General features: G+C 35.8%; 1 protein-coding gene across 3 annotated transcripts; it reads right to left on the reverse strand.

Moving 5' to 3' along the window:
• Positions 1-12,772: 12,772 nt before the first annotated feature.
• LOC131026840 (uncharacterized) lies at positions 12,773-38,507 on the reverse strand. Of its 3 annotated transcripts, XM_057956832.2 has the most exons (17): positions 38,125-38,476; positions 34,314-34,425; positions 34,062-34,167; positions 33,586-33,673; positions 33,343-33,454; positions 32,847-33,017; positions 29,878-29,982; positions 29,571-29,654; positions 29,290-29,405; positions 25,606-25,707; positions 25,377-25,490; positions 25,129-25,185; positions 24,895-24,961; positions 24,731-24,784; positions 13,918-13,992; positions 13,271-13,306; positions 12,773-13,141 (listed from the first exon to the last, which is right to left on the reverse strand). In XM_057956832.2, the coding sequence occupies exons 4-17, from the start codon at positions 33,648-33,650 to the stop codon at positions 13,055-13,057; spliced, it is 1,245 nt and encodes a 414-aa protein (XP_057812815.2). In that variant the 5' UTR covers positions 33,651-33,673; positions 34,062-34,167; positions 34,314-34,425; positions 38,125-38,476; the 3' UTR covers positions 12,773-13,054. The 3 variants fall into 3 exon arrangements, with proteins under 3 accessions (XP_057812815.2, XP_057812814.2, XP_057812813.2); XM_057956831.2 differs by lacking the exon at positions 34,062-34,167; XM_057956830.2 differs by lacking the exons at positions 34,062-34,167; positions 34,314-34,425 and having other exon boundaries at positions 38,125-38,507.
• Between the last annotated feature and the right edge of the window lie 33,582 nt (positions 38,508-72,089).

Consider the following 72,089-nt stretch of genomic DNA (forward strand, 5'->3'; position numbering starts at 1 on the left):
TATGAACCGGGTACTCATCAAGAAAGGTACCCTTATGAGTATTGGACCGGGAAAACTCCCACTGTGAGTTACTTTAAAGTGTTTGGTAGTAAGTGCTATATCAAGAGAGGTGAGCATTGGAGAAAATTTGATGCAAAATGTGATGAAGGAATATTTTTTAGATATTCCACTAAGAGCAAAGCTCTCAAGTGCTACAACAATAGAACTCAGAAAATTGTTGAAAGTATCAACGTCAAGGTTGATGAATCCCCTGAGGAACCTGAGGAAACATGCAGCGAAGAATTGGAAGATGAACCGGGTATAGCCTTCTGGGAACTGGTTAAGAAAGAAACTTGTAAAGATCTCAGTGTTCATGTACCGGTAGAAGCTGCATTGGAAGATGAACCGGGTATAGCCTTCTAGGAACCGGTTAAGAAAGAAACTTGTAAAGATCTCAGTGTTCATGTACCGGTAGAAGCTGCAGTAAGTGAAGAAGAAGAAGAAAAGCTAGCAGATCAAGCTAGAGTCATTCCTAGATATGTAAAGCTACATCATGATCCGAAGCAAATCATAGGAGATAAAGATGCAGGGATACTCAAAAGAAGAAAAGTGAAGGAGAACTCTTGCAAGATTTCTGAATTTGAACCCAAGATTTCTAGAGAAGCTCTTACAGATGAAGATTGGATTGAATCAATGGAAGAGGAGCTAGACCAAATAGAAAAGAATGCAACATGGTCTTTGGTACCCAGACCAAAACATAAAAATGTCATAGGTACCAAATGGGTCTTCAGGAATAAGTTAAATGAAGAAGGCACAGTTGTAAGGAACAAGGCTAGGCTTGTATGCAAGGGATATGCTCAGGAGGAGGGAGAAGAATATGGAGAAACCTTTGCTCCTGTGGCTAGACTAGAAGGTGTCTGAATGCTACTTGCATTTTCAGCATTTAAGGGATTTAAGGTTTATCAGATGGATGTGAAGTCTTTTTTTTCTGAATGGAATCCTGGAAGAGGAAGTGTATATAGAGCAACCAAAAGGGTTTGCCTTATCAGAAGATAGTGACATGGTGTGCAGATTACACAAAGCCTTGTATGGACTGAAACAGGCACCTAGGGCATGGTATGAAAGACTACACTCTCATCTTGTGAAGATTGGATTTCAGAGAACAAGTGAAGATAGCAACATCTACTTGAAATCAGAAGGTGGTCAGATTCTGATCTGTGAAGTGTTTATGGATGACATAATCTTTGGAGAAGATGATAAAATGAGTCATGCGTTTGCAGATGAAATGAAGAAAGAGTTTGAGATGTCTTTGATAGGATAGATAAAGTTCTTTATTGGTTTACAGATTCAACAAATGAAAGAGGGTATCTTTATTACCCAGTCCAAGTATGCCAAAGAGGTATTGAAGACTTTTGGCATGGAGGAAAGCAAACCAGTTGGTACACCGATGGTGACTGGCTGTAAACTGACTAAGGAAGATGATTCAGTGTTGGTAAATGAGAAGGAGTATCAGTCAATGATCGGTAAGTTGCACTATGTGGTGCACAACAGACCAGATATTGCTCATGTAGTGGGTATAGTAGCTCATTTTCAGAAGTGTCCAAGAGAATCCCACTTGGTAGTTGTCAAGAGGATTCTTAGATATCTAAAAGAAACAGTTGATTATGGATTGTGGTATCTATATAATGGTGACTATAATCTCAAGGTATATACCGATGCCGATTGGGGAGGTAATGTGGACGACCGGAAAAGCACAACCGGTGGAGCGTTCTTTCTCGGAGGAAGATTAGTATCATGGACAAGTAAGAAGCCAAGTTGTATTTCCCAATCTACAGCTGAAGCAGAATATGTGGCAGCATTTATGAACTGCACTCAAGCAATTTGGATGAAGCATGTATTGGAAGGTTTCAAAGTACATGTATCTGAACTAGTGAATATATTTCGTGATAACACAAGTGCAATAAATATTTCCAAGAATCTGGTATTGCATGCTAGAACCAAGCACATTGAGCTTAAATATCACTTCTTGAGAGAGAAAGTTCAGAATAAGGAGGTTGTACTACAACATATTTCTAGTAAGGAGCAGCTAGCAAATATATTCACTAAGCCCTTACCGAAAACTACATTTACCTATTTGAGAGGTGAATTAGGGGTTCTCCCCCTTCATGAAGTTAACTAAGTTGTGTGCTTCGCATCAGTCAAGTACTACAGTGACAAATCTTTTGGGATTGATGTGTTGAAGGATGCTACTCCTTAGGGGGAGCAGCATAGTAGATTTTGGAAGCTTGTGCCTCCACTTTGGCATTGTTGTCAAAGGGGGAGAAGATATCTGATGTTGAAGATACACCGGTCTATGATGTTTTCAGTTGCAATGCTACATTGAGTATTGCCATCAATGTCAAAGGGGGAGATTGTTGGATATTATTGGCATATGATGAACCAGCATATTGATATAATGATAATGTATGTTGTCATTGATGTCAATAGGTTCAAGTGAACCGGTATGAAGAGGTATGAGGAGATGCAGTGAACCGGTGTCAGGGTTTCACTAAGTGTGACTACTGGTTGACAGTCTCTGCTCTAGGGTTATCGGTTTGGCGATCCAGCTTGTGCAATGCAACTGGTGATACTCTGTGATGAGTTAGCTAAGAGATATGAGTGAGATCGAGGTGCCACATCAGCCTTGTGCGCGTGAAGGATTTCCTTGAGGATCTTGCATGAGAAGATCGATTGCGTTTGAAGTCTACCTCGGGAATGATCATTCTTCTTGGTGGTATGAGAAGAGAGCATGATGGGTTACTGATTCCCATGTGTGGTGAAGCATGAATGATGCAGATGGTTTTGTGATCTGTTTGAAATCGTAATACTCTATGCAATGTGTTTGGACGGTCAGGATTGGACTGTCTGTATTGTAAACCTAAGATGCTTAAGGTTTAGGGTTTATGCTACCGACCTAACTGTTGTCTATAAGGTCGATAATGTTTGTTATTGTAAAGTTGTTGGCAAATGTTGTGTATCCGAGTGATGAGATACTTGCCAGACCAGTAAGTGGAGAATTGCAGAGTGTGATTGCAGAGTAGAGGAACTAAAAAAGATCTGCCTTGGCATGTAGTGTTGTTATCATATCAGAAGTTTTACCTGTTGTCTTCTAATCATTTCAACAGTTGGAAAATCCCTTTATCAAGTAGCTTTAATAGGCTTATTGTAAAACCTTTAACCAGGTGACTCAAGATCATTGAGTTCTTCAAATCATCTAGCGAGGTAACCTTTAACGGGGTTTCAACCTTTAACAGTGTATATAGCCATCCCTTAACCAGGTGATCTCTAACAGGATCGGTTCTTAACAAAACCTTATTGTATAGTCTTTAACCGGACTAGGCTCTTAACAGGGTGAGCTTCAAAAGAGTTCAAAAACAAGCTTGTGGGTATTCATCCCCACCGTGGTTTTTCCCATTTGGGTTTCCAATTGAAAAATCTGTGTTATGTGTTATGCATTTTTCATGTGATGATTACGTATTATTTGGTTGAATGATTATACATGCAGAATTAATAGGTTATGGTATTACTGGTATACCACATGCATATGTTTATGGGTGAAGTTGATATCAAGTATTGATCATATTTGAAGTGCTCAAACTTATCAGTTTATGGTGTCTGATGTCTTACTGTGTTTAACCGGTATTGTCGTAGTTAAGTTCAGTGATGGTGACAACCAGTTGGTATTGCTTTAACTAGATAAGTTGTTGAGAAAGTTTTTGCCTGTACCGATTCAACACCCCCCCCTCTCAGTATCAGTTGGGGTATATGTTGTTCATCATTATTCATCAAAAAACACCAACCACCCGACCATGTGGAACCAAAGGAACCACCCCCCGTGCTAGGAGATGACACAAGGTCCCAACACACACTCTAAACCTAAGTTGACACTCTAACCAAAGAGACTAACCACACAAGGACTCTCAAGCAAGAATTCGCACATACAACAAGAATGAACTCCCAGAGGCATAAAACTCATCAAGACATAAATGCATCCAATAAGCATAATCATAACTCATAAAGGGGAAACACATGTAGGAGTGGAGTGTCATCACATGCCATCCTCATAACATAATAACATAATAACACAAGGCACTAGCCTGATGTACATGTGGAGCCATCTCAACCTATGAGAGACTAAGGTAGATTAGCTTACCGTTTTCACGGCCTTCTCATGCTTATCCTAAAACATCCTCCCTAGGACTAAGTCATGAGGCACAAATCAATTTATCATCTTATAAATTTAATCTAACTACCCAACCCATCAATTTTTAGGTTATCACTTATTTACAAATCACAAAAAACTCCAATGTGCCCTGGTGGTCTAGACTTCATGCATCATTGCAAGGAACCTCATGCAAGTCTATCTCTTGTGACCTCGGTCATCACAAAGAAGCCCACTCCTCCTAACATGGCCCAACAATAAATCACAAGAGGCTCTACCAACATAATTACATGAAAATAATATTCAATGCAGCCAACACCTTCCACACATACTCTTACAACATAAACAAGGCTACAACAACATCAATATAGCAGAATGAGCCTCTTGGCTAGCAAAAAACAAAGGCATATCAAGCCATCAAATGCTGCCATCAAATAAAAGATAACATCATAGCAAGGCCTACTCACTTGCTGGTCCAAAACATCATAGTAATCATCTCAATCATTCATGGCCTATCCACATGGAAGAGAGTAAAATATTCACAATGCATAGAGAAACAAATATACTCAAAACCATCAAAATGCATCAAAACTAATCAAACCCAAAACTAGGAAATATTATTATCAGACCTCCAATAAAGCCTCTGGTACAAAAATCAATTCGGAAAATACCTCAAAAATGACCAAAACTGATAAAATACAAAACACAGACAGGTTAGCGCTTTTGCCCTGTCGGACAACGCTTCTGCCAAAAGGAACAACGCTTCTGTCAAGAAGAACAACCCTTATGCGTTCCAGAATCATGCATATGCTTCCTAAAACAGCACTTATGTTTCCAGATTCACGCTTATGTTTTTTGTGACATTGCTTATGTTGTGCAAAGCAACGCAAATGCAATACGGAACAACGCAAATGCAATACAAAACAACGCTTTTGCACAAGACTTACAGAAAACTTGGAAAACTTTCGGGTAAAATAATAAAATTTAGACTTAACGAAAGTGCTCGAAAAACATATGAATAGAGACGCCCAGAAACAAGGAATACTTGGGTATAAACACAATAAATTATCTCAAACTATAAACCAAGATTTAATCAAATAACTTCACAACAATTTCTCACAGAGTCGTGAAATGTATACAGGGGAAAACCAAAATAAATATCTCCCAACAACTATATAAAAACTCTCATAGCACAAAGTTTCATTCCCAAATATTTCCTTTCACCAATAATAAAACTATAGAATAGAATATTATTTCAACCCAAACCCAAAACAATGCAGACATAATGCATACACAGAAAAGCCATTGAAAGTAAAATGCGAAGTGAAAGAACTCCAACCTGCAACCTGAAGTAATGGATTGAAGCTGAAGAAGAGCTCCCACAAGCCAAACCAAATCCAATCCAAGCTCCAACAAAAACCAAGAGAGGAGAAATCCAAAGCCCAGAGAAAACTTGCTAGAGAAATTTCTAGAGAAGAGCCAACCAACCCGAAAAACCTCACGAGAATGAAAATAAAAAGCAACAATAATCCAAAACCGTAGCCTCAATCTCGGCCAATCAAAATATTCCATCTTGGAGTATATTTTACCAACCCACCATATAATATAATTTATTTATCCATTTTGAATTTAACCAATGAGAATGAAGGGTAAGTAAAGTAAATAAAATATACTTATCCAGCTAAGTGGAAATGTTTATTTCTTTATTTAATTTTAATGTGTTCATACACCCCACTTAGGAATAAAAGTCAAACTATTAAATAAATATAAGTTGCAAATAAATAATCCAAATAGGGATTAAAATCAAATAAACCAAAAGCTAATAAAATAAATTAAAGAACCAAATAAATATAAGATGCCAATTAAATATTAAACCATAGAAAGTCAAATAAATAATTAAATAATCAAATACCATAAAAGATTAAATCACAAATATTAAATAAATATTAAACTGCAATAAGGCTTATCAAATATTAAATAATCATAAAAATCAATAAAAGTTAATTATCAAATAAATATAAATACCAAATAATTAAATATTCAAAACTTATAAATTAAATATATTAAAATAAACATTACCAAATATAAGACTACACATCAAGAGCCACATAATTACTCTAACATAAACAAGTAAATCAACCAGCATAAACTGAACTCACAATACCAAAAGACCAAGCTTACTAACTGATATGGCGAATTATGCCAAGATGCTAACTACTCGCGGTGAACAACTTAAACCTGGAGTATGAGGGAACCACATAAGCTATTGGAACTAAAAACACACTCAGACCTGTGAAGCCAGGTGGAGTCGATGTTTGGTACCTGCAAAATCCTGCAACCACAAAACGACAATACAACATATACATATACATATATAGAACAAGCAAGTGATAGAGAATCGCGACGACACATCCCGCTCGCAATGAGTGATGTGGAATCGTCTCTATCACGAAAATAGACAAACACATCTCATCATATGTAATCATGAAGTAGGGTTAGCGTAATCATAATCATCATCAAAACCATGATAAGTCTAATCTATCAATAATTCATCACATAGTGAGCATATAAAATCCATCAAGTACATATATCATCAAATCACCTGATCAATCATGATGGTACCAACATCCATATAAATAATCAAAATAGCATATGTCCAATAGTGTCTAACATTAATCATAAGTCACTGAAGCACATGAATAATCATCATCCAAATCATCAAAATATAGTCTAGATAGGTCTATCAAGCATAATATAAGAGTCAACTCTAGTCAAAATAAATCAAATCACATTTTTACCAAATTACACTACACCACCTTCATACCAAATTATATATTTTTACCATACTTTGCTACATTTGATTAAATATAAATTAGAAATGTTTAATTTAGTTTTTAGGTAAAATATGAAAAAAATCTATTGGATTGTATTTACTAATAAGCTTTTTCATTTTAGCCTTGGAAAATAAATCTTACAACATGCTATTGGAGGAGAATGTAGACTTCATGTTGCTTGTGGATGCACTTGCCAACAAATTATTTGCAGTCGATAAATAATTTTTATTATTATAAATTCTTGTATAGCTAAATAAAATGTTTACTAGCCAACAACTTATTATTATTTTAATGACCATAAATTAAACACAATAATGATTCTGAGTCAAAATATACATCCTCATATTATTTTGTCATTTTTTTATTAAAAAACTAGCAAAACAAGAGTGTTGACCCTATACAAAGACAAGCCAAAAAGGTTACATACAACTAGTCAAGAACAATGACAACAAAGACCAAAATAGTTTATTTACAACACACTAGCAAAGTAGCTAGTAACCCATATCAAGGGTGGGTAGAAGTTACACCCATAACTCGGGGAAGAGTTTGGGAAGAAGAGGAAGAACGATCTTTTCTCCATCAATGAACAACAGTCCACACAACACTATCGTTTGGAACACCAACATAAGGGGGAGCAATCCCCTTAGTGGGACTGCCCGCACCAGGAGTAGGATGTTGACCAAACGATAAATCCACCACTAAAGGCTAGAACAAAACAAGAGCAACTGGTGGAGGGGTCCACAGGTTTAGATGGGAACACACCGGAAGCACGGGGCAAAGGAGGATCCACGAGGCTTTGTTGTGACGTATTCATACATCGCCCCATTGCAAATGGGGACCCCAACTTTTTGCTTTATGGGGTTAGCCCTTTTGGTTTTGTTGTTAATCGTTTTAGTGTCTTAGCCTTTGCATTGAAGGGATTGAGTCAGGTGGATCTCCTCAAGAGGTCAGGTCAATTGAGTGATTAGGGGTTATTTAGATCATTCCTAGGGTGTTTTTTGTGTACTATCTGATTACACTTCAAGTTGCTAAATCAAACCTTGGTTGAATTCATAATGTCCTCCTAGGTCCCATCCCTTACATCAAGGACAGAGCAAATTCGCCTTGAGAAGTCTAGAATGTCATCCTAATCCTCAAATGTTCTGAAATTTGGCAAAGTCTAGAATGTCATCATGATCCTGAAATTTGACTAAGTCTGGAAAATTGAAGAATCCTCCAAAAACTAGATTTTGCATTATAACTCCTGGAGGTCCAAAACCACTCTCAAACATCCTGACAATATATATGGATTATAACCTAAACTATAAGAAAGAAGAAAGATATAAGGAAATGTCACTTATACTTAAATGTTATATTCCATGTATGAATCCTGACGGAGAGACTAACATGTCAAATTTCACTCTTGACCCTTCTGAAGGGTCCAGAGTGAATTTCTCAAAAAACATGGATTTTTCTCACAATTTTAAAGCAAATTGCCCTCAAGGTATTTTCCTAAGATGGTTTGAAGCTAAACAAGCAAGCTAGGAGAGCGCTTTCTCAAGGACAAGCCCTATTTTGCAAATTTCGCTCCTGACCCTTCCAAAGGGTCTAGAGTGAATTTTTTTCAAGCTCCTGACCCTTCCAAAGGGTCTAGAGCGAATTTTTTTCAAGCTCCTGACCCTTCCAAAGGGTCTAGAGCGAAATCCTAAGGTAGCCTAGTTTCTTGCCTGAGTAAGATTGAGATGAGGATAAGACATAAGAGCCAGGTTTAGAAGTGAGGTTGAAGGAAATGGTCAAGATTTGTGCATTTGACAAAAATCGCTCCTGACCCTTCCAAAGGGTCCAGAGCGAAATCCTTTGAAATCCCCATCTTTCTCCTTGTTTGAGCTAGGCAAGAGGCTAATTGTGTGATCATGATGAGAGGAGGTTTGAAGGTTAAGTCCAAGATTGTGAAATGTTGAAAATGGGGTCTAACTGAGAAAAATAGCAAAAATTGCTCCTGACCCTTCCAAAGGGTCCAAAGTGAAATTCCTATAGGGCTTGTCCCTAAAGAGGATCCTGAGCAAATTTCATTTTAATGTCTTCTTGTTGATGATTTAAGGTAAGAAATGTCATGTTGAGATAAATGTATCATGTATACTTAATCATCTTTTGGTTTGTTTTGCAGATGGAGGAGGATCGGGCCAGGACAAGGGTGACCTATTCAAGTTCCATCATCATCAAGGACACTTCAAATGCGTGGAGGACTTCAAGTGTTCAAGGAGTTCCAAGCTATCCTCAAAGACTTCATTCTACCATATGGAGAAGCCACAAGATATCAGAAGAACGATCTTATATAACTTCAAAGCGATATGAGCTACCAGAGGAGGAGTAACTTGACCGTGAGGAGACCTCATCAAACACATGGGAGTCAAGGAGGTACATCATTCACCACATCAAAGACAGAGGAGGATCAACCAAGACATAAACGTCAGACAAGGTGGCATCCCAGTCACTATTCCTCTAGCCAGATCGGTCCACCTCAACGGGTCCAGATTCAATGTACCTGAATCACCGGTGATGGCACAAACTTCGATGTACCTACCCCTGCTTCCTATTGGTCCACACTCATTGAATGTAATTTTCTCATTGGCTAAGGAAGTTTGTTATAACAAACCCTAATTAGGGTTTCTATCTTGTAATCTTAGTCATTGATTCTAAGTCAATCAGAGCCATCAATTTGTAAAGAGCTCCCTATATAAAGCTCTGGCTCTTCATTTGTAAAGGTTAATAGTTAATAGTTGGTTAATAGAGGTTAGAATAGCTAAGAGTTAGTAGCTAGAATAGTGAATAGAATATCAATAAGAGTAGATTAGGAAGAGAAGGCAAGGAATTGTTGTCTTGATTGTAAATGAACACCATTTTTCATTGAAGTTATGGTGAAGTATGTTGTTTCTTTGCAATATGCATGGTCTCTTGTTGAATCTTCATTCTTAGATGGTAAATAATTAGATTGAATGAAGGAAGTTATTGAATGCACTCGCATAGAATCCGCCTAGTCCAAACTACTAGCCTCTTGCTAACTATAAGTGTGCCCTGCGTGGTCAACTGGCATCGAATGAGTTTAATCTCGAGTCGTTTCGCGTCTATTGTTCATGCATTATCTTTAATGGTGATCAGTGTCTAATGGTGTACGATTTGAACATATTTGAAGCATCCTTAGAAGATCGCACTGAGTTCGTGTTGAATTGTTTAGCCTGATGGTGAGACCCAACCCAGTAGTTCTTCATCCATCTTCTTGCATTCTAGTTCTTAAAGTAGACTTTCTGAGTCTTTCATCTTTTGATATTTCTTTATCTTCCAGCCAGTAGATAAGATTCAAGTTCCAGCAGATTAAACACTCAGGCCATCAAACGTAAGTCCCCTTTTGATTCCAGCATAATCACATCAAACCAAATTGAGCTTATCCACAAGTAGAGAACCTGCATATAAGAACCTTGGAGTTGCCTCGATTGATCTTTAGGTGAAATCTTCACATTCGGGAAAACTTTGTTCAAGAGAGGATAAGATACTTTGGTATTTTATTTTGTGTTCGCATGTGCATGAAAAACACATCAACGGGCTTGAGGAGGCTACACCAGTAAGAGGATCATCCTATGAGGAATCATCACCATCTCATGAAGAGTCATTAGAGGAAGAATTAGAAGCTAGGACAGTCAAGTAATCACCATGAGCATCCTTCCACCAAGTGGCAACACCTTTATGGCATGAAAGAGAATAATCTTTAGACAATTGGCCAATAGAGAAGCAACGACGACAACGGAAGGGGAGACCCTCATAATCCAACGACTGAGACCATGGCCTATCCCCAACCATAAGAACCCCATATTATTTTCTTGTTATAATTATAGGCCAATTAAGTTTAATTGTTTTAAGCTAGTTTGTTGGATGTGGACCTATATTTATGGTTGATTTGTTGTGCGCGAAAGATTTGACCCCCTTAATCTTATCGAATTTTTAAAAAGTTTAGTAGTTTGGAAACTAGATTCAGAGAAAGCTATTTCTCTATTATCTCAATTACAGACTAACACTGAAAAGAAATTAGAGCTAGATTTTCAAATTCAACGAATCAAATCTCAAATTACACAACTGCTTAGAAAAAAGGAGGTTGGCATGGGACAAAGTTTAAGACCTCTCCTACAGAATTAATTGCTGTTATAGATGTGTTGTTATTATGCTGAAGATCTATTTTGTATTGTTGTTATGTTACATGATGAAAAGATAGACTGTTGTTATGTCATTTTGATTGGTTTCAAGGAGTCCGTTTGGATTGTCATGTTGCTGGTCTATGTTGATTGGATGTCGTTTGTATAGTCTTTTTATGTTGCTGGTTAGGTTATTAATCTCTCATGTAATCTGCATTCATTCAATACGTTTAGATTGTCATGTTGGTGGTCTATGTTGATCAGTGTCTTTTGTGTAGTCTTTTTTTGTTGTTGGTCAACTTAATCTCTCATGTAATCTGCATTCATTCAATACATTTGGATTGTCATGTTGCTGGTCAATGTTTTTTATTAAAAAAACAGTGTTAACTAGGGCGTTGACCCTTAACATAGTCATAGACTATCAAAAAGAAAAACTCGCAAGCAGAAAAACAGCACATCAAAGCAAGTCCGAGACTAACAAGGTCAAACAAAGGAAACTTGTCCAACCTTCAACAACACAGACCCAACTCAAGGAGGAGTGTGGACACCCAATACTTGGGGTGTGGAGAGGACTTCCCCTTCCACCTGCGACAAATAACAGTCCACGCGATACTATTATCGGAGCCATCAAGGGAATGACCAAGCGGTAAGGATCTCACATGTAAACCATCAGTAAAGCTGCAGAATAGGAGTTAGTTGTAAAACAGAAGGCTGCTGCAGAGCATCAAGAGCAGACCAGTAGGTGTAGAGCAGAAGGCTGCTGCAGAGCATCAGGAGCAGACCAGTAGGTGTAGAGCGAAGCTGCAAATCAAAGGCAACAGCCCAAAACGGTGGAATCGACACCAACATCAGCAGTAGTAGAAGGCACCTCATCCTCCTGAGAGGAACCATCCAAAACAGATTCAGCAGCATAGATGGTCGTTGCTGGTCGTTGCTGGTCGTTGCTGGTCTATGTTGATCAGAAGTCTTTTGTTGTCTTTTGTATAGTCTTTTTCTGTTGCTGGTCAGCTTATTAATCTTTCATATAATTTGCATTCATTCAATAAAGAAATTAAAATCCAAGAATTTGTATAATTAGACCATTAAGGCCAACAAACTTCATAAGGCTACTAATTAAGTACATAATTAGACCAAGACCGACAAACTTCATAAGGTTACTGAACTATGCAAATCAATATCATAGCTCCTTATACGTTATATTATATATATAACGGGGAAAATTGGCAATGAGTAGCATGATGGAATTATTTAAGAATATATATTTTGATTTGAGAGGCAATAAAATGCAAATTATAGTGTTACGCTGGGAGATATATGCACTTAAATGTATGTCTTTATAGAGTGAAAACAAAAGGCTTTATTTCAAACAAGAAAGGTTTAGATAGTAATGTAGGGTAGAGTACTGAAACATATATCAGCTTCTATATCTAAATATTACTAATTTCTGATTATCATGTAAAGAGCCCAGTTAATTAAGGCTTTCATTTTTATCAAATAAGAGAACATAGCACTAACACGCTGCTTTAGTCACAAATATGTGTCGACACTATATTTGTGCAAGGATAACATTTGAAAGACCCACGTAAGAGTCGCCATTACAAGGAGAAACAAAAATGTATTTTCAGGTAGAATAATAAAATACAAATATTCTGTCAAAAACTTGGAATATTGGACTAAATGTTGAAAATTATAAATGCCCTCAAAATGCCAAGTTATAGAAACCGACCCTAAGAATAAATACAAAGCCCTAGAGCTTGTTTGGTGAAAACTACAAGCTTGGAGGCTTCAAAAGAATCGGGTAACCACAATGCTTTATTGTGATGTGTAAACAAGTTGAGAAAATCTACTAAATGTAGACAAGTGATTTGCAGAACAAACTAAGAATTTCCTTGTAGATACTCCTTTTCAGCTTTATCTAACCGTGCATTAAATGTGTGCCACTCTTCTTTACATCTTTCTCTGACCTGTAAAAATTAAATTCAAATTCACGATCAATGCACATACATGTAACAGTTATGCAGTGAATAAAACAGTAGAATTGAAACATCAAATGGTTCTTGGATACCCTAAAAGAAATATAGAATGTTGCTTACCCCCTGCCAAGCTGCCTTCCCCTCCTCAGCTTGGCCCTGCAAAGTCCACCACAATAGACAAACCACCATCAAGCGACGAATTGAATTGAAGTAAAAAAACAAATCATAATAGATGTTGATTTGAACCTTCTATAAAATAGTTAAAAGAATAAAAGAGCATCCTTCCCCACAGAACAAATTTCAACACTAAACAACTCAGGAGTAATAACAGAAGTTTAAGCCCATAAAGCAAGCAAAGAAAAAAAATTCTGTAGATCAGGCTCACAGTTCCCTGTTAAATTGACTTTAACATTAAAAGCACATTCTTGCAGAATGCTAGGTGCCCAACATGTGTTATAGGATTAGACCAGATTAGGATGAAACAAAGTTACAAAACAGTTTATCGTTGGATCTAAGTTGAAGGAAATACATCACTGTGAGCACAACCATTAAGAAGACCATTCCTTTGAAAACATACTAACGAAACAATAATCTTTCCCATAGCATACATAGCTAAACTTGATCTCATTGAAAACATAATGCACATCGCACAACATACATTTATAGTATGATCCATCATTAGATTTTCACTTCAGCAATTAACTTACAGACAAGTGGTAAACTGTAGCAACATTTTCCATGGTTAATAGGAGGAATTGAAAGATTACCTGATTTCCCAGTGATGGTACAACTTTGTGTAAAATCCATTGTGCATCGACGACTCCAATCTTCTCATGTGCAGGCTACAAAACCAAGCATCAATAAGTCACTTTTCTTCTAGAAGGCCACCATCCAATTATAAATACTAATAAATTCTGGTAGTTTATTGGTATCAAGCATTCAATATAAGTATTCTAATGGCATAATCAAACACTTCAGACTCACAATACTTTATAAACCAAAAGAATTACTTCAGGTTGGCCCTTTAACAAAGACATAACATTTTCAGAGAAAGTCAACCTAAATATAGCACAGAATTCACAGAAATGAATTGTCCCTACAGAAGGAAGTGCTCTCTAATTAAAACTATGATATATGAAAAAGCATCTCCAGGCCAATTATCAATTTATCAGTGGCTGACTGTTACATCAACATTGCATAAATTGTTAATTACCCATCCTAAGCAAACAATTCAACAGCTGGGCAGTTTTCAACTCTCCACGAGAAACTGCCATTGCAAATTAAAAAATAAAGATAAAAAACACTATAAAACATATAGAAATAATCTGTTCTAAAGTTCAATTTTGCCTGTCACATTAAAACATGAAACATGGTATGCAGGAAAAAAAGTAGATTTTACAGTATGAAATGCTCGACAAGATCTCAAACAAAAAATTAAGAAGTCTATGACCCACAAAAGTATGAATTACTACTCCATATTGAAAATAGATTTAAAAAAAGTATGTTGAATACCAATAGCCCTAGATAGTTTTAGTGAGGGATATTCATAACTTTATAGCACCAAGTAGCCTTAAATAGTTTTGGTGAGTGATATTCATAACTTTATATTCAGTAATAATTATTAAAAGGATGAATAAAATAAAGTTGAATACCCTAAAGTTAAACTATGGTAGCAATGATCAGCAAAAAATCATGATAATTCACAAATGATCACTGCTTGCCCTGTCAGTGACCCAACTCAGATCAGATTGCCAATGTTTATCCAATCTGGCAGCATGAAGTTTGGGGAAGATTTCTCATCGCTTTATGGCCTTGACACCTGTCTTTTTAAAGTGTTTGAGCTTGGTTAAAAGCAAGTAAATTATGAGAAATGACATGTGTCATGAATATCCTTGTGTCCGTGTCCTCCAAGGTCTTAATTTGGGCTTGTTAGCAGGGATTATCAGACCCCAGCAAGGGATGCTCTCCCAGGAACACACACACCGCACATTTTTAAATGATACAGCCCCCAGAGATGGAGCACAGTGAAAACAGCTAATGCCTAATACAAAATGTCAATAGAGTTTTACTATTAAGTGCAGATAATTATTATATATGGGAGAAGGGTCCCCTCACGTAGAGTGTTATATTCTCGAATATAGACTAGATTACATGCAATTCCTGAGCATAATGTAGCATCAATTTATGAAAACTACATCAATCCCTTTTATTGATTTGTTCAAGTTACCTTATACACATGTTTGCATAGGCAATAATACAAATACAATAATATTATAATACTATAATCTAAACACTAGAGAGATAATGTAGGTTGCATCCTTATCAAAAAACCCTTTATCCAATGCCATGTGAGTGGTTAAAGGAAGCATGCTGAATCATATTAGATGGATGCACTGATACAGAAACAGACCTTTGTTGAACATCACTGTAAAATTTTGTCTCAGTCAAGAGACATTTGAATAATTCCCAAGCAATCGATGATGTTGACTCCTTAATGTTGCTTAGGTCACTAAAGTCACAGCTTCTGTGAGTAAAGATACAGGCCTGCTTATCCAACAGAGGTACAAGGATATTTATTGGACACCTTGCTATGTTCATGCAGTAAACAATACTCTAAGTACAGCTCAGGGGCTGTTTGGGTTGTTAACTAAGTTGTTCACAGGAATAAACTTTTGACATTCATGTCCCAAGCTATGTAATCAGTTATATACAAAGGTCTGTATCAATTATATGTAATTCAACTAAAAACTTTGCTTGAGTTGCCCAGCGAATTACGTGCCATTAATATTATTGATAGTAGTTTAATTGGAAGTAGCCATATCATTGTCTAACGATTGGAGGACAACTTTGCATGTAGACAAAGTTATGGCTAAGCTAATGCAAATAGGTTTATTTCTGATGTCAAGCTTGAGTGGCAGAAGCATTTTTATAAGTGCTATGCTGAAGCAAAGTAGAGACATGACAGATGCATGAAGAAAACTGTCCTATATCCATTGATGTTGTGTGAATAATAAAAAAAAGTATACAAAGGCAATGTGAGAAGCATACTTCCATGATCAGGTAATGAACAATGCATACACCTGATTTGCAGCAGCACACTGGAGTTCAACCAAACTGGGCTGAATGACATGTGTAGGCACATTAGTTGTAAGACAAGTCAAATAGACTAGATCCAATCAATAGACTAGTTTATAGAATGTGTATTTATACAATAGGCCTGTCAGCTAAGCCTTACACACAATATGCTAAATAGTGTCATGTGTATGGTGAGCTTCCCATATGGTATGAACTTGTGCCACTTGGTAGGCACGACCATGTGAATCAGACATTGTTAGATGTTAAACACATATGGAGCCGAACTAAGCATTTTGGTGCGAATAAGTGTGCAGGTCGCACACAATGAAGTATTATAGGAGCCAGCAATGCTGGTGTCTACGTTGAAGTGCAGACTCCTAAAAGTGGTGCAATGCAAATGAAGAATGCATGCATAGTTGTCCTACACTATCCCATGGCAAGCTTCCGGGAAACAATGCTTGGGTAAATATGTGCATAGCCCATTTTGCTAGGTTCTCAACCATATGCAAAAAACCTTGGCATTGTATTTTGTGCACAAGGGAATAATGCAAGATGAAAAGAGTTCAATAGAGTTGATACATAGGAGTGCAAGTTGCATGGACTTGCACATAGACCATTTGTTCTTTCTTGTAAAGCATTGAGATCCATTGTGTTTACTGCACAACTAAAGAACTTACTTGATGTTGATCCTGAAGACCACCAATAGATCCAACCATTGCACAGGATCTAGAAATGCCTAATGCAAAATGAAGGACTTGTTGCATGTGGGACACAACTTGATGATGTGAATGTGTATCAATAATTTACTGATGTAGAGATGAAAGCTTTTATGAAACTCAAGAATCAATGAAGACTTAAAGTAATCGTACTTCATCTAGGAACCAACAAAGGTCTGAAGGCGTAATTGACGTATGAAACAATGATCCTAACCATGAATTCTTGCAGAAGCCAAGGAAAGTGTTGTGACCTTTTTCACACATCACCCCATTGCAAATGGGGACCCTCCCTTTTTCCTGCTTTCTAGGATTTTTGTTAGAGCCATGCGACCTTCAAGCATCGGTAATGCCAAGTTTGTCAATTTTGAACGGTTTGAGTCTTAAGGATTGAAAGTCAGTTTTGCAAGCCAAGTGATAACAGAGTCTAGACACCATCAAAGTGCCTAGAAAGGCCAAAGGACAACGAAAACAATTGATTTGAACGAATTCGGACAACTTTCTATTTTTGGAAAGTTTGCTTTTTTGCTTTTTCCTATTTTTTAGTAAGTTTTATTTTGGCACTTTTAGCTTGATCCTCGAGATGGTTATTTTTAGAAAGTTTTCCCTATTTTTTAGGGATGTTTTCTTTTTTCTTTTTCGGAGTGAGGACCTAGGGTTTTCACTAGCACCACTAACCTGCATCGATCATAATCGAAAACTTTCAAGTTTTGATCCAAAAAGCTAAGTTCCTATATTTTAGGGGTCAGGATGCTTCGGATGGGTTACATGATTGTGGATTTCAAATATCATGCTAATCTGGGGAAAATGGAAGAAGTTATTAAATTTTGAAGTTTTCCAAATATTTCTAAGTCTGGCTAATGGTGTTTAATGTTGTGACAGGAGCTTCTCAAAGTCCGCCCTCATGGAAGGGAAGCATGGCCATGATCTTGATGAAGTCCACCCCCCTTGGTGCCATAAAGATAGAAAAGTCTGCCATGGAGAAGAGACAAAAGTCCGCCCTATGGATGATAGAGATGGTGCAAGGAGGCCAACAAAGTCCGACATCCATGGTTCCTAAAAAGTCCGCCCATGATGGAAACTCACAAAAGGTTTTGGATGATGGCTGAACGCGATGAATGTCTAAAAAGTTGAACTTTAGATCGCATCAATTCATATTTGTGAGGAGTTATCCAAAGCTTTTTACCCTCCTCCCATGCAACATAAATTCGTAGTTGAAGGCGGGATCATCGCAGAAAACACAAATGGAGTTTCAAGCAAAATTCAGACAAGTCTACAAGCAAGGTTCGTCCGAGCATAAAGATGGCCAAAATTTGGCTAGTATGGGAAGATCTATTATGACAAAGGCCTAGAGGAATTCTTCTCTGAATTCAAGGCACTTGAAAGAATCTCAAGGCATCAAGAAAGAAAAGTTCCCGACTTGGTGAAGATATGGAAAAGTTAAATAAATTTCCAACTTCTTGAAGGATTTCATCTCCTGAAGAAATTAAAAAGACAAGCGCCCAATCAGAATTAGATGGTTACAAGAAGAATCGAATTTCCATACTTAAACAATTTCTTCACACAAATTGGAGAATTCAAAGAAGACATCCAACACGCTAAGGTGGCGCCTCGTCATCTTCCAACCAATCAGACTGTTCCAAGTCAACATGTCCAGGTTCAATGAACTTGACTTATCCAAAAGCTTCTAGAAGGGCACACTTCACAATGAAACAACCTTCTATTTTCATTGTTGGTTCATATTTAGCAGAACAAGTGTCCCCAAATGTATTTTTCTCATTGGTCGAGGGGTAGTTAGTTTTGGGAAACCCTAATTAGGGTTTTTTATCTTTCAATATGGGCCCTTGATCACTGTTTGATCTCGACCGTTCATTATTTTCTGGAAAACTATATAACGCTACCTCCTCTCATTTGGAGAGCGTGTGAGGTTTTTGATATATTGTTGCGTGAAGGTCATTTTTTCAAATAATACATTGCATGTCCGCTTTCTCTTAAGGCTTTGTAATCTTTGTTATTTGAGTGATTAGCATGGTTTCAATTTCCTCAACACATTAATTAGAAGTTAATTTAGATTTGCTTTCAAAGTCGTTAGAATTGAATGAAGGATTTGATAAGTATTAATTAACGGTGTATCTTTGCTCATACTTTTGGTGAATGGATGATTTCCATTTCACTGTGCAAAGTTACTCTGAGCCTATCCCCTGTGTATGACAAAACTTCAATCATAAGCACAACCCATTGAAGATTGCACCCACTTTGTGTAGTTGTCCTCAGTGTGGCGAAGCAAAGTGCAGTTTCCCGAGAACACCTAGTTAATACCGTCTCCAGAATTCGTAGGTTTAGATCAACTTTCTTAAACCCTATCCCCCTTTTTTCCTTTTTGAAAGTCTAAATCCCGGAATCCCACTAAAGTCGCTTGTTCGCACATATAGACCTTCGAATCAGCAGTGATTTTTTAGGAGAGGATAGTATACCTTTGGGTATCTTATTCTATTGTTTGGTAGATGATAAAACGTACACCAACAGAAAGCTTGCCCCTATACTTCAGCATTGAAAAGGACAGGGCCTCATTGAATCCATGCACCCTTTGTCAAGAGAATCTTGTCTCTGTACACAAGCAATGGAATGCAAAACAGTACATAGCTTAAGAGTCAATGACTCTGTCATTGCCTGCAGTGGCTTGTGCAAAATATTGTAGTTATGTTGTACAGGATTGAGCTGGGCATTATTTAAAGACACTTTAATGTGGTTTTTGTCCAATGTAGGGTGAGTCTAATGTAGTCAACCCAAGAGCTCAGCCATCAGAGTTAAGTTGTGGAGGCTTTGTGTGCTTGTAGTCTCAATGAGAGTTGTAAGCTAGGATAGCCTTGTGCAAAAAATGTGTGAGAAACAATTGGTTGTTCCTACACAAATTGTTGTGGACATTCATTCCCCAAGCTATGTTTTTGATATATGCAAATGCATGTTAATTGCAATTCAACTAAAAATTTTGCTTGAATTGCATAAGCTAGGTTCCATAAATATTATTGAAAAGTAGTTTGGCTAGAGGCAGCCATATCTTAAGTTTGTTCTGGATAAAGAAACCAATATAATAATATTTGATGTACTTAGACCATAAATAATACCTTGAAATTCTCATAATCAAACATTATCGAACCTATATAGAGAGATTCTCCTTGTTTGAGAACACTAACTCGATTTGCAAATGTTCAAAACAAATACAACTAGAAGTAAACTCACATATTATGAACAACTGCAGGCAAAAATTCACCATAGGCAAAATCACCTTGACAAACCACTACAAACAACAAAGATAAAGGAGAAGGAAATGTAAAGTGATACTGAGGTCCGAGGAGGCATATTCACTTATGCATTGGGTGAAAAAAGGTATAGTGACTTTGTAAATGTTCAAAACCATAGTTCAACTGCTCAACAAGTTGTCAGGTACTTTGCAAGTTTTTTGAAGCCCCGAGTATTTGCAAAGTCATCTGCAAGCTTTCCCTTTGGACTTGCATGAATACTTAGCGAGACAATACAAAAAACTCATCTGATGCAAAGAAGGTAACCCTAATGTGGCAAAAATGCCAAAATTGTAGCATAAACACTTAAAAGCTATGGCTTTACGGTATTTGAGTGTTCTTATGTGAATCAGAGTGAAAATACACAGTTTTTTTGCCTTTTTTAAAGTTATGAAAATGGTGTGTGCCATGAAGGTCTGTGCAGTCTTGAAAGTCATCATTTGAGCTTAGCGTTGGGGGCTTGACCCCTTAACCCTTCCCTGTACCACAGCAAGGAATGTATTAGGGATGCTACCCCTGGACCCTGCAAGGGGCAGCATTGCCCCAAAACCCTGCCAAACTCATTTGATACATTTTGTAGCTATATTTTGCATTTAAAAATTGAGAGTTTATTATTTAAGTATTTTTTAATTTGTTCACTTTTGTCTAGTCAAAGATTTAGATGTTTGGTTTGCTAAGTCCAAGTTTGTGTGTAAACTCATCTATTACGTAGGTCTGTTCTGTCACCACTAACTATTCAGAAAGCTATTGAAACTCAGCCTTCCCTGGACAACTAGACACAAAAATTCACCATACACAGAATTACTTTGACAAACCAATACACACAGAAAAGACAATGGAGAGAAAAACAATAAGTGATGTCAAAGTGGCACATTCACTTAGGCATTGTGTGAAAAAGGTGTTTGGAAATGAGGACTGAATCATACAAACAGCCCGTGCCATTTTCTCATAGACAACATGAGCTTGGATCCAAAGACGCATAAACACTTACAGCAGTCTTAAAGCAGATGTTGCACAAAGATCCTAGCTGTAGGTACGGCATCGTCTACATTGAGCATATAAATCCCAAAGCACTCTCCAAAACAGATAGACCACAATATATGAGCTCCTAGAGTTGAGCATTGATGATGATTCACTACCATCTTATATTTCAGAGTTCGAGAACAAACCATTCAGCAATTGAAGGTTAATGATTTTTTCACTTCAGATGATGACAAACTGATAAAATATAGCTTTTTTCATTCTTTGCCTTTTACTTTCTATAAGTGGCAACCATTTAATGAAACTTGATATTGAACTTCAGATGTACTTTCTCTAGCGGAGATGAAAAAGACATATGATAATTTCTAATTTTTCTCAAATGAGAATCAAAATTGGTTTTCTAGGTATTTGGGTACAGTCCATAGGTACAGCAAAAGAATTGGGGCTGGGTACATTTTGGGTACATCTGTACATAAAAAACATATAAAAATATTTGTGGCCTACAAAATTCAGAATATCACATATCATGCATATGCTAAATACAACTACTGTACATATTACAAATTTTAAAGACAGTGTATTAATGTATTTGTGATATCTATAACTAGAATCTTATATATAAATCATAGATCTAAAATATATATATATATATAAAGGTAAAGTAGAAAAAAATCAAGATAATAATAAATATTGTATCGAGCTGAAATGTTATAAAGGGCATCATAAGATGTAGAGAAAGTAATAGTTATAAAAATTAAAAATACTGCATCATTACGTAGAAACCCTAAAACAAATGATTCATAAGGAAACATGGAAGGGTATGTCTGGTTAGAGCAGCAGATAATTTAAACCCAAAGGCTATTGATAAATTATTGTGATTCCAGCATTGGGCAATTCAAGCAGCAGATAGAGATATGGGCAATGTTATTGCTAAATCTAGTTCAAGCAGCAAATAAATGTATGCAGAAAACATTCTCTGTCTGCTACAACTCCTTGATAGTTGCTGTTTCCTGCGACTCCTTTGATGTTTTCTGTTGCCTATGAATCAAACAAAATCCATCAAAAATGTTACATGACAGTCATTTAGGGTTTTGGGGGCATGATTTATGGTCAAAAAGTCAAATAAAATGCATCAAAAATTTTGCCAGACACTAGAATCACCATAGAAACACGTCATCCAACCTGGAATCTCCACAGTAAGCTCATCAACAACTACAAACAATTCACACCCCAATAAAGGTACCCTGCCCAATACCACCGGCATTTGGTATCCAAATCCAATTCCAAAATGAATCATATCCAGGTAGACAATTTTTCTGCCAACTGGGTGACATTAGAATTTTGAATCATAATCTATTTGTATGTCAGCAATTATTTTATAATGTCTGCACATTCCATTATTTCTGTTTGTGTAATACAATCACACTAATAAATGCACAAACAGCAAACATAACCCTATACTGACCTACCCACGTTTTGGGAGTCTTGTATAAGTTACTTTATACAGAATACACATCACATAACCTGTTTGGGTAGGCTCATACACTATAATCCAGTGCATTCTTGGTTACTGTTCATCCTGGTCCTGAAACAGTAAGTTCTTTTTGTTTTTCTTCACAAAAAAGCAAATCCACTTTCTTATAAAATGCCTTCCTGAAGTAGCTTGACAGCTTGATCACACCAAGGAAAACATTATCAAGATTTGCAAACATGAGAAATTATACACACATAATTGATGTGAGCATCACTACTCTACTTAGATATCACAGACACATAACAGGGATTGTTACCATTTCCGAGTCTAGTTCAGTCTCTAATATTTTAAGTATTTGTAATATAGCTAGCAGCTTGAATCCCTAGAAAGGAAAACCTCGGTAATGGATTTCTGGTTGGGGTAACCCTATCATACTTCTGATTTATGCCACTCCCACTCAAACATCACCATGGAAACTCTTGGCAAAAGAGTTAAAGAGAGGCCTCAAACTTACCACCTAACTTTTAGAAACAAAAACTGATTGTCTTCTGAAGATGCATGAGCTAGTCATGCTAGAATTCCCACGAAATGTCATCCACATCCAGCAAATAGTTGCAAATTCAAGCAGCCTGTGAACAAGAAAAGGACTGGCAGCATTCAAGGAGATGGACAAACAGTTTACAAGGACCGACCATCATTAATAGGAGCAATGAAAAGACAACATTCCAGATCTCTGTACTATCAGGCAATTCAAGGATTTAAGGAAACTACTGCATCAAACAGTAAAGCAAAGGCATGGAAGACCAGAATACTAGTCTTTCAGTGTTTAGATGAGGGCCTCAAATTTTCTGCTATCACATTTTTGCATTGATAAACCCTGCAAAGTACACAGACAATGTGGTCTGAATTTTATTTGGAAGATGGATTTATATTATGAGTACTGCTTCAGTAAGAGAATGCCAATATCAGTTGATTTGTTCAGAAACTAACCCTTTAACATATTACAGTGGAGGGTACTGGATATACATCATCATGTACGATAATTGCCTAAACTATAATTACCAAAGCATAGAAGGTGATCTCTAATCTATATGAAATACCCATATGAAATTGGGCAAGCAACATAGAAGGACATGTATTCATCTGATCCATAAAGTTGGATATATGGGCAACCCACAAGTTTATAATACCATGATATAGCTAGATACTCACCCTCACAGCACAACTGCATAGCATCTACTAAGCTATGAATTATGGTTCATATTCAATTTACCCTAGAAGTGCACATAAGAAGTGAAGCCTTAAAAAAATGTAATCAGACGGTACTAAGACAGTATATTAACATGAAAATATTTATGTAAGTTCAGGTTTATAAGCAAAGTTGGCCTGTTCGTACAAAAAAAGTAACACACAGAATTCCTTTCAAAAAGAAGCAGACTGCTTACCTTGAACTAGAATTGGAAGTTGAAAAGTTATATAATTCAAAAGATCAGAAATCTACATAAACCTGGCCTCTTTAGTATAAACACTGACCTACAAAGAACTACCCTTATAATGAGGACCTATGTACTTCTGAAAAGAATATTTCCAAAGCATGCTCCAAATGCTTTGTCAACAAAGGTGCTTGTGTGTTAAGTGACCCCCCATGTCCTGTAATTATTACCAATATACACAGGGAAAATTAAAATTAATGTTATGACTACTCACGAAAGTTAACTTGAGATGGCATAAAAACACATGGACCAAAGCCCCCAAAGATAATAAATCTAATGATATCCATAATATGTAAGTGAAACTAAATGCACATAACAAGTAAGAAATGTATAGCGATAGAACTGGCACAGAGATTTTACATATGCAACAGCTGCAGGTGGAACCATCTTATGTTATACTAAGAAAAATGAAATGAAAATGCAAGAACCCAACAGTTTCTTGTTTTAACCCTCTGGCTAGTGACATCACAAGTGAATCCATTTGAAAGACAAATTTAAGAAGTCAATGGCAGAAAATTCACAAAAATAAAACATTGCTGCCTTACCTCTACACATCGTCGTAATGCAAGGTCTAAACCCCATCCATGAACTAAATCATTCTGCAACAAAGACAACAAAATGCTGTGACAAGAAGTTTTGAGATATCATCATTTCATATTATAGAAACCAGTGCAAACATTTAAGAAGCAAATTGTAAATGTGATTGTACCTGAAGCATATGCCAAACACAGCGCCATGCCTCTCGAGAAAATACAGGAGCCATTATCTCAACAAACCTTGTTTTTTAAAAAATCATTTCAAAACCATGTCATTTCAACAATTTTACAACTAAAATAAATGAGATACTGCAAAAATTAGGCATTGTTTTCCACAGAGCTAGTATAATAAATGTTTAAAAATTGTCTTATCAACAAACATGAATGTCTTGCAAACTTATGCATACCCAGCGCACGGTGGTAGCTTTGGATCATGACACCAACCAGGTCTCTCTGTTGTATTCCTGTTCATATTACATCAAGACTTGAAAAAATCCACTACAAGAACTCCAAAGGGTTATAAGAAACAAAAAAAATGAAGTAAGAGCCTATTCATGTTCATATTACATCAAGACTAGAGAAAATCCACTACAAAAAGAACTTCAAGGGATAAAATCATAGAAAGAAACAAGTTAATGAAGTAACAGCCTATTACTTGTGCACTTCCACATCACCCTGTTTTTTTGTCATTTGCCATGTTAGACCACTGTTTGGCTCCAAAGCAGGTTGCGATATCTCCAATCCATACTTTCTCACAAGTTTTAGGTATCTGTGATTAATAAAAACCTTATTAGTGTTAGAACAAAGATGACATCAAAGGGCAATACAGCAACAAATGAAGCTATGCACCAATCAAAGTCTAATGGGAACAGGTAGTGACTTACTCCTCTGCATTGAAGTGCTCAACACCAAGGTCTTCATCCCAGATAAATATGTATTCATAAGTTGCCACCACATCTGGATGAAGAAATCGCTTAGCATACCACCTGAATACAGTAGAGCTCAGGATTAGAGGAGCTCATCACAAAAAAGACACAATGAGTTGAATTCAGGCAAGAAAACTGATGGCCTTTAAAGTGGAAAGAACTTTATTTTCCGATCACTGCAGTATAAAAGGCCTGTATGTATGCTTTAATAAGTAAAACATTGACTTTCAATTGCAAATAATAGTAAACATGGAAATAACACAATTTCCTAGAGCTTATAAAAGGCCATGACTGTAAGTAATAGTAGAAGTTGCCCAAACCTTCATAGTTCAAATAAATACTATAGAAATACAACAGATATTCAATCGAAGAGAGGGAAAAGAAATCAGAACCTTTGAAAGACTAGAGCTTTAGTTCCCATTCTGATACAAATTCAAGGTGTAAAATAAAGGCAATGTCCAAAATCATCCTGAAGGTATCCACACCGTATCCGTACCGTACCATATCCATACCCATACTAGGCATGGTGGTACGTGTACCAGGGGAGGGAGGTGGCTTACTGCAACTCTGCTGTAAACACAAAGAGAACTTAAACAGCAAGTGTTTTATTGTTCCAAGAGTCCATGTGCATGCTTGCATCTGCTCATGTATAATTTGGGTATATAAAACATATTCAATGAGAGGAGGCTTTTGCATATTACTTATTCCATTTCTTCTTGGAATATGAAAGACAGACTAAGCCATCAGCAGTATCAAGCTAACAAAACCAATCTGCCATCAAAATTTGAACCTATCTCAATGCAACATTTTATAATAAAAGGTGAAGGAGATTCAGCAGGTTCTAAACCATCCAAAGCAGTATGGTGTGTATGAGATCATCTGGCATGAACAAAGGAGCATTTTTGCCTTAATATTTTGTTACTGTATCCTTCAAGTTTCAACTGCAAGATCACAAACAAAGCAGGTCTTGCCAAGTTATGTACTTGCTCAGATTCAATAGGCCAAAGTAATCGAAGGTGAAATAATTAATAGATAAGAAAAACTGGCCAACAAAAATCGAGTTGTAAACTAGTAAATTAAGTAGTATTTAATTTGTTCAATGGAGAAACGAAGTTTAAAAATCTTTATCATTTTATTACTATCTTTGGGAATAGGGACATGTCCAATTTAATCAACAATTAGCAAGCAGCAAAATCATTAGTAAAGATTAGTTCAGAAACCTCATCATACCATCTTTTGGCCACCACCAAAAGAATTTTGACCTCTTTATCATGGCTCAGCCTTAGGTTAGATCCTGGACTTCTAATAATATGTACATTACCATTTTTAGCACCTTCAACATGGCATATTGATGTAATGAAAATGGCCACGGTAGAGGAATCTGATTAGTCTTTGAACTTCCCAATGCCACCTTTTGTGGCTAGAGAAAGTGGAGACTATAGCTGGGCACCCCATTTTGGGGGTTCAACAGATGCATTGTATGCACAACATTTTATGGCCAGAAATTTTTAATAAGTAAATATTTCTTCAACCTACTTTTGTTCATTTGGTGTGCTCAATCACTGGAGTTGGATAAGTGTGAAGAAGCTAAATGTATTATTTTTTCCACTTACAAGTTCAAAAAAAAAAAGGACTGTTGCACCTTTAAAATTTTAGGTTTTACATTTTTAATAAATAATTTTGGGGTAGTTGATCATGGATGTGGTTATTTTTTCTTCCCACTAACAAAAGACAGTATATTGTGCCTTAAATCATATCTAACATAGCTATCACTTTATAACAAGTTTCTTTCAATATTTGGACATGCCATACTCAAACACTAACTTCAAACTTACAAACTAGGTGATTACCATCACATTGATGCAAATCATGCCTTCTAAATACATAATCATATAACGAAGGTTGACATGGAACTTGAGCACTTGACAGCCATGAATGTTCTCCAATGTAATGCATCTATAAGGTTGAATATGCAGAAATATAAGTCAGTACACAAAATTAAAAACAATATTTTGTTTTCTCACAAAGTTATGTTGAGAAAATGTTTCAAACGTATATGATAACTATAAGTATATATCAATGTAACCCTACACAAAAAGCATGAATAGAAAGTTAAACACAGTATGGATTGGAACAGTCATCTCCTAATAGTAATTATCTTTGAATACATATAGTGGTTGTATGCAGAACATGAAAGTGGCCCATATCATGTTTCTGATATCAGGTAATAAGCTCTGCTCTGTGATTAAAGTGCAACCAGATCAAGACATTCCTAGAAGTCGATTCAGATCCAAATCTAGTCCAAGAAGAGGAGCTAGAGGTAATGGTAGAGGCCACAGATAATAAAATATACACCATGATGACAGGGCAACCACATCAAGGCACTTCTAGGAGTACATTTATATCCAAGTCTAGACCAAGAAGAGGAGCTGGTGGTGATGACAGAAGACACGATAGCCTTAAAAGTACTACAATTACATGTGCACCTCTTCCCATACCCAAAATAAGGAAAGAAAAATAGAAAAACCTGAGGACAAACGTAAAGCAAGAATCTTATTATTGATGATGAGAATAAACTAGATTTTAAATTTGTAGCATGCCACGATAAACAGTAATTTCTATGACTTATGCTTTTGATTTCAAGATTTATTTTCTTGTTGACTTTTTCATAAATTTGTTTTAGGCTTTTAGCCATGATGCTTAAATCATACCATCATGCCACCCATTTATATAGAATAGATCAGATATTTTAGATGCATGCATCTATTAAATTCTACAAGGTATTAACCCAGAGGCACGACAATAACCATATTCAGGTTTTATTAATGTTACAAAAACAATTAAACAAATAGGCAGGCTATATACTAATAGTTCCTGATGTGCTGTTTCTTTTGTATATCCTTGCTCAAAAGACCCAATTTGAATTGGCGAAGGGAAAACCACGCTTTATATGATTCCATGAGATTCTTTACATTAGAGCAATATAAAATATTTAATCAGTTATCTTCTTGGCAGTGCAAAACCTATTTTTCAACTCAAATCCACAAGCATATGATCAACATATATTCCACTTTTCTTTTTGTAAACTAGATAATTCCTCTTACAGGCCCAAAAAAATATTCATGCACCACTCTACATGAGTTACTTTTTTATAGCCAAAGTTTTTTTAACCATATGGTCATGGGTTATTCCACTTTAATTCCTCTTAAAGGAGAAATAAAATGCATGTGCTACTATGCAAAAGTCATTGTTTATAGATAAATAGGTGTTTATCCACCTCATGAAAAGACACCATTACAGCCTTCACATCCCACAGCTCGCATTGCAGAATGCTTCTTGGCATAAAAAAGCTTATAACTCTTTCCTAGCTGACGTAATTTACAAGCTTGAATTTATATAAAAAGGACGAGGACAATTTCTTTAAATAAACTAGGAAATGACCAAATGTAGAAAAAACATTTAACTCCAATGTGTCAAGTAAACCTACAAATGTAACATGATGCACAACAACAAAAAACACCCGGCCAGTTCAATTCCAACACTACAGGAGCTCTTATGTCACTGACATGCTATGCCCTAAAATCAATATTAGTATGAGACAACATTGAGGCAAATAATGAAAATAAGATAGCCAGTTCTTACCATTTTGTTTGTTTATGCACACTAACATGAATTGCTTGTCTTGACCACTCAAATTCATCCCATTCATTTGTCCTCCCGTCATAGTGGAATAGAACAATTGTAAAATTTTCTGAAAACTGGACATTGAGGGGAAATAAAGAAGTTTAAAAAGTTTAGATTTTGATTGTACAAAGCAAAGAATAGTCTTATCACAAAATGATGCTACTCGGAGCTGATAACATTGTATATTTAAAAGAGGAAAGTCCAATAATAACTAATTGGTTAACACTATAAGAAAATACCTTAGCTATAGCAGCATTAACAATGTCCTTCTGAGAAAAACCAACAGTGAAAACTGCAAGATATTGTTGTTTAATTTCTAAATCCTGCACATTTTAATCAATATTGAAATGAAAGGTTGTTGGAAAACAGGGACAACCTTTATTAGGTAAAGGATTGTACACCCAAGACAAAGTTCAAAGGATAAGGAGAAAGAAACTATTGTGTAATACCACACTAATCCAAAAGGAAAATAGAAAGCTGATTAGGCAGTTTCTTTTTCACAGAATGTACTGCAACAGAGATAGATGGCAAAAGAAAGTAACAAACCTCACTGGGCTTACCCCACAGTCTGCGGAGATAAAAATCTGTCTCAGAAACAACAATGCCAGGAGCCAATCTCTCCGCACCACGAGGATTTGTTGGTACATATATCTGCGATATGCAACAAACTGGCTTTCAAATTCAAATATATGTACTGTACATGTTCTCAAATTTAAATATCATATTTTGGCATTATTTATTCTCATGCCTTAAGAAAACTCACATCTGAAACTCACATCCGTATGCATCGAAACTATAATCACAAGGAGACATGGGGTACAGATATAAAGAAGTCATTATGAAATAAGATAAGGAAGTAAATGAGTAAGGGAACAACTATATAAATTTATATATTCACCAAGAGATGCTGATATGGTGGTCGAATCAGGTCCAAATTCTCCATCCCTAAACCCAAGTTTCCTTGTAACTATGATACAAACCACATATAAGAAAGGAAGGCTTGCTGCTACAATGTTTAATCAGCAGATCATGTATTGTTACTGGTAACTGGGATAAACATATCTTAAGTCTAGCTACAAAGTAAACTAGGATAATATTTTACTAGAAGATTTCCTCACCATAGTTCCACAGAGTTTCCTAACAAGGACACAGAAGGAAGGGTAAATGGGGATAGGGGGACCAAGGGTCTAAGTTTGGGGATGGCAGGGGGGACAACAGTGCAGGGGTGTCAAGGCAACAGGGGGGTGGCGCAAATACATATAGCACTTGAAAAATTAGTTATAAGATGTGTAAAGAATAAGCATAAGAATTGCAAATGAAACTTTGGCATACGAAGTAAAGTTTAAACTAATAAGCATTAAACATGGCAATGATTGCATCGAACATTAACAATGGTGGGTAGAGGTTTGCGGGAAAATTGGGGATAAGTATAAGAATTGCAAATAAAACTTTGGCATACTAGGTAAATTTTATTGGTTAGGAGACTCCTCAAATTCTCTTGAAAGTCTTGAGGGCATCTTGGAGTCCCCAAAACGAGGGGGGGGTGTCCTAGAAACTAACCTGTGACTTAAGCAACGGTGGTGGGATATTGGGGGACATCCCCACGTCCTAGGAATGTCCATGTCCCAAAAATGTGGGGATTCTTTTGGGGGTGAGGGAGGACACGTTCCCAAGGCACACTATTCCTCACTTATGATACAAATGAGCACCTTGGAGATCTTACAAGGCACATTGAGCCTATCCATCAAGCCTAAAAGCTCATTAATGGCATCCGCCATTCAGCCTCCCAGCCCTATTTGGGGTTACCACTAATTGAATAAACCTTTTTGCTATTTGCCCTCTTCATATGTCCTATCTCCCCTCCATAATGAGATGGTGGATTGGCTATAAGCTTAAAGGAATCTATTCCAAATTAATCATACATTCCTATTGTTAGAAGCAATAGAATATCTACATACATTCCTACTTCCTATCAAATGACAGTCCAATAACAAGTTAGCCAAATCATATTGCTATGCATTCCACTTCGTACCACAATATCTGATAGATACACACACACACACATATATATATACTTCTTTGTCTGCAATTCTTATAGGGTCGAATGCTTATCCTTCTCTTCAGTGCTGTTCACTTGATGTTTACTGATTGCTTCTTTCATATATTCAGAAAATTGTGAGGTCTTATAAATAAGACAATTTTCTGAATATATGAATGTCTGACCTCTTATGATTCTTACCTTATACTTCTATTTTTTCCTTTTTCTACATCTTCATTTCTGCTCCACACATCTGCTTGTGTATGTATGTTATGTCCTCCTTTATTCTCCACAAAATCTTATATCTTTTTATATCATTATATCTCCATGAAGTGAGGCACCTCTTAGAAGACAGGCAACATTTTAAGATGACATAACTCTTGGTTATGCCAATTGCTGCCCTTTGAGGCATAACTAATTTGTCTTTAATAAATCTTAATCGCTGCCTTCTATTTATCTTAATTATTGCCTTAACACTTCAATATCAATTGCTGCTTCTATTAATCATTGCATATAATAAATTCCTTGGGAATCGCTGGCTTGTAATGATATATTCATTGTTGCTTAATTAATCAATTCCCGTTCCTTTATCTTGGCAATTAAATCTTTTATTTATATATGCGTCGGATCAATGTGAGGTCAGCCAATATGTGTGGTCAGCCCAAAAACAAATAATAAATAACAAAGAGAGTCGACCTAAGATATATTTATTTCTTAGGCAGTTTACATAACAAGGTGGTCGGCCAGCATGGGGAGGTCAGCCAGCAGACAATGCAAATTAAAATGTGATAAATCATAAACATTCTTCATATAGTCAGCCAGACGTTAATCATAAGTAATTTCCTCATTTCATTTGCAATGGAATGACCTAATTTTAGGTGGGGCATTACATTGGCATGCAAAAAATTTCGTCTAGATACTCAATTCTTGTACCATATTAAAATATGTTTTATTTCTATTCTGAAGGGTTTAGCATCAGACATTCAAACACAAAATTCCATCATCAATACAAATTCTCAATGACATAAAATCCTTCTCAAGATTTGGTCCTTGAGAATAACACATTCTTAGATTTCCAAGTCCTTCATTTGTAATCTCCATACAATATCCTATTCATTATAAATAAACAAACTTTGGTTGCTATCTCTTGTCTCTACTGAATGTGTAATTGTGCTTCTACATACATCTGTTTCATTCACAATGCATGCTCAACATAATTCACAGATTATTTGAATAGATGCATCTCTTGAATAGTTTGTGGGTAGTCCTCTAATTGTCCTCCATGCATTTCATGTGCCCAGCACAGATCATAAATCAATCATCCTAGCTTTTAAAAAATCAATTGCAACAGAGGTGCTAGTAAAATAGCGTTTAAGATATATATTAAAGCAGATGCATTCAATGCTCACAAGCAATAAAACAAGCATTACCAGACTATAGAAATTGGAACGGATGTGAGCATTGATTTAAGAGATACCTCAGTACTATTTTTTGATCTAGGAGTAGCTTGGGCACCACTGATATTTGATTTTTGCTGTGATGCATGTGCAGAGTGCAACATAACCTGTGTAGCTGAGCCTGACGTACTTTCGTCTTCAGATTCAAGATTAATGGAATTAGTCATCATCAGCCTAGATGGAAAATCAAACTGCCAACCAATGAAGAAAACAATGGCTATAGTTATCAGAACAGAATACAGAAAAGAAATACAAAAACCATAAAATAACCACACCCCAAAAAAAACATGTTAACTAAAAGAGATTAAATGTGCTGTGGACCAAGGTCTAGTGGTAACAAAGAGTGGTTGTGCAAATGATAACACGAATTCAAGCCCACCTGTGCATGCTCCACAAATAAGGCCAGACCCAACCAAACTGGCTTACAATTAATCAATCAAAAACTAAAGAAAAAAAGAAACAAAAAATTTGATATAGTTCCTCTAACTCTCAATATGAAAACTAAATAATATATACCTTTGAAAAAGAAACCTGTGGCAAAGAAACACCGATAACAAATCCTAATGCCATTCCGAAAATAGCCGTCATAACAAGCCTCAGAGTTTCATTTGATTGCTTTAATCCTCCACTACATATTCAAACAATAAGAAACCCAATGAGAAATTAAATGCAACAGACGTTTTTCAAACAGAAAAAATCAACCACATAAACTAAGGGAAAAAACAAAAAAAGTCGTAACTTTCACTATTTTCTACAAACCTGCGCATATTGCCAGCCATTAGAAATCCCATTTGCCTAAACAGTGCACTGATACCTTTGCTCATGCTACACAGCACCGCCCAGTTACCTAAATAAACAAGAAAAATATGAACATTAAAGATTACAATATTTTGAAGTAACCCAAGAGAAGAACCAAATAGCATGTGGAGGACAACTGTACAGAAGGCTGAACATACTTCCACAGAAAAAAGGATATCAGATGTTCCAAAGCCACTCACTCCCCTTCAAAGACATATATATAAAGCAGGGTTTTGGTGTTTTTTTATTTAAGCTACAAAATCAGTTTATCATTCAAGTTTCATGAAGGAAATATAATGCATGGTAGGATTAAAGCTATCTGGAAATTCCAGTTTTCTGGACTAGAGCATTGTTCTTCAATTACAAAATCAATTCATGTTTCACTATGAAATATAAGTTATAACACATAGTACGATTAAGAGCTATGTAGGAATTACTGCATTCTTAAATTAATGTCCAGATCACATGTCTTTCCAGATAGCTCTCATCCACATCTCAGTGAACAAATGAACCTGAAATCAAGAATAAGACATGGTCTTGTACCTGGCAAATCCAAAACAGATGTCACAGGTTCAAAATCCATAAGTTGCCTACAGCATACTTACTCTAAGTATGTAACCCTCGGTGACATGAAAAAGAATAAACAAAAAAAGACATAAAAAGGGAAAACATCAAGAAGCCAAAAGAACCTTGTCAGTGAAGCCATATTTAAAGGGATGTCCTCCTCTCATGAGCAATTGGAACAGCAACATACATGCGACGCTCATGTATTTGATTTGTACGTATCAAAGGACAGCCAGACTTGCAACAAACAATTTCCACAACAAGAAAAAAAAAGGAAGATAACTTGTCAGTGTCAAAACAAAATAAAGATACTCCCTTCCCCTTCAGAAAATTCCAAATTTGTATTGGTGAGACCATACCACTGGGAAATCTATTTTTTCTTCTTTCTACCTAAAATCTACAAGTATGAAAGAACAATTCTATTACCAGCATGACTAATGTAATAAAAAAATATCAATGAAGCCAGATTTCTTCAAGTTTTGTACAAATAATATCAGCAAAAAAAGTCATAACTGTGAAAGAATAATTTCATCAAAACAAAAATGTCTCCAACGAGGAAATAAAATATAATGCCCTAAATGAACATCATGACCGGCCACCTTGTTAACTGAGAAACAAAGATGGATATACTGATAATAATATGATTATTTGTTTTAAATTGTTGTCACCACACTTACTGCCTTATTACCCCGAGTTTCCGGGACAGGGACGGCAGGGGACGGCGGGACATGTTTCCGGGACGGCAAATTTTTTTGCCAAATTTGGGGACGGCGGGGGACGGCAAAGGGGATGACTATATAAAATGTAGGAAAAATTTAAAATATATAGGAAAATTTCAAAATTCTAAATGTTCATATGAAAACATGGATAAAGCATGCATACATACATTATATTCATATGAAAACAATAAAACATAGATATAGCATGTGTATGATACTATGAAAAGTTGAAAACATTTTAGAATGTAAATTCTGAACATACAACATTGTTAATACTCAATAGACAATATGCAATTATGCATTCATAAATCAGAATTTCAATTCATTCACATTGTCAATATGCATATCATAATAGATATTAAAGAAATAACATACAAAATCAAAATGTCAAAACAAAGAGGTTAAATTTTCCCTACTTCTATCGACGCAGTTTCCACCCATATTTTTCAACGGGGGTTTGGGGGCAGCGCCCCCAAGGTGGGGTCAAGGGGCATCGTCCCTTGCGAGGTCAAGGGGCAGCGCCCTGCGAGGCCAAAAAAACTTATTCTTTAATAAAGGCGTTGGGTGTTATTTTTCTATTGACTCGCCGAGTTTGGCGATTTTTGGGCAATTTTCTAATCTCTGTGTCAAAATGCCCAAAGGCTACACTGCTGCCATATAGTTTCATTATCAAAATTATGAATTAAATTAATAAATTTAAAATTTAATTAATGTTATCTTTTAATTTTTTTTATTTTTAATAACAATTTGAATTAAATAAAGGGCCTATATTAGAAAAAAAAATTTAAAAATTGAAAATACAACTTTTTTTATTTTTTTAATATTTTTTAATGGCCTTCGATATGGGGGACGTCTGGCCGTCCCCGGGACGGATTGGGGACGTCCTAGCCGTCCCCGGGACGTACGGACGTCCCCCAGAGCTAGGGCAGGCGTCCCCCCTTTTCGGGGACGTCCCCTCAAAATGCAGGACAATTTGGGGACGGGGGGAAACGTCCCCTGGCCGTCCCCAAGTCCCCGAGACGGGGACGGGGGTTTTCAGGTCAGGGACGCATCCCCAGGTAACTCTGTTAATAACATAACTAAATTATTTAAAACATAGCAATAATTAATTCATGGGGTTTCTGGGGTCAACCAGTCTAGGATTCATAGATCTCTGATCAGATGGATTACCCCTCCCAAAGGGGAATATAAGCTCAACTTTCATGGTGGTTCTCAAGGCAATCCTGGGGCTTCAGGTGCCAGGTGTACTATCGGAAATTCTCAGGGAAAGATTGTCAAAGCAGCCTCCAAAAGATTAACCCAGGGGACAAATAACGAAGCTGAAGCTGCAGCATTGCTGCTTGGTTTGCAACTTGCTCTTTCTTGCAAACTCAGTAAGTTACATATTGAAGGTGACTCCTTGGTGGTTATCAATTGTGTTAGGAAAAAGTCATCATCAAACTGTCATTTGAATACCCTTCTGAGGGAAATTTGGAGGTATATGGAGAGTTTTACTACCTTCATGGTAAATCAAATAAAGTGGACGATTTTCTCTCAGACCAGGCAATTGATAATTTGAATGACCTTACCATTGGTTCATCCCCAGATAATTGGAATGCGATGCTGAAATCATTGCAAGAGATGACCCATGACATGATGCAACCACTTCGTGTGTTGTTGAGTGGCAAAAATGTACTCTGTTCACTGTCTAGCTCTTGAAAAGGATGTAGTCTTGAAAGGGCTCTTCCCTCACTTGAAATATCAAAAAAAGAAAAGCTAGGTTTCTTCAATTTTTGGAAAAATAAGTAGAAAAGTAAATGTTCATAGGTGTGAAAAAACAATTTTACCGCAACAAGAGCGTCCCTGTAAAGGAATAAAGGAAAAAAATCATGAATACCCTAGATAATTATGTCATACAGCTGATACCTTGCTGAAGGAGAGCGAAAGTCGTATACACAAATACCAATGCAATTTATTTAAAAAGAAATTATTATCACTGTAAACATTTCCTCAAGTTAATATTATGAATAATTTATTAGAAAGATGACACGAAAACTATATTTCTTCAAGTTTTGTAGAAATGATCTTCGAAAAAAATTACATTCTACATATCTACAGCATGACAATTTGATTGCAACAAGAATGTTGCGAAAAGGAAACAAACGGGGAAGGAAAGGCAAAAGCACTGGCTAAATATGTCATAGCTGATTACCTTGTTAACAGAGAGATAAAGCTGGATATACCGATGATAATACAATTTGTTTAAAAAGAGTTGTAATTACTGCCTTATGTAGAGCATAACACAAAGATGCTTTTCTTCAAGTTTTCCACAACTAGATTTGGATAAAAACACATAAATAACAATTTCGTTGCAACAAGACTATCCCCGGCAACGCAATAACTCCAAAACGAACGAGTAAGAGCTCTCGATAAAGATGCCACAGCCGATTACCTTGTTAACGAAGAGACGAAGGTGAATATACTGATAATAATGCAAATAGCTCAAAAGAAAAAATTGCCAGTGCAATTAATACCTTACCTGAATTGCATGACCAAGTTATTAGAAAGATAGCAGTAAAGACACTTTGCTTCAAGTTTTGTACAACCAAAATTCGAAAAAAATAAAAACACAAAAGAAAAATTTAACTGCAACAAAAATATCCCCGACAATTAAATAACCCAAAAATAAACAAATGCCCTAGACAAGTAAGCCACAGCTGATTACCTTTTTAAAAGAGGAGTTGAAGATCCATACACTGAAAATAATGCAAATTATTTCAAGCAAAATGATTATCAGTGCAATTACTGATAAATTTATTAAAAAGCGAACACTAGAGCTGGAATTCTTCAAGTTTTGTACAAATAAAACTTGGAAGACAAATAAAAAATCTCCATTGCTGTGCAAGAACAGCTTCACTGTAACAAGGATGTCCCCGTCAATGAAACAAAATAAGGCCAAAAAACAGAGTAAAAGCCCTAAATAAATCTGCCAGAGCTGATTACCTCGTTAACAGAAGAGACGAAGGTCGACAAAAGTGAGATTAACGCAAATTGATTTCAAAAAATGATTATCACTGTACTTAACGCCTAACTATTTCATTAAAAAGATAACACCGAAAGCTAGATTTCTTCAAGTTTAAAAAAGATTCAAAAATTCGAAAACTCATAATAGCACTGAAACATTTCAGAAAAATCGGATATTAGTTACGGAACTATTTAAAGCATTGAACTGACTGACCTATTTCGCAGGAGATCCGATCAGGCTCAGCTCAGGGGTGACATGAGATTGAGTCTCGAGTCCCGCAGCGGAATGAACAAGAGAAGAAGAGGTTGGCATTGAGTGCAAGAAATGAAAATGAATAGTCCTGTTAAATACCAACGCTCTGATTTTTTTGGTTGTTCCAGTCAAACGAAAAATCGCCGTGCGTTGTGGATTGGGGATTCAGAATTATTGTTCACTTGCATAGGCGTTTCCGCACGTATTTGGCCTTTTCATTTTATTTAACTTGAGCTCTTGACAGATTCATTAAACGTCTTCTGGCCCATTTACTTGGAACATTCCTTGTGCCCGCACCGGAAGGGTGAGCTGTCCGTGAAAAAAATGAGTCACCAGCATATTGCACGCTGGGTCTAAATTTGACGGTTTACTCTGAGTAATATAGATGGTTGGTTTATTCATAGTAATTTTTTTTTAAAGGAGGAAAGATTCTTTTATAGTCACATTATCTTGCTATGCGTCTGTATATGGGTCTATAGATGTTTATAGTAATATGGGATTATGTGGTACTTTTTGTTGGAGGTATCTAATTGTGTTACAAACACACAAACAAAATATATGTATCAAGTTGTTGATAAAATATTAAAATCTTTTTATTTTTAAATATATATTTTGTATTTAGATTTTTTTTTTAATATGTTGGTGCAATGGTGGTAATGTTGTTGTCCACCCATACTGGTTTACTATGCATCAAATTTTGTAAAGATGGATCTAGAGTGTAATTGAGAGTTGATACAAAAAAAAATACACACAATCAAAATCAAAAACAACAACAATTGCAATATATTATTATATTTTATAATAAAAATATCATACACCTAACAAATTTTAGTTTGACTTTATTCATGCTTTTTGTCAATATATTGTTTGTTGAACTAGAAGCAACATGCTTTCTTTCTTTCTTATAGAAATTCTTTTAATGGTATAAGATTTTTTATTATAGAAATAATTTCAGAGAAAAAAAAATTAGAAAATATGTTAGTGGAGATTTAGTACTTTGAACCCTAAATTAGGGAAGGGAGTGGATTTAGGTTAAATCATGTGGTATAATAAAGTTGAGAGGAGTAACCAAATAATTAAGTTGACTTATACCATGGTTGAAAGATTAAATTTTTTGCTTAATGTTTTTACAATGACTTTTCATTGTTTAAGTAAAGCTACACCTTTAATAATAATAAAGTCTTCATAAATCTTTCTTAGTTCTCAACCATAGAAAGAGTCGGTTCGACTAATAAATTAAATTTATAATAACAAGGAGCCACTTGATAAATTTAAAACTGAAAAAAAATTAAAAAAATAACTACTTAAGTATGTAACGTACCAAATTTGTTAGGAGTGCAACAAAATGGCAATGAATGTTTAGGGCCGGAAACTTTGGGTGATAGTCACTTGTTTTGTTATTCGTTGGTAGGCATCTCCTATCACTAAGTTAGGGACTTTGAATAAATTAACATTGGACTTAGACTTTGAAGGTAGTTTTCAAGAGAAGTTTGTTGACCCTAAAAATGATGGATTTAGGCTTTGATATCATTTTTCTCTCAACGATGATGAATTTAGGCTTTGATGCCATTTTTCTTTTGAGAAATTTGACTTTAGAAGAGATGATTTTTTTTATTTTTTTTTAATTGGAGATTAATAAAAGTAATTTTAATAAAAAGGGGAAATTAAATTTTGAGTTGAAGGGGGTTATATGTCAAATTGAGATTTTTTTTTGTTTTTCCTTTTAATGGGCCTCCAAGCATGCATGAGTCTATAGACTAAAACCTTTATGTCTGGGGCACGGTCCCGACTCCATCCTTTATGATGTCGAAGTCTTTACACTCTACAAGACTTGATTTTTGGTGAGCTCATTTGGAGCCATTCAAGTAGACCAAGGGTTCATTGACAAAGTTGATACATTTTGAATCTCAAGAGTGTCATGAATTTGAGATCGTTTTTTCAAAAGATACATTTTCTAGTCATAAATTTGAGATTGTTTTTCAAAAGTTGATACATTTTCAATTGAAGGGTGTCTAATCCACATAAATTGATTAAAATGTATGCAAATTTAAATATCACTTGTTTGAAGGATTTAGACTTTGATGTCATTTTTCTAAGGAGAATTTTGACTTTCGATTGATTTTTTTAGATATAGAGATAAAAATTAATTGGAGAATAATAAAAGTAATTTTAGTAAAAAGAGAGAAATTGATTTTAAGTTAAGAGAGTTTTATGTCAAATTGATATCATTTAATATTAATTTATTGAAGGTTTTTGTGTCAAATTGAAATCGTTTTCTCAAGAAGTTAACACATTTTCAACTTGAAGAGTGTGTAAGCTACATATGAACATTTTTAAAATTATTTTTGTTACTATCTTAGGTTTGAGCTTGATTGATATATGATAATATTTAAATACTTTTGAAAAAAAAAAAAAAAAAGAAGATTGTATTATATGAAAGGGGAGATTTCAAATAGAAACTTAAATTTATATAAGATTGTTCTAATATATATTTAATTTATAATAATTTAGATTATCATTTTTTATTTGTTAAAAAAGGTAATCAACCTTCAATTGCAACCCATCGATATTTAAAGCACAAATAAAATTAAATAAATAAAAAATATACAATACTCACACATTAAAAAAATCCAAATCATCTCAATTTTATTATTTATATACAAAGTAGGTAAGATACCTCAAAATGTATCCATTTTATTCTTTAAATATAATGATGCCAAAAAAATTATACTCAAATTCCTAATAAAATTTACAATTAATCTATTTTAATCTTTAAAATCTTGTTTTTAATTAAAGACATTTACATAACACCCAAAAAAAAAATTAATAATAATAATAATAATAACTATGCAAACATGGTGATTAGTGACATGTGATAAATTAATTATTATCATGGGATAAGATTAGTCTAACGAGGCAACAAAACTATATTTAATTGCTTATAATTCCAACGCTCTTCTTAATAATTTACTATTATTATTTTATTTTTTTATTATTATTAATAAAGATATGTATAGTGCCTTAAAAGAATAATGATAGGTAAAGTCCATAAAATAAATGACGTGTCATTCATTGTGAGGAGGTAAAAATCCATACGAGGGGAGACCACAACGAATTTTTGAAAAATTAATGATTAAGGTAAATTATATATTAAAATAGTGAAAGGGCACAATGATAACCATATCATCATGTCTTTTCAAGGCCCATGTTCAATCATACCTCAATCTTTTCCATGCATATACCCACCAAATCATTCCACACATATAATTTCATTCAAATTTGGACCTCTCTTCATCATTCTTGTGGGTCTCTAACATAGACATTAGATGTAGTCTCATCGGGACTAGTGTGGGCCTCTAAACTAAAACTTGTTCATAGATTTAATGGTAATGTTGATAATTTTTTATTATAATAAAATTTTATTTTTAGAATCAAATTTTTAATTATATAATAAATGATTAAAAAAAAAAATTGTTTTTCATGTATATAAATGTCACAAATACGTCGAATTAAATGCTTTTAGTTTATATTGACGAACATTTTTGCATCTATATGTGAGTACTAGCATACCTATATTTTAAAAAATCTATGTAAAATACACCGAGAGGTATTAATTTTGAAAGTATATAATATTCATAAATAATAATAAAGATTTTTCTTGTAAGGAAATTGAAGCAAAAATTTTAGCAAATCTTAATCTAAGAATATAGACATTTTGTTTGTCAAACAATATACACATAATTACCAAATTTGAAAACCATTATTCTCGTCTCTTGCAAGCATAGCGCAACATTAAAGGCATCATCCTATAACTATGTCATTTGAATTTTCTACAACCCCAAAATTTGATGAACAATTTCACCATTAGAGTTTTATTTTGGGGAAAGCAAAGCTAGTAAAGGGCTTTTGAATTGTTCACTAGACAAAATCTTACAAGGCTCTTTTCCCCTTGCTTGACTGTTACTAGACTGATATTTTTAACCATCCCCATTAATTTATTTATATGGTTTTAGAGCATTTACTGACCTTTAATTCAAAGATAAGCAGGCATAAACATACAAAAATTGTGCCTTTAAAAAAAATTAAAATCAAATAAAATGTTCTATCAAGCTCATTTACCAATTCACAATCACCCAAATGAAGATCACAATAATAGAACTTTCTTAAACCACCTAAATTACATGTTGAACCCATATCAAGCTTAGATTAGACAATCATTGCAGTTGTATTATCATTGAGGAAATAGAACTACAATGTAAGGCAAAAACACAACGTTCCAACTACCATAAGTGCATAGATGACAACCCGTTGTGGCTAGAAGAAGATGAATAACAAAAAAAATCACATTATTCAATTTTCTAAGATTCTATTCATAACACACTTGATGAATTTTTTCATATTCCTAATGTCTCCTTGTTCCCCTAGTCAAAAAGACTATAATTTAAGGGGAAAAAACAACATTCCAACCACTATATGTGCATAGATGACAACCCATTGTGGCTAGAAAAAAAAAAACTCACAATATTCAATTTTCTAAGATTTTATTCGTAACACACTTGATGAATTTCTTCAGATTGCTAATATCTCCTTCTTCCATTGGTCAAACTCTTGTTGATCGAGAATAGATGATATTGTCATGGTTTCTTTCCTTCTCAGTTTAAATAGAATTTTACCTATGCATCTTTGATAATATTTCTATTTTTTTTAAAACATAGTATTTGTACAAATATTCAATTTTTTTTAAAAAAACATCATTGGGTTTACAATGACTTTTTGTTGCACAATTGATAGATTTCTATTTTTGTTTTCAAAACAAAAAACATTGTCTTCATCAAATGTAATAGAATTTCTATTTTTATGTTTTTAAAATTAAAAAAACATTGCTTTTATCAAATTAATAACAAAAATAACATTTATTTTGGCCATTTCACCTCTCAATGTTGTGGTGATTCTGATGCACCTTTACAAGTTTGTTCATATTTTTCATCTGATTTCCACCAATGTTCCTTTTTTAAAAGTAAGGATCGTCAGTCTTTGAAGGATCATAATGTTAAGGATTTTGCTCCTTTACCTCTTTCTGTTACATCTCTCGTTCCTTTTTTCTAAATATACCGTATGTGATGTGCCTCTGATGGATTTTACTTTTCTCTGCTCTCTGGTCGTGTTCTTCTTTGTTCTGTCTATCATTCATCGGTTTCTTATGTTTCTTCAAACTCGGTTAAGTTTCTTCCTAGTCCTTTCAAGGATTATTGGTCTTCTAAATTTCGTTTTGAACCTTTTCTATTCTCCTCTGTGAGTTTTTTTCAAATTTCTTGTCCTTCGGTTCCATTTCCAAAATTGTTGTTACCTTCTAATGGTTGCACAGATCATTGCTCTGTTAATTCTTCTCGTCGTTCTTCTTTTGTGGGTCTAGCGGATGATACCAAAATTGTTCATAGTTTGATTTTTTACAGTGATTCTTTTTTGCCCGTTCCAAGGTCTCCTTCTTCTCTTTTTGTTTCTGAAGAGAAGATTCAGCTTATTGCTTCAGATATTTTATTCTCAGTTTCTTCTGATCTATTTGATGAGATTGTTGCAAAGCAATTTCTTGAATTTTCTTTTTCTTCTGCATCTACCTCTTTGGGGCCTGTCCATGATGGTTGTCATGTTTCCTCTTCTCAGCCAAATTCTATTGAAGGTGTGGATGCGGATCTTATTGATAGTCCTCCTTCAACTGTTTCTAATTTGTATGGATTTGATTTCTCTCAGAAGTTAGCCTTGGAGCAATCTCCTTCTGTTTCCCCCCTATTGTTAAAACTCCTAAGAAGAGGAGTCAGAAACCAAAATTGGCTAAAATCAAGGAGGAGATTACGGATGGTATTCAATCCACTATTGTAGAGAAATTTTCTTCCCAAGTCAAAACAAGGAGGGCATGTTGCTCTCCTTGTGATAAATGAGGATTTTATCTTGGAATGTCACCCCTAACAAAAGGGGAAGGATCAAGAAATTTCTTGATTCTTCAAAAGTGGATATCATCATATTGCAAGAGTCTAAACTTTCTCAGGATTCTTTTGATAACATAATTTCCAAATGGTCCCTTTGGAAAGTTGTTCATGTTCCTTCTTTGGGTGCTTCTGGTGGTCTTATAGCTTTATGGAATCCTAAACCAGTCAAAGTTGAGATGTTATCTTTTGCTTCTCATTGGCAGTTGTTAAAGGTTGACTACTTTGAAGTCTCTTTTGTTCTGTTTAATATTATGGTCTGACTTCTCCTTCAGATAAAACTGACTTATGGGATTCCTTATCTGAATTGTTTTTACGATATGATGATTTTTTATTGTACTTTTATCTGAATTGTTTTTACAATATGGTGATTTTAATGCTCTCCTTTCGCTGGATGAAAAAAGAGGGGGTAATCCTACAGCTCAGAAGGTTATATAATAAACGATAAAAAAAAAAATTCATGTATATAAATGTCACATATACGTCGAATTAAATGCTTTTAGTTTATATTGACGAACATTTTTGCATCCATATGTGAGTACTAGCATATCTATATTTTAAAAAATCTATGTAAAATACATCGAGAGATATTAATTTTGAAAGTATATAATATTCATAAATAATAATAAAGATTTTTCTTGTAAGGAAATTGAAGCAAAAATTTTAACAAATCTTAATCTAAGAATTTAGACATTTCGTTTGTCAAACAATATACACATAATTACCAAATTTGAAAACCATTATTCTTGTCTCTTGCAAGCATAGCGCAACATTAAAGGCATCATCTTATAACTATGCCATTTGAATTTTCTACAACCCCAAAATTTGATGAACAATTTCGCCATTGGAGTTTTATTTTGGGGAAAGCAAAGCTAGTAATGGGCTTTTGAATTGTTCACTAGACAAAATCTTACAAGGCTCTTTTCCCCTTGCTTGAGTGTTACTAGACTGATATTTTTAACCATCCCCATTAATTTATTTATGTGGTTTTACGGCATTTACTGACCTTTAATTCAAGGATAAGTAGGCATACACATACATAAATTGTGCCTTTAAAAAAATTAAAATCACTCTGAAAATTAAAATCAAATAAAATGTTCTATCAAGCTCATCTACCAATTCACAATCACCCAAATGAAGATCACAATAATAGAACTTTCTTAAACCACCTAAATTACATGTTGAACCCATATCAAGCTTAGATTAGACAATCATTGCAGTTGTATTGTCATTGAGGAAATAGAACTACAATGTAAGGGAAAAGCACAACGTTCCAACTACCATAAGTGCATAGATGACAACCCATTGTCTCTAGAAGAAGATGAATAACAAAAAAAATCACAGTATTCAGTTTTCTAAGATTCTATTCATAACACACTTGATGAATTTCTTCAGATTGCTAATGTCTCCTTGTTCCCCTAGTCAGAAAGACTATAATTTAAGGGGAAAACACAACGTTCCAACCACTATATGTGCATAGATGACAACCCATTGTGGCTAGAAAAAAAAAACTCACAATATTCAATTTTCTAAGATTTTATTCGTAACACACTTGATGAATTTCTTCAGATTGCTAATGTCTCCATCTTCCACTGGTCAAACTCTTGTTGATCGGTCATGGTTTCTTTCCTTCTTAGTTTAAATAGAATTTTACCTATGCATCTTTGATAATATTTCTATTTTTTTTAAAACATAGTATTTGTACAAATATTCATTTTTAAAACAAAAAACAACATTGGGTTTACAATGACTTTTTGTTGCACAATTGATAGATTTTCTATTTTTGTTTTCAAAACAAAAAACTTTGTCTTCATCAAATGTAATAGAATTTCTATTTTTATGTTTTTAAAATAAATAAAACATTGCTTTTATCAAATTAATAACAAAAATAACATTTATTTTGGCCATTTCACCTCTCAATGTTGTGGTGATTCTGATGCACCTTTACAAGTTTGTTCATATTTCTCATCTGATTTTCGCCAATGTTCCTTTTTTAAAAGTAAGGATCGTCAGTCTTTGAAGGATCATAATGTTAAGGATTTTGCTCCTTTACCTCTTTCTGTTACATCTCTCATTCCTTTTTTCTGGATATACCGTATGTGATGTGCCTCTGATGGATTTTACTTTTCTCTACTCTCTGGTCGTGTTCTTCTTTGTTTTGTCTATCATTCGTCGGTTTTGTTCTGTTTCTTCAAACGTGGTTAAGCTTCTTCCTAGTTGTAGCGTCCTAAAATTGCGACACTTGCAATTTTGACTGCATTTGGGTCTTCACAATGGCGATGCAACACGGAACCTGAATGGAGACCCTGAAACTTGTTCATGACATCAAAAACTGCATTTTTCAACACCCTGGCCTGATCCTCCTTGCACCCTGCTGTCCCTGGAGGTGGGACCATGGCGCCCAGCACCCTAGTCCTCCAGGACCATGGCGCCCAGCGCCCTGGTCCCTAGCCCTATTTTGGGCCCGGTCTCTTATGGGGCTTCGGGTCTTTAAGTTTGCAAATTGGAAAATAATATTTCCTGGTTGGCCTAAGGTCGGGAAAATCAAACTATCAGCCCTAATTGACAAGTATATAAACTACATTTCCTCTCCCATTTTGGGTAGATGGAAAAAAGGGCGAAAACGATATTCAAGCATTCAAGCATTCAAGCATTCTTTCAAGCAATTGAGCATTCCAAGTCTCCATTCAAGGCTAGGTGTTGCATTCAAGACAAGGATTCAACCATTGAAGAGGAGATCACATACAACATACTGCATACATTACACCTTCGCATGTAAGAATACAAACATTCTCACAACAAGGTATCAGTACTTGTTTACATTACAAACATTTACATTTACAGCATTCTCATTTCTTGGTTAATTCCAAAACTGGGGTTTGACCTAAAGGCAAACCCCTCATCCCTAACCCCCCAATCGTCCTCTCTTTTCTGTGTGTAGGTTGCAGGTACGCGGCTGTAATTGAAGATCTGGAATCCTTGTGCAGAGACAAACAGATCCCCCTTCGTTTCGCAGATTTTTCGGAGGACCGTGTGCACGTCGGGCGCCATCGTCCTGTCAACTTTCACTCAAATTTGCAGAACAGCACCGTCTCGACATTTTATTGCTAATTCCAGGTCCACAGCTTCATCCCATATCCCTATCTCTGTTTATAAGCGAATCTTTCCTACTTTACATGCATTCCTAGTGTAATCTTTCTATCTACATTCTTTACAAAAGAGGGTATCCTTAATGTCTTAACCCTTGAAACTCATATAGAATCCAATCTTGCATTGCGTGGGATTGGATCTTGTGGGTTTCAACCCCTCTTTTGAATGTAAAGTCTCCCTTAAGTGAAAACCATCAACCCTAGTGACTCTCCCTTCTCTCTCCTTGGAGTTGGGGAGGGGAGAACGACTAGGGTTCAATTTTTCCGCTTTACATTTTGGTGAACCCGATGTGAACATCCTCATTCTGATTATTCATGGTTAGATCTGAAAAATTTTCTTTCCTAATTACATTTCCATGTTTGATCTTTTGCAAATTTTAGAGGCTAATTGCATAAAAACCCTAAAATTTTCTTTTAAGTAATTAAACTTGTGAAATGTTTCATTGTTAATGCTTGTTTCAGATCTACCCTTCTATTGCAAATTGTCAATTCACATTTGTGCTTTAATCCTGAAAATTAAGTGGTTAAATGTCAAAACCCTAATTTTTAAGGCCTTCTCGATTCAACCTTTGACTGATAATTTCACTAATCAAAACACTTCCAAATCGGCTGTAACTTTGGATTCCGCAATAAAATCACAATATCTTTCATCCCTGAAAATTTGGAAAAAAGTTGCGAGGACCATGTGCACCCCGAGCGCCATCGTCCCCGACATTTTTTTTGAAATTTCGGGAGCTAGATCTTACTGTATTTTTCTGCTAAAATCCAAAATTTTGGCTGATTTTATCAATTTTAACACTCTCAAAATTAAAGTCAAAGTTGGTCTAGTGATTACTTGGATTGAGGCTTCTAATCATTCAAAAATTGTTGAAATTGAAATTCATATCAAAATTGTGTTTCTTACAGTCCTAAATTTGAAAAGTGTGTTAGCATTCATTCAAAATTTCAGTGTTTTATTCAAATTTTTGCAGTTTGTGACTTTTGAAATTAAGTGTTTAATTGCAACAACTTTGATTTCCACTTTCAAATTTGAATTTTGCATGAAATCGAGTCAACTTTTAAATTTCAAAACCTACATTGCTTTTAGTATTCCCTCTAAAATCATAAAATTCAAAATTTCAGTTTCCCCCTCTTTTTCAAAATTCAAATTTTACATTTTTCAACAATCTTGGTAGGATTCAATTTTGAGATTGCAACTTTAATTTGGCCTATCTACAGATCGTAAAATCACTCAATTTTTTCAGATTAGCTTTAAAATCATCATAACTTTCATCCCTGAAAATTTCGAAAAAAGTTGCGAGGACCGTGTGCACTCCGTTCGCCACGGTCCCGGACATTTTTTCCGAAATTTCGGGAGATTGTCCTGATTGCATTTAACAGCTTAAATCTAGGAGATTGGCTGATTTTATTGAAATTTGCTACCTCTAAAATTCAAAATCTTCTCTCTCTCTTTAGTGCATGAGTTTTACAACAATAAGCCCTACTTACACTATTCCTGTTAGACGAAGCCTTAGAATTAAGTCTTTCCAAGGTGTAATTACTGAGGAGATGGAACCTAATTTGAATGGCCTTTTTAACGAGGACATGGGTAATTCCTCTAATCCTCTTAATGATGAAGAAGCTCTCCATGAGGTTTCTGTAGAACAACTTTCAAAATTGGATAACCAATTTGATGATTTTCGACAATGGATGTCTCAAGAATACCCTGATAGTGAAGCTCTTTCATTAATTGAGGGTCTAAAACGTATGGTTCAAAGTGATAAGAATGAAATTGATATTTTGCGTGGCATTGCACACATTGTGGATTCAAATGTGATGCCTATGAAGAGTTGTGCTGAAACCTTAGGTTATACACAACCTCCTACTCAAGTTAATCATTCTATTCCTTTGACAACTCCTATTGCTAGTATACCTACTTTCACATCAAACATAATGACTACTTCAATACAAGACATTCCTCCTATGATCACCAGTCATGGGGGCAATCCTTCTTCTTCAATCAACCCTCTTCCTTCATTCAATCCAACTTCTTCATTCATTCCTTCAATGAGTGTTCCTATTATATCTCCACAAATGAACATGACGCAAGGGGGCAATTCATTTAACCATTCCATTCCTCCTTGTAGTGTTCCTCCTTTCCAATCATCTCCTATGACTAACTATCATAGTGTCCCACCACCTTACTCTCTACCTTCTTTCAATAACATAACACATCCATCACAATCTAACACGTCTAATATGAACTCTTCGACTGAAGCGACCATTAACAATCTTGCACAAACTGTCTCTTCTTTACAGCAACAAATTGCCTCTATGAATCAATCTAAGTTTAGTGTGCCCACATTTGATGTTGCGAGCCCACTTTCTCTTGACATTGTTCGAGCTATCCCCCCTAAACATGTTGAAATTCCGCATTTGGAGCTTTATAATGGTAAGGGTGATCCTCTAACACATGTTAAGACCTTTCAAACAATATGCACTGATTTTGCTTATGACCAAAGGTTGCTTGCAAAACTATTTACTAGAACATTAAGAGATAAAGCCCTACAATGGTATTGCTCGTTGCCTTCTTATTCTATTACTTCTTTCGAACAACTTGCAAATGCTTTTATTCAACAATTTCAAAACAATATAAGTCCTAAAGTTACTTTGATTGATTTAATGCATTGTAAACAAGGTGTTAAAGAAAAAGTGATTGACTTCATTGGTAGATATAAGCATTTGTATGCTCAAATTTCTTTTCCAGTACCTGACAATGATATTCAAAGAATCTTTATTTCTAATTTACAAAAAGATATTAGAGAAAAACTTTTGTTTTCTGAGTTTACTTCTTTCCAACAGTTGTGCGCAACTCTTCACAATTATCAACTGACTGTGAGTCAAATGGAACAAGCAAATCCTATGGCTCCGAGTGATAAGGGTGATAGTAGTCAACAACCATTTGGGAAGTTTAAACCGAACAGAGAGTCCATTAAATTCAATGAAAACATCATCAACAACAATGTGAATGCGGCATCAGGTGTGCCTCCTATTTCTAAGTTTTTCAAGAAAGAAAGAAAGTTCACTCCGTTGAATGAATCATTGCATAGTATTATGAATAAGTTATTGGAACAAAATGTTCTTACTCTTCCTCCTATAAGGCAAATAGATCCTGCAAAGATTAATTCACCCTAATTTGATAACAAATCTTTTTGTCAATTTCATCGTCATCCTGGGCATGATACTGAAAAATGTTTTGCTTTAAAAGGTAAAATTCAAGATTTGATTGATAATAATACTATCTCTGTTTCTGGTGTGAATGATAAAGGCAACACATCTATAGCTCCTCCTAACCAAAATCTTCAGATTTTTACTGATCCATTACCTTCTCATACCTCTAATGCGATTGATACTACTGATTCCTCTGTCTCACCTGATGATCTTGTGTCTATGACTCCGAATGTGATTAACTTTGTAGAGCAGTAGAAAATCCCTAAAGAACCTTCCATCACCTTTGATTCTAGTGAAACTATCAGGGCACCTGATGGTCCTTTATATATAGTTGCAAAAGTCAAGAATACACCTTGTCGTGGAGTGCTTATTGATCCTTCTTGTATGGTTAATATCATTACTAAAGAATTTATTTTTACTTTGCAATTGAATCAAGTGATCTATGATGAAACAAATGTGGTTGTGAAACTATTTGATGCATTTTCTTCTCCTGCAATTGGTTCTATTACATTACCTATTAAGGTCCATAAAAAATCCCTTGATGTGGACTTTGCTATTATTCCATCATCCGAACAATTTCGTGTGAAGCTAAGCTATCCTTGGCTATCTTCCATGAAAGCTATTGCTTCTCCTATTCACAAGTGTTTGAAATTTCCCCATAATGGTGAAGTTGTTACTATCAATCATAGTCTCTTTAAACTAGCTGAAAGAACTTCTAGCGTTCCTATTGATTACTTTTGGCCTAAACAATTCCAATCTCTTCCTCCACGAAGTGATCATCTTTTTAAATCTTATCAAAAGTGGAAAAAAGATATGATCCTATCTCTAAGTGAACCTAGAACACCCAAACTTGACATTCCTATCGTTCTTGAGAAGGAAGTTCTTCCTTTGAAAGATAAAACTAATGTCTTTCCTCTAGAAGATTCCCAACCCATCCCTATGGATGTGACTAAGCCTATATCTAATAAACTTCCTAAAAGTAGACCTATCCCTCCTCGTCATGATGGACTTGGTCTCCTTCCTAAACCAAATATTCCTCCCTTATATGGAGTAGTTCCTCCTCCTTCCTCTTATGGAGAAAAGAGACCTTCCTCTTCTCCTATTGTTCAACCTGAGAGACCACAACCTAAACACCCAAGTGATAAGGATGAGAACATTCCTCCTCCTCAATCTTCTCAACTTCCTACTAAGACTAGACGAAATCGTTCTGCACGTGAACGCCGACGAAAGCGTCGTCTTAGAGCTCAGGCAGCTGCTTCTCAAACTTTGCAATCCCCAAAAACACCTTCAACTAATATGATTCCATTTTCTCCTCAACTGATGATTGAGCCGAAATCTCCTGAACATAAGATGCATGATGGTCTTGATCCTGTGCGAGTTAAAGATCCTATTTTTATAAATCTTGATGATGATATAGATGAAAATGTTATTCATGATGAAAATGTTACTCCTGTTCATTCTGATAGTGAATATGAATATGTTGATGTTGATAACCATCTATCTAACGAATTTTCTAAAGCACTTATCCTAGCTCCTAGACAAGAACACCGTGGCTTGGGGTATGAACATAGCCCTTGTTTGGATCTTGTGATAGCTCCATCTGCTGTGTTGGATGTTCCTCCTCTAGCGTGTTTCCTACCTTCCCGAAATATTGATCAGCAAGATCGAGGGGTAGATGACGTGCTAGAATAGTTCATTAGCATAGCAGACTCTCTCCTCCTCTCTTTTGTGACTTCTTCTATGTGTTATTCTCATTCTTCTATTTGTTGTCCTTAGTGTTGTCTACTTGAGGACAATGCAAAACATTGAGATCTCTTTTGGTCTCTCTCATGTTGACTCAAAAGACACATGTGTTTCCTTCTTCTAGATGACCTTCCTTGATTGGGGAATGAAGAACAATTATGCATACATACATATGATATACATGAATTATCATACAACATACTAACCCCGAGGAAAGCGAAGTCACCTTGTGCTTTGTGTTTTGTGTCTATTATCCTTGGGTTTATCTCACACTTGGGGGCTAAATCCTTGTGATAACGTGCTCCTTCTCATTTCTTATATGTATCACTACCTTAAAGCAATCACCCCCGGTGAGGCGTGTGCGATCGCTTTAACGTAGGGGGGCATACATCCCGTTCATATCTTTTCAAGGTACTTGAAAATTTCTTGACAAATTTAGCTTTACCTTGAAAATTTTTGATATCTTTCTTGCATGACTCATAGTGAGGGAACCTTACTACTGACAGTCATGGTTCTCCCTCGTGATCTTCCCTTTTACTTTGTCAATCGAAGTCGTAAGATCCTTAGTCCACTGGGGGCTTGGTGTATCTTGCCTCCTTGACATGGTGAAAGTTTTTCAATGTTGTTTCCTTGTACTTTACCGGAAGTATCAGCGTACGCTTATACTCCCGCTAAAGTGGGGGCTAAATGTAGCGTCCTAAAATTGTGACACTTGCAATTTCGACTGCATTTGGGTCTTCACGATGGCGATGCAACATGGAACCTGAATGGAGACCCCGAAACTTGTTCATGACATAAAAAACTGCATTTTTCAGCACCCTGGCCTGATCCTCCTTGCACCCTGTTGTCCCTGGAGGTGGGACCATGGCGCCCAGCGCCCTGGTCCTTGGCCCTATTTTGGGCTCGGTCTCTTATGGGGCTTCGGGTCTTTAAGTTTGCAAATTGGAAAATAATATTTCCTGGTCGGCCTAAGGTCGAGAAAATCAGTCTATCAGCCCTAATTGACAAGTATATAAACTACATTTCCTCTCCCATTTTGCGTAGATGGAAAAAAGGGCGGAAACGATATTCAAGCATTCAAGCATTCAAGCATTCAAGCATTCTTTCAAGCAATTGAGCATTCTAAGTCTCCATTCAAGGCTAGGTGTTGCATTCAAGACAAGGATTCAACCATTGAAGAGGAGATCACATACAACATACAACATACTACATACATTACACCTTCGCATGTAAGAATACAAACATTCTCACAACAAGGTATCAGTACTTATTTACATTACAAACATTTACATTTACAGCATTCTCATTTCTTGGTTAATTCCAAAACCGGGGTTTGACCTAAAGGCAAACCCCTCATCCCTAACCCCCCAATCGTCCTCTCTTTTCTGTGTGTAGGTTGTAGGTATGCGGCTGTAATTGAAGATCTGGAATCCTTGTGCAGAGACGAACAGATCCCCCTTCGTTTCGCGGATTTTTCGGAGGACTGTGTGCACATCGGGCGCCATCGTCATGTCAACTTTCGCTCAAATTTGCAAAACAACACCGTCTCGACATTTTATTGCTAATTCCAGGTCCGCAGCTTCATCCCATATCCCTATCTCTGTTTATAAGCGAATCTTTCCTACTTTACATGCATTCCTAGTTTAATCTTTCTATCTACATTCTTTACAAAAGAGGGTATCCTTGATGTCTTAACCCTTGAAACTCATATAGAATCCAATCTTGCATTGCGTGGGATTGGATCTTGTGGGTTTCAACCCCTCTTTTGAATGTAAAGTCTCCCCTAAGTGAAAACCATCAACCCTAGTGACTCTCCCTTCTCTCTCCTTGGAGTTGGGGAGGGGAGAATGACTAGGGTTCGATTTTTCCGCTTTACACTAGTCCTTTCAAGGATTATTGGTCTTCTGAATTTCGTTTTGAGCCTTTTCTATTCTCCTCTGTGAGTTTTTTTCAAATTTCTTGTCCTTCGGTTCCGTTTCCAAAATTGTTGTTACCTTCTAATGGTTGTACACATCATTGCTATGTTAATCCTTCTCGTTCTTCTTTTGTGGGTCTGGCGGATGATACCAAAATTGTTCATAGTTTGATTTTTTATAATGATTCTTTTTTACCCATTCCAAGGTCTCCTTCTTCTCTTTCCGTTTATGAAGAGAAGATTCAACTTATTGCTTCAGATATTTTATTCTTAGTTTCTTCTGATCTATTTGATGAGATTGTTGCAAAGGAATTTCCCGAATTTTCTTTTTCTTCTGCATCTACCTCTTCAGGGCCTGTCCATGATGGTTGTCATGTTTCCTCTTCTCAGCCAAATTCTATTGAAGGTGTGGATGCGGATCTTATTGATAGTCCTCCTTCAACTGTTTCTAATTTGTATGGATTTGATTTCTCTCAGAAGTTAGCCTTAGAGCAATCTCCTTCTGTTTCCCCCCTATTGTTAAAACTCCTAAGAAGAGGGATCAGAAACCAAAATTGGCTAAAATCAAGGAGGAGATTGCGGATGGTATTCAATCCACTATTGTAGAGAAATTTTCTTCCCAAGTCAAAACAAGGAGGGCATGTTGCTCTCCTTGTGATAAATGAGGATTTTATCTTGGAATGTCACCCCTGACAAAAGGGGAAGGATCAAGAAATTTCTTGATTCTTCAAAAGTGGATATCATCATATTGCAAGAGTCTAAACTTTCTCAGGATTATTTTGATAACATAATTTCCAAACGGTCCCTTTGGAAAGTTGTTCATGTTCCTTCTTTGGGTGCTTCTGGTGGTCTTATAACTTTATGGAATTCTAAATCAGTCAAAGTTGAGATGTTATCTTTTGCTTCTCATTGGCAGTTGTTAAAGGTTGACTAGTTTGAAGTCTCTTTTGTTTTGTTTAATATTATGGTCCGACTTCTCCTTCAGATAAAACCGACTTATGGGATTCCTTATCTGAATTGTTTTTACGATGTGATGATTTTTTTATTGTGCTTTTATCTGAATTTTTTACGATATGGTGATTTTAATGCTCTCCTTTCCCCGGATGAAAAAAGAGGGGGTAATCCTACAGCTCAAAAGGTTATTGATGATTTTTCTTCCTTTGTACAAGACAGTGCATTATTCGATATTTTCCCTTCTAATGGTTCTTTCACTTGGACTAATAGGAGATCTAAATGCCAGATTGCCTCTCGCCTTGACAGATTTCTTATTTCCCTAAAACTACGTTTGAGCAACTTTTCTTTTTCTTCTGAGATTCTTACCTCCTTAGATTTTGACCATTTCCCAATTTTGCTCAATTTTGATAAATTGGATCATGTTTCCTCTATTAGACCTTCGTTTAAGTTTGAGAAAATATGGTTCACTCATCCTCATTTTCTTTATTTATTAAAGCAATGGTGGATAAGTGCTCTATTTTGCAAAGGTACTAAGATGTTTCAATTTTATTCCAAACTAAAATTTGTGAAATCTCAAATTATGGCTTGGAATAAAGTGGTCTTTAAGAATATTTTTCATGAAAAAGAGGTAGTTGCCAATGATTTGAAGGTTGTTAATGAGGAGATTATTAGACATGGCACTAATTCCTCCACTAATGATGCTCAAAAGAATTTGCAAGCTTATTGGAAGATCCTTTGCTCCCGGGTTGAAATCTATTGGCAGCAAAAGTCTCGTGAGGTTTGGCTTAAAGAAGGTGACAAGAATATCTAACCGGTTAAGGTCTTACAAAGTGCTCTGCTAGGAGTGAATCTTGTTAGAGATCCCAAGCTTGATTAGAATCTTATACCCTGTTAAGAGTACTACCTTGTTAGGAGTAACCTCGCTGGAGGATTTGAGAATCCAAACTAATGGATCACCTTGTTAGAGAATTTGTACAATGAAGCTTGTTAGAGCTTACCTGGTTAGGGGATTTGATTTTGTTGTAATGATTAGAAAGCAACAAGAAAGGTTTGATCTGTTCTGAGTAGCACAAGACTTTGCTTGATCAGATCATTATAAGTACATTCAACAATGCTCTTCATCTTAACACATCGCTCTTCAACAAAATCTTTCACTCTTTATGCATATCAATATTTGCATAAAATCCTCTCCTATATCAGTTCGCGCCTTCTCTAAATGATTCTCCAAGATGTCTTTAAATAGACATACAAATCTTATGTCGGCCATAGGAAATCAAAACACAATTTCCTAGGTGCAGTGTATCTAGACAAGTAAACATAACTCATCACAAAAATGACCATCAAGAAAACGGTGTTGGTAACTCATCACAAAATCAGATACCGGTTAGAACAGTCAATACCGGTTGGAACAAAACATGTGAACCATTGTCCTGGAATCTTTCGTTTCATCTCCATCTTCATTATCATCTTCATTTTGATGTCGACTTAATGTAACCACAGGTTATCTCTTAAGCACATATCGGTTGACACAGAGTATAGGTTAGAGATAGACCTTAAACATATCGGTTAACAGTGTAAACCAATGAAGTTACATCGGTAGTCAATGTAATCATATGTGTGTGTGAGAGTGTTTCATCAATGACAACAAGTGATGAATACATGACAATCATCATCAAGCCAACAATCTCCCCCTTTGGCATTGATGGCAACACTTAGAATTTTTTTTGAGTAATACAATACCACTAAGTGTGCATACACAACATATTTACATATATACTCATATTCCCTTTTCAATACAATACTCCCCCTTAATGCATGCATAAATACAAAATTTTCAAAAACACACATACATATTATTACTCCCCCTTTGACAACAATGCCAAAATGATAAAGTAAAATATATACATGTATATAGAAAATCTGTATCAAAGTGTTCAACATATATTACAACTTTAAAAAAATTCATGCATTGGCTAGTCTCATAAAAATATCATTGAAATTTTGCTTCATCTGGGATAAAGCATTTTCCCATGATTCCAGTATGTTAGCAGTGTACTTAGAGGTAGACATCAACTGGGAATAGAATTCTTCCATTGAGTCTAGCGTGCAGGTTTCAAGAGTAGCAAGAATAGCTTTTGCATTGGAGTAGGCTCTCTGAAGAATGTCGACTTGTGAGGTGAGCTAACTCTTGAGCTCTCTTAGAGATTGAAATCTCTTAGCCTTCTCATTATCATTCCTATTTAGTCTATCATGCAAATCATCTATAGACCGGTTAAAGGCGTGAATGGAGTTCTGGAGTGGGACATATGCCTTGCATAACCTTTCCATTTCCTGCTCGATTTCATCTTGACTCTTAGAAATGTCAGAGTAAAAGAAAGTAACATTGGAGGTAGAGGCAAGATACTTCCCTCCAGATTCAATAGCTTTCTTTAACAAACTTCCATTATGAGATAAAGCCATTTTGCCACTTTTAATGTTCTTAGCCAATATATCTCCATATTTCATCTTGTGGCTCTTCTCAACAAACATTTGAGCAGCATATTCAAGAGATTTGATTTGATCAGATGCATCTACAAGTAATTGACCAAGTTTGCTGATGGGTGTAGGAAGATGTGCAACAACTATTTTCGGTAGTAAACCAGACAAAATTTCTACTACATTCTGGATTGTCTCTGCTTCAATCCTTTGCTCTTTCAGCCTCTTCTTGTGTGCTCGAGATTGCATAACATTATCAATCTTCATCATTTGTTATGCACTCAAAGTGTTCATGTCAATGGGTCCTAAGATACTTAAAGAATCATCATCATCATCTTCAAGTAGTTTTTGCTTCGCCGGTTTAGGGGGTACACTCTTAATGATAGATCTTTTTGTGTTCTTCTCTATTGTATCTTTAGTTAGTTGAGTGGCAACTTCCTCAGTAGACTCCTTTTGAGTAGTTTCAATGACCGGTGGAGATTGGGGTTTCTCCAGTTGTTCAGTTGTCGATAGTATCATCCTTCTTCTTGATTGGATAGACTATGTCAGCTTGAACAATTTCCTCTTCATCCATTTCCGGTCGAGGAACATCATCTGTAGTATCATCCTTATTGCTAGAGTGGATGACTTCTTCCCTCTTTTTTATTACACAGGCTAGTTGATGTGTCTCAGACTCAACAACTGACCTTTTTGCATAAAGAAGCTTCAATATTCTCACTTTAAAATCAAAATATACTTTGTATTGCTCAATTAAAGCTCTAATTCCATCCAATGATAGATTGGGAAAATACCATACAAATATTTCATCAAAAAACTTCTTTTCCAATTGAATTGCTTCCTCCTATTTATCTAACAGAGTATTATACAAAAAGATTGAAATATCTTTCTCCAAATCACGTGGAAATCTATTGTAATGACCCAAATGAGTAATTACCTGTTGGATTACTTGCTTCTGTTCATCTTCAGTAAAAGAATCAAAATGTTCTTTGACATTATCAAACCTATTTCTTCCTAATGCCTTCATTGTCCTCTCAAAGACTGTGCCAGGTTTGTAGGTAGCAATATCTATAGGTGTAGTTGCCTTTGGCACTACCTTTACCTTCTTGGGTGTTCTGTCGGTTGCTTTTCCTTCTTTGGTTCTTCTTCAGAATTTGTACCCTCAAACTTTGGTTGGAAAATCAATTTCCGATTTCTCTTCTTTGGTGCATTCTCCTTCTTTACATATTCTTTAGGTGTTGGTTCCTTCTTGGTTAGGACACTCTGAGTCACCCTTGTGGTCTTTTTCACAGGAGATTTTTCATCAGACTTCTTTTGCTTTCCTTTCACTTTAGCTACAGGTGCAATACTGGTTTCAGTTGGTGCAACTTGGATTGCCACAATATCCAATTTTGCCTTCTTTTTATCTTTAGGCGATGCTAACAGGGTATTAGCATAGTCGACCAGTAAATCATGATTAACCTCATAGCTCATATCTTCCATCTCTTCCTCTCTAGGTTCAATTGCTTGCATCAAGCAAAAGTCAATGGTAACCGTGAAGATTATGTCTTTTGCAAAGTGTTTTACCACATCTTTAGGTAACCTCATTCTCATGCTCATCTTTTTCTGAAATTCATTAAAATACTTGTTCACGGCAGCTGAAAAAGTATTCTTCACAGCCTTAATGTTGTTCTTGATCTATGCATTAACCGGTTGTTCCTTTGACCATTCAATATCTCCAATACCCGGTAGGAAATTCTGAAAATAGAAAAATAACCCGGCTAATAGCTGACCATATTTGAACTTTTGTGTGTTGTCTTCTTAATGGATTTCAAATTTTGAAATAATTGGTCTCTGATGGCTTCGCAAATATCATAGTCTGCATTATCAACAATCATTTTATGTGCTGTGTGAATTGCTGCAGATAGAACACTGTTAAGTCTACTGGAGTAGAATACCCGGTAGCCTATCACCATTGCTACAAGTTTCACCGCAGGGTCTCTAATATTGTTGATAGAGAAAGCACCCTTATCAGATGTAGAACTGGTTAACTTGAAGACAATATCCTTTGAAATTCTTCTTAACACAGGAATTTCACCGGTTGAGCAATAACCCGTTACAACCCTAATAGCTTCCTTGGTTATTGTATGGGTCCTTTCCAAATACATATTCTCTTTGTGGACTCAACTCAAGATGATTCTTATGTGTTCATCATCAAAATATTTAAGAAAATATGCGACATTATGAAACCCTTTTTGAAAAACCCTAGCATATTTGGTTTCAATCTTTTCACTCTTATCACAAAGTGATTTCAGCTGAGTATAGATGTGTAGAGTTCCTAAATCTTCTATCTTGCAATCTATATAGTTGGACAAGTCACCTTTGACCACAACACCACTCAGGACTTCTGATAATGCATTATAAGACATAATCTCATATGCCTTTAGAGCTTCCTCAGGCTCAGCAGTGAACATCAACCTTTCTACAGACTTAGAAGAAGATGCCATTCTAGATAAACAAGTTTCAAAGTGCTATACAAAGAAATACCTTGTATCTGCACGTCGCCCCGTTTCTCGGTTGAAATGTCCAAATGTACACCTGTTCGCCTCTCTGCAACTTTCAATTCAACTTGATTTCTCTAAACACAGAACAATTTTCAAATTGACAACAAGATAATCTTGTTTTGCTCTACGATTGCTTCAAATTTCTTTTTCGAAAGAGTTAGGGTAAAAATGATAAAGTAAAACTTGTTTTTATTCACTTTACCAATTGTAATAAATGCTTGCACTTTAGGTTACAAAGCCTAATTTTTATTTACTACTTAAGTGAAATACCGCTTGATAACACGTTAACAAAAAGTCACCAAAAAATTTATGATTCAAAAATTCTTTCCCGCTCATTTTACAAGGGGTTCGGAGATGTTTTACCGTTAAGCTCCCCTTAGCCATGTTATACAAGCTTAAGTCACTGGTGTTGGATTCTCTTCACTGGGTTAAGGAACAGTTTCTTCTCCAGATGAGTCATCACCTTTCTTTTTCCAAATCTAATTCATATCTTCTCTGGTTTCCTTGACATCAACTTTCTGCTTGCCTTTCTGATCCTTAAAGGAGTTGACCAATCTGTTATTTCTTGATCTGCAAAACTTTGCTAAGTGCCCCGATTTGTTGCAGTGGTAAAAAAAAATACCAGATGATCTCCAGGGTCCTGCATTTCCTCTTCCTGTTCTTCTTCTATAGTTCATAGCCACATGACCAAAGTTATTACAAAAGGTGCAAACAACATTTGTTGCCTTTTCCATTTTGAATAGACTAAACCAGTTGCCATGGGATCTTTGTCAGTTCCGGTTTACCCGGTTATCAAGATTCCTTATCCGGTCACCATTTGGTCTAGGATGCATGTGTGGTACAAGATTGTTTGATCCAAAACTGCACTCAATATGTCTATGCCCATACATTCCACATGTGTAGCATTGACCTTCAAACTTTCTAGACACATACCTAGCATTAGTATTGTAATTTGCATTTCTATTAGGTTTGTTTCTACAAACATTTGCAGTACTACTAGGCTTGTGACAAACAAAGCAGACAGGTTTAAAAACCTTCTTACTAGTAGTCTTATTGACTTTAGGAGCAGTTTTTTTCTTTGTATTGAAGGATTCACTTTTTTCAGTTGTATGAAAACCAAGTCCAGAGATATCACCCTTCATTCTCTGTGATTGAATTTGTTCTTCCAGCATGGTAGAACTTTTGACGAACTTCTCCAATTTCTCATTGGCTTCAGTAAGCTTTTTGACAAGATCTTCATTATGCTTAGACAGGTTCTCTTTCAGAGACGATGTCAACTCAAGGTCTAGCTTTAGGTTCTCCTTTTCTTCTGTTTTAGCAATCAAGTCCTCAGGTATAGTGTCTTTTTCCCATTTGATCTTTATGATCTCTTGATCTCTTACCTTGATAAGATCTTTAGCAGCTCTTCTGGCTTCTAGTTCCTGACTCATGCAGATAGTGAGACCTTCTAGCTCTCTTCTTAGATTTAGTTTTTCACCGTTCACCTTTTCAACTTCATTAGCTAAAGCTTCAATATTGGCTTCATCTGAAGAACTATTATCAAATATTTCTAGCAGTTTTTCAGATAGCTCACTCCTTTTGACTTGAGAAACTTTCAGTTTGCCCCTAAGGGATTCAATTTCATTTCTGCTAGCCTCTAGCTCTCTAACCATCTTGAAGTAGCTTATGTCCCCCATGGTAGTTTCAAGATTCCCTTATAAGCGGTTAGGCTTCAAAGAAGTTAGGATCTGATACCAAATGATGGACTTGAAAAGCACTGAGAGGGGGGGGTGAATCAGTGACACTAAAACAAACACCTCTTCAAACACTAACTGGTAGATGAACTTAACCAAGCATTTAAATAAAATACATGCTATCCAAAATGAAATAACAACATCCACATAAAGTAGAACATCCACCATAACACAAGTGTTTATACGTGGAAAACCCAAATAGGTAAAAACCATGGCAAGATGGAACTCACAAGTTAACTATCTACAGTGATAGATAATTGACTGGTTAAGGTCTTACAAAGTGCTCTGCTAGGAGTGAATCTTGTTAGAGATCCCAATCTTGATTAGAAGCTTATACCCCGTTAAGAGTACTACCCTGTTAGGAGTAACCTCACTGGAGGATTTGAGAATCCAAACTAATGGATCACCTTGTTAGAAGATTTGTACAATGAAGCTTGTTAGAGCTTACCCAATTAGGGGATTTGATTATGTTGTAATGATTAGAAAACAACAAGAAAGGTTTGATATGTTTTGAGTAGCATGAGACTTTGCTTGATCAAATCATTCTAAGTACATTCAACACTGCTCTTCATCTTAACACTTATAGCTCTTCAACAAAAGATTTCACTCTTTATGCATATCAATATTTGCATAAAATCTTCTCCTATATCAGTTCACACCTTCTCTAAATGATTCTCTAAGATGTCTTTAAATAGACATACAAATATTATGTCGACCATAGGAAATCAAAACACAATTTTCTAGGTGCAGTGTATCTAGACAAGTAAACATAACTCATCACAAAAATGACCGTCAAGGAAACGGTGCTGGTAACTCATCACAAAATCAGATACCGGTTAGAATAGTCAATACCGATTGGAACAAAACATGTGAACCGTTGTCCTGGAATCTTCCGCTTGATCTCTATCTTCATTATCATCTTTATTTTGATGCCGACTTAATGTAACCACAGGTTATCTCTTAAGAACATATCGGTTGACACAGAGTACCGGTTAGAGATAGACCTTAAACATACCGGTTAACAGTGTAAACCAATGAAGTTACACTGGTATTCAATGTAATCATATGTGTGTGTGAGTGTTTCATCAATGACAACAAGTGATGAATACATTACAATCATCATCAAGCGAACATATCTTAGGTTTCCCAGTAGACTCTCTTCCTTTTACCTATTTGGGGATTCTATTTGGGGATTCCTTTCTGATGCTTTGGAAAATGGACAAGTGTTAGATTAAAGTCTGTGGTGGTATAACACACAAAAACAACAAGAAATAAGGATCAAAGTTAATGCTATTCAACCAAAAACTAATCTATGCAGACATATCAAAAGAGACACTAAAAACATGCTAAAGTATTTAACTAGGGAAACAAATATCACAAGGCATCTCCAAATGCCTTCTAACATGCTCTTAGCTCTTTTTCCTTTGTTCCTCTCCTCTCCAAGTTCCAAATTAGTGTAGCTCTTAGCAGTTTTTTGCACTATGGATGCTTATGGAGGTTCAAGATTGTGGATGATTAACTATGCTATGCAAGTATAAAACAAACTAATTAGATATTGTAACGCCATAAAATAGTTAGTCCAGGGGTTAGTCAAATCAACATAAAACTAAACCATTAAAAAAACATTATCAAGAAAAATTAAGCATAGAAGCATATTAGAGATAAAAAAAAAAGAATAAACATTAAGACTTCACTCATGATGTTCCCTACGCCATTAGTTCTCCCTTGTTCCTCTCCTCTCCAAGTTCCCAAATGAGTGTAGCTCTCAGTAGCTTTTTGCACTATTTTTGGATGTCTTATGGAGATTCAAGAGTATGAAGTAAATGTTCATGAAAATGCAAACATGAACAAGCTAAGAAATGAGATATTATGTTACTAACTAAGACTAAAATTAGACCAAAGTGAATTATGCTAAATACTCTCTAGATTTTGCTATAAGCTAGATGCATACAAGTTTTCAGTATCTGGATTATGAAGAAATGGGCTCTATTTATAGGAAAAAAGGAGCAATGGATGGTTGAGATTGAGTAATCTCAACAAAGGTCGGGATTGAATGGTTTGAGATCCATGTGAGGGCTTTCAACCCAATCCCAGGATGACAAGTATCAACATGAGATGGGTTGAGAGGAGAGGGAAAAAACATTAAATGCTTGACATGACCTAAGGGTTAACTTGGGAGGTAAGGTTAATGTTAGGTTAGAGTTATCCATTGGATAAAGTTTTTATCCAAGGGGTAAACTCTTGTGCAAGGGTTAAAGGGATAACCATGGTCAAATCAATAAATGCTTGAGGAGACACATGGGTTACATGAGGGTTAAGTTAAGGGTCAAAGTCCTTAACCATGGGTGCACGTGGAATTAACCATTAATGGTCATGTAAGAGCCATAAGTGGTTTGGAAGACTTTAGAGGTTCATTTGTTGAACACACAAAGCATTAATTGCTTTTCAAAGACTTTGGAGTCTTTGAGAAGTGACTCCAATTTGCTTAGTCATGTGACAATATTTAGGGGATGAATTAGGTTAATTAGGAAGGGTTTAGAAGAATCTAGAAGGGGGTTAGGTTTGCAAGTGGATTTGGGGGGTGAGGGAAAATAGGATTTTAATTAAAATAAAATTAGTTTATTTCAACTTGTAGTTGCAATTTGCATTTGTAGGAAAATGCAAGTGGTGGCGGGGGGGGGGTCGGGGGGGAGAGGTGATTTATGATTTAAATAAATGTTTTTAATTTATTTAAAAGAGGAAAGGGGATTAAATTGAATAAATAGAATTTATTCATTTAATTGAGTGTGAATTTGGTTGAATTAATTAATTAAAATAAATTGAATAATTTATTTAATTAATAGGAGAATTTTTTAAGATGGATTAATTAAATATTAATTTAATTAACTGATGGCTTAATGGATTTTTAATCAAATAAATACGAAATATTCATTTAATTAAAATAGACAGATTTATGTGACTACAGATATATTATGAAATGAACTAAGATTTATTTTAGTCCAAAATGACAATATATGTGATTTATGCTAAATGTTATCTCTAAAATTCAGTATAGATTAAATGCATACAAGTTTTCAGTATCTGGATTATGAAGAAATGAGCTCTATTTATAGGAAAAATGGAGCAATGGATGGTTGAGATTGAGTAATCTCAACAAGGGTCAAGATTGAATGACATTCAATCCATATGAGAATTTTCAACCCAATCCCAAGATGACAAGTGTCAATGTGAGATAGGTTGAGAGGAGAGGGAATAAGCATTAAATGCTTTACATGACTTGAGAGTTAACTTGGGAGTTAAGGTCAAGGTTGGGTTGAGTGAATAAATTTTTTATTCAAAGAATAAAGCCTTTATCCAATGGATAAAATCTTGTGCAAAGGTAAAAGGGATAACCATGGTCAAAGCAATAAATGCTTGATGAGACACATGAGTCACATGAGGGTTGAGTTAGGGGTTAACCATAAATGGTAATGTAAGAGCCATAAGTGGTTTGGAAGACTTTAGAGGTTAAATTGTTGAACACACAAAGCATTAAATGTTTTTCAAAGACTTTGAAGTCTTTGAGAAGTGACTCCAAGTTGCTTAGGAATGTGACAATAATTAGGGGATGGATTAGGTTAATTAGGAAGGGTTTAGAAGAATCTAGAAGGGGGTTAAGTTTGCAAGTGGGTTTGGTGGGTGAGGGAAAATAAGATTTTAATTAAAATAAAATTCATTTATTTCAACAAATAGGTGCAAGTTGCATTTTTAGGAAAATGCAAGTGGGGGGGGGGATTTAATGATTTAAATAAATATTTTATTTAATTTATTTAAAAGAGGAAAGGGGATTAAATTAAATAAATAAAATTTATTTATTTAATGGATTGTGAATTTGATTTAATGAATTAATTACAATAAATTGAATAATTTATTTAATTAATAGGAGAATGTTTGAAGATGAATTAATTAAATATTAATTTAATTTAATTAACTGTTGGCTAGTCGATTTTTTAATCAAATAAATAACAAATATTTATTTAATTAACTGGATAAATTTATGTGACTACATTTGCCCCTCTTTGAGATGGTGCAGTTTATGGCGTCGTTTCAAAGAAAGAAAAATAGGTGTGAAGAAATATGCCCCATAAAATTTTAATTTAATGGGTGGTATGCCCCCTCGAGAGATGGGCCAATTTTTTTTGAAAAATCGGGCAATCTCTCGAAAAAGAATGAAAATTCGCAGGGTGGTAGAAGAGAAGATTTTAGCAACAGTGGTGAAAAATAGAAGAAATCGGAGATAAAAACGAAGAAATGGGAGGCTCGGGAAGTTCACGGGGACCACGACGGTGAGCAGGGGAAAAATAGTGTTACGGCAAAGGGTTTATATGGGGAGAAAGGGGTGAAAACAGACTCATTTGTATTCACGACCATAGTGAAATCTAAACTCTGGTTTTTTATTTTTTGGAGGAGCAAGCAACAGTCAGGATGTCGATTCCCATAGCAGAGCACCGATTAGAGTGCGTCCGTCGATTCCAGCGGCCAGACGACTACGAACCAGCAGTATGTGAATTTGAATTTTTGATTTTTGTGCATTTTTTATATGTTTTTAGCTAAGTCCAAGTTGAGTCAAGACAATAGCGCTAAAACTATGTTTTGGCGCTGTTAAATTAATTAGCGCTATTGTGCCGCTTTGCCGCTATTGTGTGGTGGTTTTAGTGCTTTTGTCAAGGTTAGCGCTATTGAATAGTTGTTTTAGCACTTTCGTTTGTTTAACGCTATTCAGTGGTTGATTGAGCGTTGTTGTGGAGAGGTAGCGCTATTGTGTAGTTAATATAGCGCTATTGCCTAGTTGATTGAGCACTTTTGTCAGGATATTAGTGCTGTTGTGTGTAAGATAGCGCTTTTGTGTAGGAAAATAGATGCCCCAGTTTGTTTGAACAAAAATCTTCTGATGTCAATGATGGATGGATGGAGAGATGAAGTGAGAGTTGTTTTGAACCATAGCAGCCCTGATAAGACTTAGGTCATTAGGATAAATGTCTGTTGAAGTCTAGGTGTGCCATGATTGCTTACATGTTGAGACCCGAAGATACTTGATCAAAGTAACTATTGATAGTCTAGGTTTAAACTTAAGAAAATTTGAAACAAAACAACTGATGATGATGGTTGATGCACTTGTGTAGGAGGATCTTCATGTCTTACAGTTGCGCGAGAGGCATCCCACCACACAGGTGCTGCGCGATCGGTTGATAAAGGCCAAGGAGGATTGCATTGCAGTGATAGGTCTGTACGATGTGATGTATATGTCTGTGATTTGGATGAATCACGGTTTGATTACAACATTGGTAGAGCGATGGCATAGTGAGACATGTGTGTTTCACTTAGCACATGGAGACATGATAATGACTCTGGAGGATGTATGGCGCATCTTGCAGATTCTTATCCGAGGAGAGTTGGTGAGTTATGACCGAGCGTGGAGGACCCTAGCAGTGCAAATATTTTTTGAGGAGGATGAGGGGACGGAGACAGAGGAGGAGAGGAGGTCATAAAGTAGTAGGTGGACAGGGGAGAGGGGATGGTGGTGATGGAGATGGTGGTGGTGGTGGTGGGGATGAAGGAGGAGGAGGAGGGGGTGGTGGTTTTGGAGGAGGTGGCGGATTCGGAGGTGGAGGTGGGGTGGTGGTCGAATATAGTGGAGAGGGAGAGGTAGGCAGCCATTGCGGCTATCTCAGGGACCTTTGATGCAGGGAGGCATGAGATTAGGTGGCAGAGATGCAAGTGAGGGACAGGCACTTATGGATACAGAGGAGGGAGCCACAGGAGAGGGAGCCACTAGGGAGGCACCTATGGATATGGGGGAGGGAGCTATAGGTGGAGATTTGCAGGATCATATGATAGGATATTTGCAAACTCGCATAGAGGATTTGGAGGCAGAGGTGGCAGCTAGAGATGTGCGGCTATTTGCGCGAGAGTCAGAGCTTACTGTGGTGCTGCAGGAGAGGGATGAGGTCGTGGAGAGATTTGCAGCTTTGCAGGAGAGAGTACGGGTGGGAGCAGGAGTAGGAGCACAGGGTCCTACTGGGAATGCGATGACGGAGATATGACGAGCACAAGAGGAGATAGATTATTGGCGGGGGTTATATGAGCAGACAATGCCAGCTAGTCAGCGAGTACTTAGTTATTCACAGATGCGGCGAGCGAGAACATAGTGGTCTCAGAGGATGCAGAGTAGTGGTGGTGTGATGGGTCCTCCACGAAGAGATAGATCAGGTGGGGTGAGGACTAGTGGGGGAGCAGGTGGTGATGGTGGTGCAACATCTGGTCAGAGTGGCATTTGAGAGAGCATTTTGTATGCATGTATTTTATCATTTTGGACGGTATGTTGGATGGCTCTTGGTAGCCGATATTTTGGACATCATTGTACTCTAATACATGTATATTTGTGGCAATATGATATGATATATGAGGAGATCCCATATTTTGTGCTGATGTGCATTTTGATGACATGTATGGATGCTTATGCAGGACAATGATTTTATGATTTTATGTTTAGATGGAATAGTTGTACTTGCTTTATGTATGTGTTTATGAGATGAGTCCTATATACGTATGTTTGGATGATGATTTATGTCTACATGATGTCTTTATGCATGTTTTATGAATGTGATGCTAATGATGTATATGCAGGTTTATATATGTGTGCATGATGTGTTGGTGATGTAATGCCTTATGTATGTAATGCCATGATGATTATGTATGTATAATAAAATGACGATTATGATGGTTGTTTGGATTTTGATGAGACAATGAGATAATGATATGCAATGGTTTTAAGATTTAATGCGGTAAATGAATGATTTATATATGTAAATGCATCTAGATGTTGATTTAGACGAATGTAACAAATGTAAAGTACAAAATGTTGAAATGATGATTTCTAAATGAATGTATATGGATAATGTATATGAGCCTATGTGGAAACAAATGGTTTTGTTTATGAGTCTAAATGGTGAAAAATATGATGTGAAATGATAATGCAACTCATGGGTAACTGCACCTTAATGCAATTAAAAAGTAGAATGAATGCATGTTGGTAATGAATCCTAAATGAAATGAATTGAATGAGTATGAAAATATACTAAATGAATAAATGAATTCACTTAACTAATGGATAGATAAATAGATGTATGCAATGATAAATGATGATAAATGATGATTGGTAACTAACACTAAATGAACGCATAGTAATGGCTAATACAATCAAGGAAAATTTATTATATGAATGAATCTAAATGTCATGATTTATGCAATGATGAAATGATATAATAAGACTAATGTCAATAAATGATAATGAACTATATGTAATTGTATGCAACTAAATGATATAAAATGCACTCGATGCAAATGCAACTAAATATAATGATGATGATATGATCATGGTAGATGAATGCAAGTTTGTTTTAGACTTTGCATGATGCACTGATGATGTATCAGAGTACTCTATCGCGATTATATCCAAGACCAACTCAATTTTCACATAGTTGTTCACATTAATTTATTTCACACTTGTACACAAAACTATGTATATGAATATGGATGAGTAAATGGATGGGCGATATGCAATGAAATGTCATATAAACAGATGATATGAAATGAGGATCCATAGTGCTTTATTTTCATCATCAAGCTTTTAAAATGTTGTAAGAAAATACAAGCAACTTGACATAATGATTCAAGATGACCTGAGTAGCTCTTACATGAATTTTGATATAGAAAGTTAATACAAGCAACTTGATATAATGGATCAAGTTGACCTGAGTATTGCTTGCAAAACAGACAAGGATTATCTCCTTTCATGCATGACTTGGAACGTCTTCCTTGATCTTGGGCTAACCATATCCTAAGACAAGTTCATACTGTAATCAAAGATAATCCATTATCGAGTTTGGATGAGGCAATAGGAACCAAGGATAGAGCATCGTACCTGTAAGCAAATGGCATATATAATGAATAAAGAATATGGACCCTCGATAATGGTTCATGCTCATATGGTCGAGGTATACGTTGTAGTCAGCAAGCCGTAGTGATCTATGACTGCATTTCGCATAAGATCATGTAGCTTAGTGAACTTCCCACGTAGACACCATTAGTACATGCCCCAGTACTTCATCGGAATAATTCGTAGAAGATACACAAACAATGCTATAGGAACCTAATATGAATAAATAAATGAATGAATAACCTACAAATCAACCAAGTATTTGATAGCTTAAACAAAATTTTCTTGTCAAAGAAAATGTCATTTTGTCTTTGTTTTGGTAAGGAAGGATGCATCCTTGTTTAAGAAAGTTTGCGTGTTTGATGTTGATTGTTTGGTCGATGTGATAAGTGGTCATCGTTGGAGTATTTCACAATGTTTGCTTGGTATCTACTTTGAAAAATGTATGTATAGGGTGTGGCTATGCTTTTGGTTGATTTTTGATGTTTTATAATGTTTTTGGATTTTGTGAGATAGTTTTGAATGTTTTTAGATTTTTGTGAGATAGTTTTTCCAATGTTTTGGGATTTTATGAGATAGTTTTGAACGAAGAATCAATGAATCACAAGTAATGCAGAATCCACTTCCATCAAATAGGTTAAGGGTATTGCCCCCAGTCTTAGGCATGACTCTGAAAAAGTGGGATGCAAGACTCATGAAGTACTATTCTTAATTGCAGATCAATAACCAGCCATGGTTTGGACAGATGGATGAGTGGATGCAATGAATGTGATCGCAACAAGTCTAAAAGATAATGGAGCCATAGCCTTTACGAGTGACGCCTGTTTGCCAGGTTTTCACCATCGCACTTACCCAAGGTGCCACTGGAGTGGTTGTTCACCGTTTGGATGCATGATTTTTTTCTTTACTATTTTGATGTTTTTGTAGTTTTTTTTTCAGGACATTTATCTGAATGTTTTTTTGGTGTTTTTCCGGTATGCATGAGAGCCTGATGCTATGTGTAGCTTATGTATAAAACCTTTTGAGGTGCATGCTATTGATCGGATTTGCTAGTGGTTCGCCTTCTGAAGTAGCCAACTGATAAGCCTCGAACCCAAATACAACAGTGATAACATATGGACCCAGCCAATTTGATTCAAACTTTCCTTGATGTTCTCGGTTTGGTTGGTTATGAGGATTCTCTTGAAGAACAAGATAACCTACCTCGAATGTACAAGGCCTAACCCGATGATTATAGCTTCTTCTCATGCGCTACTGATAGGCCTTGAGGTGATTGTATGCAACTTGTCATTTCTCATCAAGTAGCTCTAAATCTTGGAGACGTGATACTATGTATGCTTCATCATCAATGAGATTATGCAAGGAAACCCATAGTGATGGTATTTCAACTTCGATAGGTAAGATAACTTCTGCTCCATAGACCAGTGAGTAGGGAGTTGCGCCTGTAGGGGTTCGAATGCTTGTGCAGTATGCCCATAATGTTGGATTCAATTGAACATGCCAATCACGATCGACATCATTGACTGTCTTCTTGAGGATTCTTAATATGTTCTTGTTTGATGCTTCGGCCTGACCATTGCCTTGTGGGTAATAGGGAGTGGAAAAGTGGTGTTGGATGTGAAACTTCTCACAGAGCTCACGAACATCCTAATTCTTGAATGGAAGTCTATTATCTGTGATGATGGACATGGGTACACCATACCGATAGATGATGTAATTAAGGATGAATGAGGCGATCTATTTGCTGGTGACTTGGGTAAGTGGAACAACTTCGATCCACTTTGTGAAGTATTCGGTGGCGGTTATAATGAATTTGTGGCCGTTGGATGAAGATGGATGAATTTTACCCACAAGGTCAAGTCCCCATTAACAAAAAGGCCATGGTGTTGTGATTGGTTGCAATTCTTGTGTTGGTGCATGTATCAGGTCTCCATGAACTTGGCATTGATTGCACTTTCTAACAAAGTAGTAGGAGTCTTTTTCTATAGATGGCCAATAGTATCCAATGCACAGGAGTTTCTTGGCTAGTGACGGACCACTTGCATGAGTTCCACAAATTCCTTCATGTACCTCTTCCAAGGCCTTTGTTATCTCATCTTGTTCTAGACATCGAAGGAGAGTACCATCAAGACTGCGTCGGTATAGGGTTTCAGCAATAATGGTATATCGAGCAGTTTGGCGAATGAAAGTTTTACGTTGGTTATTCAATTGGTTAGGAGGAAGTGTGTGATCATGGAGATAAGTGTAG

Source organism: Cryptomeria japonica, chromosome 1, assembly GCF_030272615.1.
Source record: "Cryptomeria japonica chromosome 1, Sugi_1.0, whole genome shotgun sequence".
Taxonomy (NCBI): Eukaryota; Viridiplantae; Streptophyta; class Pinopsida; order Cupressales; family Cupressaceae; genus Cryptomeria; species Cryptomeria japonica.

Coding starts and splice junctions, on each gene's coding strand:
- LOC131026840 (XM_057956830.2), bottom strand. CDS start 33,650: ATGAGCAAAGGTATCAGTGCACTGTTTAGGCAAATGGGATTTCTAATG. Junction 29,406..29,570: donor TTAATGCTGCTATAGCTAAG/GTATTTTCTTAT, acceptor CTCAATGTCCAG/TTTTCAGAAAATTTTACAAT. Junction 24,962..25,128: donor AAGCTACCACCGTGCGCTGG/GTATGCATAAGT, acceptor TTAAAAAACAAG/GTTTGTTGAGATAATGGCTC.